The sequence below is a fragment of the Pyrgilauda ruficollis genome, unplaced genomic scaffold, assembly GCF_017590135.1.
Source record: "Pyrgilauda ruficollis isolate IOZ18807 unplaced genomic scaffold, ASM1759013v1 scaffold4, whole genome shotgun sequence".
NCBI classification, from domain to species: domain Eukaryota; kingdom Metazoa; phylum Chordata; class Aves; order Passeriformes; family Passeridae; genus Pyrgilauda; species Pyrgilauda ruficollis.
In genome coordinates this window covers 22,447,039-22,517,245 of record NW_024525489.1, presented here as the reverse complement: position 1 = coordinate 22,517,245, position 70,207 = coordinate 22,447,039, and the positions used below count along the sequence as shown (strand labels likewise).

Genomic DNA, 70,207 nt, shown 5'->3' with positions numbered 1-70,207 from the left:
TGCTCAGCCTGAGGGCCATGTCAGCAGAGGCTCTGGGGTGACACCAGCTTCCCTGTTGGACACCAGAGGGGTGCACGAGGTGCCTGTGCAGCATCAGGACGGTGCTGCTAGTGACAAACCAGCTTATGTCTCCAGATTCAGGGGGTTTAAAATGCAGGGGACCACAGAAGCTGTGCAAGTGGGTGCAGGACAGAGGACAGCCGCCTCCTTCAGCAGCACTCCTGCACGCCCTGATCTGCCTGCAGCTCCGTGGGGAGAAACACTGCCAAGAGACCGAAAGCCGTGGGAGCCCCCTGGTGTACCCAGCAACATCCACATGCCAGCAGGACAGCAAGGGAAACATGCTGGTAGGTGAACTAGCACTTTGTGTCTTGGCACAAGTCATCTTTAGAAGTCAAAAGTACTTGGTGGGGGCAAGGACAAGGCTGTGCCTTTCACCTGCGGTCTCCACCTGACAATCATAACCTGTTGTCTGGGGAGAACTGGGCTGGGGTGACCCTGGCTGGACACCAGGTGCCCTTCAAAGTTGCTCCTCAGCAGGACAGGGGAGACAAAAATGTGATTAAAGGATTGTGAGGGGAGATAAGGGCAGGGAGAGATCACTTATGGTCTACCTTCATGGGCAAAACTGACTTGGGGAAATCAGTTTAATTTCTTACCAATCAAATCAGTGTAGGATAATGAGAAATCACCCAAATCTTAAAACCAGCTTCCCCTCATCCCTCCCTTCTTCCCACGCTTAACTTCACTCCTGGTTTCTCTACCTCCTCTCCTGCCTGGAGGGGAGGGCAGGGGAATGGGACCTGCAGTCAGTTCATCATACCTTGTCTCAGCCACTCCTTCCTTCTCAGGGGAGGATTCCTCACTGGCCTGCCCAGTGCTGGGTCCATCTTGGAGCTGGCTGGCACTGAGTCTGCTTCATGCAGCCTCTCACAGAGGCTCAGCTCCAGCTGAAGTGTGGATATGTGGCTCCAGGGGCTGAAACTACAGAAGTCTTGCAGCAGAAGAGGGTCTGAAATGCTGCCTCTCCCGTGGTAGTTTGCAGCACTCCTAAAAGTCTGAGACATGATATAAAATGTAATATGTAATATAATTTGTGAATATAATAACCTTTGATTACATGTTTCTTTTCTGTGTTCCAGATGTGTCAGAGCTGGGCCCTCCCTGGGTAACAGAGTACTTTCCCATCAGGAGCTGCCACCTCATCTTCCAGAATGGGTCTGGCCTGTTTTACCTCCCGCTGCACGTGGACATTAAACCAAACATCTGGTGCAACTGGACCATCTGGGCAGGCCCCCAGAAGCACATTGTCATCTATGTCCAAGGGTTCCAGGGTAGCGAGGGCTGTGGCAACAACCAGGACAAGATCATCTTCCAGGGAGTCTCGTCAAGCGTGGAAACCAAAGTGGTGTTTGCCTGCCACAACCGAGGCACTCTGATCTTTGCTGCACAAGCCACTGAGGTCCAGGTGTTGTTTCTGTCAGGGAGTGCTTCCAGAAGCCATGAATACAGGTATTTTAGAGGACAGTATTATGTATTCAGAGACTCTGAAATGGTGGGCTCTTCAAGTGATACCATAACAGCTCCCCAGGAGACCTCTAAAAATGAGAGCTGGGCGACAGTGGTGACCAAAGGTTTGTTGTCCATGCTGACAGCTCCTCCAGCCCCACCAGCTATGCCTGCTGGTGGCAGGATCCAGTCTGACATTATGAGCCCAGAAGAAGTGGGCCAACATTCTCCTGATCTCATGGAAGATGGTCAGCCTGGTGCTAATCAGAGTGAGCATGGTCAGGATGAAACCAGGCTGGAAAGGAACCTTAAGGACAGTGGCAGCAAGGGCAGAGAAAATGAAGATGACGTGTTGGTGGAGCCACCTCCAGCTGGGCAAGACACTGGGGGCAAGGCTGAGCCACCTGCCTTGGCGCTGTCCCCTGGGACACCTCTCGCCACCATGGTCCCATGTCACCCAGCTGGTTCCCCTTGCTCAGAGATGCCCAGCAGCAGTGTAGGTGTTTCTGACACATCACCTACCCTGGGTCAGGCCAGTGGCAGCCCCTCAGAAGTGGCAGCTGCTGCACATCACACACATACACCAGGGCTGGCAGAACCACCACTGAACACCAGCACAAAACCACCTCGCTACCCCTCTCCTGGTGTGACTGCTGCTGATGTGGTGTCTCTGGGAGGAAAGACTGAAGAGCTCTTTGGTAAGGTGATTTTTTGGTTATTACTGGCTGAACTGATGCCTGACAATGTGCAATATCCACCTCCAGTGATGCAGCACTCTCTTGAGAGGTTTTATTTGTAGACATGGCTGTTACCTTCAGCGGGGCCATGTGGTACCACTCTTGACTCCTGTATCCAAGGAGGGAGAGACATGAGAAGACAGGCTTATCAGTTCTAACATGGGCATCTGTGGGATTATGCTGGGACAGGCTGGTTTCTAATCCAAGTGTTTTGAGTTATCCATGGAGGAGCCAGCCTCTCAGCTGTGACTTCACTCCCAGAGCAGACTGAGAGTGCTCATCTTGGTTTTAAACAGCCCTGTCTTGCACTGATTCCTCAGTAGCCTGTCACAGTGCTCCCAGGCATGATCACTGAGTCTGACCTGCAGAAGTTGGAGAAAGGTTAGAAAAATCCTTTGTCTCTTAAGAAAGTTTAGGAGTTGATGGTAGGTCACATAGGCAATATTTAGCTACTAATATGTTTTAATTTCTGCCTGAAAGCAGAAGATGTGTTCAGTTTTTCCTCACCCCCAAACTTTTCTTGCCCCTCTCTTGTAGATTTTATTCACGTTTTTTGCATTTGCTGGCATGTAATGCCCAAGCTGTTTTGCTCCACTGGGATGCAAGGCAGCTCTGGTGGTTTTACAGGGATAAGAGTTTGTCTGCTTCCAGAAATGGAAATGAGGTTTATTGGGGTAATTTCTTTCTAAAGAGCACTTTCCACTGTAGAGGAGAAGAGATTGTCTTCAGAGCCTGACATTTAATTTCAGTATGAAGAACAGAGGCAGGAATTGACACATGGCACTCTTTTTGCAAAGTGGCACAGACCTAATGTACTTTCTACTTTCCCTCCCCATTACTGGTACATCAGTGATAGCAGCCTGATGCTTTCCCTTGCTTTGACAGATCTGATATCATCTGTGGGGAATGACACAGGACTGCAATCCCGGCACCATCCTGGAGGTGAGCCATGCAGAGTTAAGCATGCCTTAAAATACTGCCCTAAGCCCAGGGAGTTGCCTCTGGACATCACCTGCTTGTTACATTTAGAAAGCAATGTGAGTTGTTTCTGAGTAGTAACCACTCTGAAGATGCTATTTTTTAAGATGTCACTGCAATCCTGCAGTTGTGCTTTGGCCACTTTGTGTGTCTCCCCTGGAGAAACCCGAGTTTGGGTGCCAGCCCTGACATACATGCTGGCTTGTTCGAGTCCAAGCAATACTTGTTGGCTATTTATAGAAGGTTTTTCTAAGATGAATGAACCTCAATTCCTCCAGTGTATTCCAATGGATGTCCCATGACTACCAGGATCAGAACTGTGCAGAAATCCTGCTCCTCAGACCAGGGAGAGAAGGAAAACCCTCTTACGGGAGAGCAACTAAACAATGTAAATGCAGGGTTTGTATGGCCCAGCAAGGCACAGAAACATCTTGCACAAAGGAGTCCATACAGAAGGAGCCTCAGCTCTGAACAAAGGAAATATTGATGAACAAATAAGTCTTAAACAGCCAACTGGCAAATCTGTGCCAGTCTGGATTTCAAGAGAAACTGGCTTTTAGACTCCATCAATAATTATGACAGTCCCTTTGGGAAACAGAAGGGCTAAAGGCATGTGAATGTGATTGAATATGTATTGGATATGTTGCTTTGTGTCAGTTTTTCACTGAAAGATCAATTCTAATGTTCATCAACAAGCATTAACTAAGGTTTGTGTTCACTTGTTACCAACAATTTGTCCTACCTGATGTACAGCCCCTGGAAATGCCCCTGTGGCACTGACCTGCACAAGAAGGTGCTGTTCTAGTGTTGATGCTTAAAGACTAACTCAATATGGGAGCCTGTTTGTCTTATGTGCATTTGAACATGCCATGATCCTTGTGTCTTCTGGCAGATGTGCTGTTTGAAGTCAGTGTTGAAATCAAACCCAAGGACTGGATTCCTCACAGTGGGAGTGAGTTCCAAAAGGGTCTCCTTGAATCTCTGAAGAATCACGTAAGTGTGGGCATGCGGAGGTGGAGAAGAACAGATGGGATGTCCCAAATCTTCATGTAGAAGAGACCATTTCATGCTTTTGTGTTTGGGGGAGGTGACCTGGAGCTAAGCAAATGGGAACAATGGGTATTCTTCTAAAGAAAGGGCTCAGAGCAGTGGGCTATGGAACATTCTCTTTGTTTGTGAAGGGGGAGAGCAGGATGGGGTGCTACAGTGAGAAAAGAAGCTGTTTGCTGTCATAATCCTACTGGCTGAACACCAAATCAGTACTGGTCACTCTGTTCCTCTGCAGATCCAGAAGAACCTGAAGCTTTCTGCCAACAGAGTCAGTGAAATAAAGTTAAGGGATGTCAAAAGGTAGGGTTAATGCTGTGCTGCTGGCTTGGCAGGTGACTGATATAACCTGTAATATTTCTTGGATTAGCAGTGTCTTGGCTTCTCACTCTCCTTCCCCAGGAAGAGATGTGTTTGTTCTTCTTCCTTGATCTGTAACTTGTCCTGAAAGTAGAAAAAAAAAATTGTTTTCTAGAGTAAAGATGGTGAAAATTGGTGTTCAGTATTATCTTGGGCCTATATATAGGTATAAAATGAATTTAAACTTTGGATGAAAAGGAGGATAATCTCACCTGCCACAGTGCCTGATGGAGAAAGCTGGGAGCTGTCTGCAGAGGCTGATCTGGGAATGCAGATTGCTGCTACAATTCACTTTGCACAAATATCTGGTCATTTCAGCCTAGCTCCAGATGAGGATCCACTCCTGGGCTTTCCTTTTCCCCATGGTCCAAGTGCAAAGCTGCCTCTTGGCCCAGATCATCCGTGCAAGAGCCTGCAGCACCACGATCCCATGCCAAGGGCAGAAGGTCCAAAGGGCTGTCAGAGCTGGGCCTGCAGTGATGTTTTTTTTCCTCCTGACTCACCCTGGACTCTCTCCTGCCCACAGAACGAAGGATGCCAACCTGCTGCTCACCTTCTGGCTGCACCTGGAGCCAGAGGAGAGGAACGTGTCTCTGCTCCTGCGCTCACAGCTGGAGGAGGTGCTTGGCACCTCGGTGGCTGTGGAGAAGCTGCAGCTTGTTTCACTCTTGGTTGAAGGTGGGTGCTTCACTTTATTTATTTATTTTTTTTCTGGGATAAACCCTTTAATGCCAAGCCTGACTTGACTTAGGGCATCTATTCCCCATTACAGATGTGAACGAGTGCCAGGCTGGGCTTGGCCTCTGTGGCGAGGAGGCGGAGTGCTTCAATGGCGTGGGCACCTACCTGTGCCGCTGCAAGAAGGACTATGAGGATCATTCTCCCAGCAAGTCCGGCACGCTCTGCATCCGCACTCCCCGAGCAGGTAGAGGATGGAACTGCGGCTCTGCTCCCCGTCGCGGTCTGGGGCTTTCCTGGCCTGAGTGAGGGAGCACACCAGGGCAAGGGGCTCTCTGCGAGCCGGGGTCCTGCACCTCTGCTGATGTGTGTTGTGACTGGTGGCTTTAGGTGTCCCTGCCTGGTGTGGCGAGGATGTGGAATGCCTTTGCAAGGCAATTCCTGGCTGGGAATAGAACCTCTCCATGAGCCTTAGGCTCCCTTCCCCCCGTCTGCTGCTTTCTCTGCATCCGGGCTATAGCCTGGCACATGTGAGCCCTTAAGTTATAAGCAAAGTGTGGTCGGGGGTGATTTATGAGCTACCTCTGCTGTAACTGATGTGATCAGCAAACCCTGTGTCACCTGGGGGTGACTCCTGTCACCCTGTGTAGATCTTGAGGACACGGACAGTGATGTTCCTGGTGTTTGCCCCAGCTCTGACGCAAGGCTGAGCAGATGGCATGTGGTGCTTGACTATAATCAGTGGTGGCTAATCCAATCCAATTGCAGAGTAATGGAGCTTCACAGGCTGGAAGACGGCAGTATTCTGCAATATGTGCTCCAAACACTGTGGCTGCTTTACCAAAACTACTTAAACACTGCTGCAGTGGTTTAAACCTTAATGTGAGCTCGTAGCCAAATATAATTTGTCACTCTTCCTACCAACTTTAAGTTAATTAACAACTTGAGCAGTCTAAGCCTGTACAGATCAGCTGGTTATTGTTATATTCTGACACAGGTAATTTTATACATCCATCTTAATCTGTTGGGCCACGGGGAGGGTCCCTCCAGGCCTGGATGGGAACAGCAGCAGACCTTTTAATCTCCATGTAGCTGCACGTGGCTTTGGCAATGGCTTTGCTCTGTTAGGTTTCTTCTGGGGTATCACCATCCTTGTGCTGCTCCGGGCTCTTGGTCTAAGTATTTCCCTGGGATGGAGGTTTGGGAGATGTGCTCTGGCCTGGAGGCAGGCATGAGGGCTCCTGGAGGGCGGCAGGGGCCGTGCTGAATTTCCCGGAGGAGATGTGTGGGACATTTTGTGAGCACAGTGGGGTCCCTGGGGCAGCGGGCACTGGGATGAGCCCGTGGCTTTTCTTTTGCAGGGATCAGCACCTTCCTCTGCCACGCTGACATGCTGGTGGGGGCAGCCCTGGTGACCGGCCTGGTGCTGCTGGTGGCCTTTGGTGCCCTCTGTGTCACGGCCCTGTGGGGACAGGCCCCCAGGAGGAGCCCAAGGCCTGAGGAGCCACCGGTGAGGGCCGTGGAGGAGCCAGCCATGGAGCTGCATGCCCTGGGGGAATGCCTGCAGCTCGACCCCTTCCAGCTGAAGCTGCGGGCCAGGGCCCCCGAGTGGCTCTGGAGTGTCCGTGCCCACCCTGGCCAGGCGGGACAGCGCTCCCCAGAGCCGCCTGCCCCGCTCTGAGGGGGCCCGGGCCTCCGAGGCCTGTGCAGTCACTCCTGCATTTCCCCGGGTTTCTGCCGGCTGTGCCAACCCTTCTGCTGTGTTTTATGGACCATGAATATCCTACAACAGTGTTCCTCATGTTGTAGCTTAATTTTTTTAATGCTTGCTCAGCTTGGGGAACAAAATGTTTGCTTCACGCTGCTGTGCGTCTGCTGATTTATCCTACTCGAGAGTTACACAAGAAAATTTAAAACTTTTTTTTTTAAGAAAAAAAAGGAAATAAGATGTTTTGGTTCTTAATATGAAATTAAAAATATTTCTGCATCCTGCTCAGTGCTGCCTGCTTTCTCCTGCCCCCAAGGCAGAGCTCTGTGGGAAGCCCTGGCATGACCTGAGGATCTGTGGGGTATTTCTTCCAGCCTGGCTGAGAAGCATCTCCAGAACTTGACTTAAAATTTTGGTGAGAAACCTGGTCAGGTTATGGCAGGTGCATCCCCACTCACTGAGTGATGGGGACAGCTTTTTTGGTGCTTGGTGGCATTTTTGGTGCTTGTGGCATTTTTGGATGCTGCCTGCACCATCCCCACCACCACGTCGTCCTGGCCGGATGTGAAGCACAGCTGCCTTTCCCAGCTTGTCCTGCAGCTGGAGCCTGGTAACTTCTCTGTTTGTTTGTCTTTTTCTTTAAGGGGGTTTCAATCCTTTTTCCCCGGGAAGAAGCGAGCGGCAGATGCCCCACTGGAGGGAGCTGTCTGCCACCAAAAGCCCGGGACAGGGCTGCCTGCAGCCGCCCGGGAGATGCTCCCAGAGCTGGGCACGGCCGGGCTGCGGGTCCCAGCTCCGGCAGGGCCGCTCGGGGGGGTGTCCCGGCGCCCTTTGGCAGGATGGGCCGGAGGTGTGGGCTGAAGGGAGCAGGATTGCACAGGGATATGCCCAGCTCAGGGTTTGCTCTGCACGGTCGGCTTAGAAGGGGCTGGGAATGGTCCTGCTGTGACTCTCTGCATGTGAGGGTACTGGCGAAGGAGTCAAAAGGGGACCTGGGGTGTTTCCCTAGGAAAATTTGCTTCCATACTCCTCCCCCCTCCCCCCCAAAAAAAAAAAAAAAAAAAAAAAAAAAAAAAAAGAGAGAAAGGGGCAGTTCCTTTATCTCAGCTGTTGGATTGCTGAAGAAGCAACATTTGCAGTATGGGGGGATTTGCCAAAGGATTAATTGAGCACAGATTGGGGCACTGTAAGTGCCAGTGTTGTCAGAACCAGGTGAGAGCACGGTGTTTGCGCTGAGGTGATAAAGAACAAACATCCTCCGGGCCCCTCTGGCGAGGCGTGGCTGTGCTGCTCTCCCATGACAGGCTCATCCAAATTAGCTGCCATCCAAATTAGCTGCCGCTGATGGGGCTCTGCTGCCTGCAGAGACAGGCGAGGCAGAGCTGGTGCCTCCCTGCACATGCTCCCCCAAAAGCAGCTCACTTCAGCACTGGTGCCATCTGGTTTGGGGTAGTGAAACAGAGAAAAATGGATCTCCCGAAGACACCCTGATCATTGCTTCCTTTGACATACGTGGAGCAATCACCTCTTACCAACCATTTTCTATGCATGGTTTTCAAAGTATTTAGTAAATAGCAGAGAATTAAATGCAAACATCTCCCTGGGAGGCAGGTAAGTGGGTGTAATTTTCCATTGTAAGGAGAAGGAAACCATTAATGTGTTTGCACAGAGTGTGCTTGTTTCCTCACTGGGATCAAAGAAAAGCAGTAGGGGCTAAAATAATACTGTCATTATCTTGGCTTTGGATTTGGTCAGTCACCATCTCCCCTTTTCCCTTCTTGGATCCACAAAGGAGGCTTGGGGGCTCTTCAGGTTGCTAACTCTTCTCTCTCCCAGTCAGGTAAGGTTTGGATCCCAAAGCCAAGCAACTGATAAGCAAATGGATGCTTCTGCTTTCTTCCCAGCTTTTCCAGGAGCAAGGTGAGCCTCACACTGTGCTCCCCTGTTGGAAGCCAGCTCCTTTAGTATAGCTGTAGTCTGCTCTGTAACCCATGGATGATGCTCCCATTGGATCACCTTTCCCTGCAGCTTTCATCCAGACAATGTCCTGCTGATGCACAGGGCATAAAGGAAAGCCTGGAGGGATGTGCCTGGGCAGGGCTTTCTGCAGCCAAACCCATCTGGGCTCTGGGTGCATGCAGGAGGTGGGGATGGCATGCTGCCCTCCTCTTATCTGGTGTGAAGTGACAGCACCTGCCCCTCATGGCTGTGCCTGGGAGAAATGTCAGGCTTTTACTGGAAGCACCTAAGGTATGTGTGTGATCTGTGTGTGAAACAGCAGGACAGAAACAGGGACCAAGCCCATCGTGAGCAGTAGTTAGCAGGGGTTTCCCCTGTTATAAAAATCCACCATTTCAGTCCCAAATAGTGTTGCTTTTATTTTCCACTATGTCTAAAGAAACTGTTTTGCCTTGTGAACTCTAGGCTGGCTTTAAGAACAGCCCATCCCTCCTTTCCTGCTCTCCCAGTTGAATTGAGAGGGGCTGACATCCCAGAATCCACAGGGCTGAGCAGAGGGGCAGGATCTCCTCCCTGACCTGCTGGCAATGCAGCTCCCAATGCAGCCCAGGGTCCCCTTGGCCTCCTTGTCCCCCAGGGCACGGCTGGCCCATGGACAGCTCGTTGTCCAGCAGCACCCCCAGCTCCTTCTGTGCAGAGCTGCTGCCCAGCAGCTCACCCCAGCCTGTGCTGGTGCCTGGGGCTGTTCCTCCCCAGGGGCAGGACCCTGCACTTGCCCCTGTTGAGTTCCAGGAGGTTCTTCCCTGCCCATCTCTCCAGGCTGTCGAGGTCCCTCTGAAGGGCTCTGAGCCCTCTGGGGTATCGGCCACTGCTCCCACCTTCCTGGCACCAGTGAACTTGCTGAGCAGGCACTCTGTCCCAAACTTCCTCTCCTCTGCTACAGGTCAGGGTACTGACATCTGCTCTTCTCTCACATCTGCTGTGGATTGAATTAATAGACAATAAAACAAGACAAATCTGCTGGATCTGTAAATCCGAATTTGCTCAGAGATTGACTGGAAGCTCTGCTGCTTCTGACATGGAAAATGAATTTGTCACCTCGCTGTGCAGCGCTCTGCTTGCTCACAGCCCTTGGCCATATGAAATGACACACTCTGGTGATTTATGGGCCACCACAAATGATTTTTTTCTTTTCAGTAGGAACTGTTCTCTCATGCATTATTGCTGTGTGACTGAGGTGTGTGCAGAGGTTTCAGAGAGTCCAGGATTTACTTGGAGATTGGGACATGCCCTAGAAACTGCAGGTGAAGAACAGTATTTGTACATCAGCTGATATTTGGGTTTTTTTGAGAAGACATTTACTCAGCCTGGTTGAACACATTCTCCCCAAATCCTTCAAGTTCATCTGACTGTTTTTTCCCTGGATTTTGAAGCAGGCAGGGCAAATCTCATCTGGTCCCAGAGCACTTGGACATGAACCGTCAAGCTAAGGCAGAAGATATAGAGGCACTTCCTTGTGGGACACCCTCATTCTATTTGCACCTACTTCATCAGAAAAGCCAAGAAAAATGGGAGATGCCTCATTCAACCTGTGGTGGCCATGGCTGGTACCTTAACCTGAATAGTAAAAGCAACAAATAAAGTGTGGTGACAATCACTGTGAGGGGAGATGCTGGACATAAGTTGGGTTTTCTTTCCTACAACAAGCAGAGAGCTGGGAAAGGGATGTGGGGATCACAGCCCACTGGGATGCCACTTGTGTGTCTTTGCTGCCCATCACTCTCTGCCAGCTGGTAGAGGCTGGTGTATTGCTGAGGTCATTGTCATGCTGAAGGAGACCTTCAGAGGCTCAGATGTCCTTGTGGGAAGTGGTGCATTTAGGAGGATACTAGAGTGAAAATGTGGGAGCGTGGCTTCATGCTGAACGGTTTGAATGGCATTAAGCTGTAATATAACCAGGGACAATCACCCCTGGAGAAAGTGGGGTTCGCCCTATCAGCTCAAGTGCAGAAGATTGTAGCAGTATTTTGTTGATTGGCTGAGTGATACTCCCTCAAGTATGTGACTGTGATTAAGTGGAGATATATCTGCGACAACTTCAAATTAATGAGGCAGAGCAGAGAAATGAGGCCTAGAGCTGTCACTTTTCTTCTAGCCTGGTCTAAAAGCCTGTTCTCCATCCCAGGGGGTGCAGCTGCAGCTCCCTGCCTACCCTGTGGATATCCCCTGAGAGTTTGATTTCTCTGCTGGAGCTGCTGCCACACACGCAGTGATCCCCTGCAGATGTCTGTGCATGCAAGCAGGGGCTCTGCAGAGATGGAGGCTTTTGGGGAGCGAGGAGCACTCTCTAAATAGTCATATTTCCTGGAAGGAGGCAGCACAGACTGTGAATTGGGTCTGTTCCCAGAGCATTTTAACTCACAAGTGATTAGCTGTTAATTATTATGCAATAAATTACTTAACAAATGAGTATTCTTCACAGCACCTATTGTGCCACATGACATCAGCTGAACTGTGTGAAATACACGTAATTACTGTCACAGAAATGTAATTATAGCTCTCCCCCACCCTCAAATTCTTGTGCGTCCATCAGCCATGGCATGGGCACTTGGACCAGGGCTCTGTGCAGACAGTGCCACTGTGCACCACCAGACACTTTTCCCGCCCTTCCAAGCCTGCTTTCAGTTTTCCAATGAATGTCGGGATTCAGTGTACAGCAGGCAAAAAAATCTGTCCTCGGCTGTGCATTAACTGTGTCTCAGTGTCAGGCTTAAAAACACCTTGAAGGTGACATTAAGCTCTCATAGTTAGCCTTAAAAGACAATGTTAAAAAAAATCCTACAACACATGCTGATTTCAACCCAGTTTTGTTTATAAGTGTTTTTGCTTTATAAGGCTTTAACATTAAAACCCTAAGGAAGGGTGCATTCTCCTGCTGGAGTACTTCAGTCCAAAATGTTTTTGCAGTGACCTAACTTTGTTTGTGGCCCTGAAGAGGGAGAGGTAGAGTCTCTTAACTGAGATCATCCAAATATTTGTGCTGGTATGTGCATTTAGATCTGCCCTTGAAATTATTCAACTTAGCTGTGCCTTAATTTGTTTTGGGCATTTGAACTTTAATTTTTCCCCCTAGTTCTTGTTGATGTGGCTTGTGCCAGTTGGCTGTGGGGGTCTGTAATTGTGGATTTGGGTGTTTTCAGCTGCTTTTTGGGAAATGCAGAGGTCTGTCTTTGCTCAGAGATGGAGGGAGATATAGGGATGGAGAAAAATATCTGCACGTGACTGAATAAGTGCAACAGTTTGAACTTAATCAGCCAAAATGGCTCTCATAAGGGTGGGTTGCACATGTGAAAGATATATTGCAGTAAAGATGTACTTGATTATACCAACAAATGTGGGACAGCAGGAAGCTATCACGGATAATAAGCACTAGATATCACACTGGGGATTTCTCACATTACTAGCAAGGGGGAAAGCTGCCCTGCCCCTCTGTTGGCTGAAAACACCAAAGAAGATATTTGCAATTTTTTTTTCCCCTAAAAGGATCCAGGCAACAGCATCCATGTGCATTCTGCTGTCAGCAAAGCTGGTGCCTCCATTTTTCTCAGTTTACAGCTCCCACTGCTGCAGCAGCAGACAAACCAAACTGTGAGCACTCTGAACACAGCCCCCAAAAAAGCACCATTTACGTGTCTAACCCATCAAAGGCACACAGAAGGGAGAGCTGTGTGTCAGAAAGCCTAAAGAGTGTTAATGATGCACAGCAAATGGGTGGGAAATAACAGGGCTGTCACTGCAAGGCTGCTGGAGCCCTGAGCCAGCAGCGGGTGCCTGTTCTGCATACAAACAGCACCGGGGCTTCTGCAGGGCTGACTCACACGTGCCTGGAAAAGTGCCTGGTTCCCAGAATGTGTGGGAAGGTCTGTGTTCTGGATGTCCTTCATATATGATGGAGATGTGATGGCACAGGATGGGCAGAGCCATATTACCTACGGAGCAAGCAGGACTGGCTGGAGGCTTTCAGATTTGGGGGAGAAGGGTCCTCAGCTTTCAGGCTAAGGACAAGGTCTGTTCATGGCTGATTTCAGCAGTGCTAAAACTGATGCCTTGTGAAGGCTGACCTAGAACAGAGACTAGACAGAGCTAAAGAATAAAGTAGGTATTTATTAAAAGGCCTCAATTGATCCACTTTGGGCAGCACAACCCAAAATGATCCCAAAATGGACCACCGGTCACGAGGTCTCACACTTTTATAAGTTTTGGGCCATTAGAATATTGGAGTTAATTGTTCAATTACAGCATTAGCCCATGAAGTCCCATCCTTCTTGTTTTCCCTCTTCAGTCCATGTTGTTTGTGTTCTTGGGCCTGAGATCTGGATCAGTTGTCCTTGGTCCCCAGCTAGAGAAGGAATTGTTTTGTCTGCCTATTCTGTGGCGAGAGCTTACCATCCCCTAATATGAAGCTTACACGCTAAAGCAGAACAGAATCTGAAAAATATAAAAGCTAAAACCAGAGGCATCAAAACCAAAGCAGGAAAATGGCTTAAAGCACTGCACAACTTCTCTGAACATCCTGAACCACCCCCCCGCCACTCAAAGCTGAAGAAGAGTAAGAAATTATTATTTTATTCTACAAGCCCAGATGGTTTGTTCAGCAGGGCAATGGGCAGAGCTCCTGCCTGAAGGAGGTGGGGGTCAGTCCCTTTTCCCAGGTAACAAGTGCTAGGACAAGAGGAAACAGCCTCAAGTTATGCCAGAGGAGGTTGAGATTGGATATTAGGGTGAATCTCTTCCCCAAAAGGGTGGCCAGGCATTGGGACAGGCTGCCCAGGATAGTGGTGTTGTCATTGTCCCTGGGAGCGCTCAAAAACTGTGCAGATGTGGTGCCTAGGGACATGGGTTAGTGGTGGGCCTGGCAGGGCTGGGTTATCAGCTGGACTCCAGGATCTCAGAGGTCTTTTCCAGTCTTTCCCTGTGATTCTATCACTCTCTAATTGAAAGCTGTACTGAGAAATGCAAACACAGGCAAATGTGTCTCAGCCTACTCACACCTGTTGGGTTGCTTTGTTGCAGGTGATGTTTAGAAGCAAATTACTCCTTCAGTGCATCCTAAAAGAATCCTCAGAGAATTTTTCTTGGTTGGGTTTTTATTCTTATTATCCAGTCTCTGTTATCACAGTAATATTTCATGCTTCTCCAAAAAAAAAAAAAAAAATATTCAAGAGCAAAGAAACCCACAGCTTTTCTTCATTTCAGTCTTTTGTGTCCAAAGGGCTGTCCTTAACTCAATAGCTGAGTTTTATTGTGTCACATTTCACTGTCCCTCACTGCAGCCAGCCTGGTTAATCCTTTTGCTGCTGCCTTATCAGTATTTCCCTAAAAAAAGACATTGTCCTTTTATTATCACCTTGACATCCACTTGTCAAGTGCCTGGTGGGGCTTGAGAATTTAAAATTATTTTTTAATGCAGTTTTACTTAGGAAAAAAGAGCAACTTCAAAATGTTTCCCCACCCCATGTTTTTATACATGCTTTGCTAATCATGATAAATCATTTGGAAATGAAAAAAAAAAAAATAAAAAAAAGGAAAAAAAAAAAGAAAAAAGTGAGATTTAAGTTCCTCCAGGATTTTGAAAATGAAGGTGTTCAAAGACTTGTTGTTCACCTACTCCCAGCTGCAATATAAAAGTAAGATTTGTTGCATTTCTGGTTGCAGTGAGAATTTGCTTTGAATTGAGGTGTTTTAAAAGCAAACAATAAAAATCAAATACAGAGCCCTTTAGCTATATATTTTAATTGTTGACTATTACATTGATATACTGCAGAAGATACTCAAGTATCTTGCTCTTGCAAGCTTTAATCTTGTGATAAATTTTGTATTTCCTTTGCAAAAGGCCAGACAAAGACAGGAGAGATTCCCACGTTCAAATCCTTTCTGTAATTGAAACAGGAGCTCAAACATTGACTCACTGACTGGTGGGAATCCCTCTGGATGGACACAGGCAGTGGCTGCATGGGCTGAGGGGCTCTGCTCAAAGCTCCAGCAGTACCAGTGATTATCAACAGGTATCTCTGATACTCTTCCCACCTTCATGAATTCAGCTGATTGTTTTCAATACATGGAGAGTGTGGTAACTAAAGATGCTCAGGCATTTTTTTCTGATTATTTTACTTGGGACCAGCATGGGCCTCCCAGTGTGAATAGAGAAGGGTCTTTTCCATCCCTTAAAGAGCAACAGTGCCTTATTTCACAGACTGCAGGAACTCCTGCCCTGATACTGGATGTTCAAGGCAGCTTTCAAGGAAGTCATGAATCCTTCCCAAATTCACCAGGGAAGCCACAGGCCTTGGCTGCTCTTGCAGCTACCTGCCAGATCTGTTCATCTCTGTCTACAGTTCCTCTGTGTGCTCATGTCTCTTGGCCAGTAAATGCTTCCCAGGGACTATATTACTTTCAAACCTTGGACCATCTGAAGAAGAAAAAGTGCTTTTTTTTTTTTTCCCATAAGAAACTGCAAAAGTTGCATGTATTTAATGAATGTGAAACTGAGTGCTCTAGGCTGCTGCTTAGCTGGGGGAACAACATTTCTGCTGAATCCCTCAAGATTTCAAGCTGGTAAATTTTCACATTTATTTTCTTCTAATAAATTCTCTCCTTCATGTACCCAGGGGCAACTTTGGTGGCACCAGTCATCAACATACACATTTTCTCTGTGTTATACTTCTTGAACTTATTTATTCCATTATAGTTTAAATTCTTCTTGCTCTTATCAGCTGACCCTTACATACAGCTTTGCCTGCCTCTTTTAGCAAACCTCTATTATCCTTGCTTTATTTGAAGCACTGAACAAAGTTGTTTTTAATTGTTGCTATCTGACCTTTGTCCCGGAGAAACAAAATTTGTTTTTCAAAATAATTGATCTCTGCAGCCCTTCCCAGCTATTTGCCATCTTGTCAGACTATGTAATGATGCCAATTTTACCTGCTTCATCAACTATTTAAAGATTCACACTGAGTCCAGTCCAGTTTATAAGAGACAAAGGCAAGAGTGAAATGTATGATCTCATTCCTTTGGGTGCAATTCTTTCAGCAAACGTAAAGAGTGAGCTGTTGATATGGAAAGGTTAATGCTGTACCCTCTTTTTTATCAATTGTCTGTTTTCTATCAAGTCTATGTCTTATCTTGTGTCTGCTTTATCAGATCTGCTTAAGTAAGGTACACATTTGAAGCCTCTTCTAAATTTAATTTCTCCTTCTTGAAAGCCCTGCAACTATTAAAAAAAGATAAATCCTTTTACAAAGTCTGTTTTAGACAAGGGACACAGGCCAAGTTCAGGTATTCACCATTTGCCAACTATGCCCTTGATAACAAAATACTCCTCTCATCTTCAAATTGATCAGTAACCTAAAATAGAGCATTTTAAGATAATGCACCCATTCCTAATTTCTTTTATTCAGTTAAAGGAAATACATTGGTACAAATTTCCCTTAAAATTGGCTGTTGGCCTTTCCTGACAGTAAACTTCATGAAATAAAATAACTGATTTCTGCTCCCAGGCTTTAGCCACTCAAAGATCTTGATTGTGAAGGGAGAGCTGCTGATAGCAATCTAGAGCTTCAAAAAAGACTTTTTTGGTGTTCTTGGCACAAACTGCAGTGTGGTAGCAAGGCACTGTTGTACCGCTTGTGTTCAGAACTGGATGTGTCTGGATGCTGCTCAGTGAACTCCCATGTGTTTCCAGTGGTTTTCAGTTCCTTCCTTTCATTTTGGTTTCCATCTGTTCTCTAGAGGTGAGGAAAACCACCAACCCCCCTCGCTGCCCACATACTTGCTCTGCTGAATCTTAAATTGTCATGTTCTCCTTGTGTATTTTTTTTCTGCTTGCTTGATGTGTCACCAGTTTCTGTGAAATTTGGAAACTGAAGGGAAGTTTCATTGTGAAATTAAAACTGAAAATTATGAAATTAAAAATAGACCAGCAGATCTGTTAGGAAGCCTGAGCAGAGTGTAGGTAGAGATCTTGTGTTTATCAAACATGTTGCTGAAGATTTACCTTACAGGCTAATTTCTACCTTTACCATTTCCAGACAACTCTACTTCTAAACAGTGTTTTTCTTAATTCTATTTCCCCCTCCTCTTATCCATCCCCAAAGCGCTTTGTGTCCTTGTGTCTTTGGCTCCAGACAGTTGTCTTGCATGGCAATTTGATCTTCCAAATGCATCATTTCTTTATCACTAAAAGCAAGGATTTTGAGTTATACCTCATGGTCTTAGCCTGGAGTCTTTCTTGCCAGCATTGGTGTATGACAAGCAAGGATTTTGAGTTATACCTCATGGTCTTAGCCTGGAGGCCAGTTCTTTCTTGCCAGCATTGGTGCATGATTGACTTTTTCAGCTTCATGTTGTATTTCATGTACTTAGTGTTAAAAACCTTCCTTCAGCCCTGTTTTCAGCACTCACCTGTAGTGTTACTGTGGTTGACATTAAAAATATCCAATGTTCCCCTTGCATCAGTTAAGAATGTTTTGACAAGGATTTTCTAATGTTGGAAAAGTATTTTTGAAATGCTGTAACTTCTCCTTAAATCTCAGTGTGTCCCTCTCAGGCTCTGATTACAGGGCTCTAAATGTTTTATATTAACTGGTAAAAGATACTCTTAGAGACTCCTAGAGAAATCCTCTCTTTCTGTGCAAAAGTCCAGGATGGTAGTTGGCTTTAAAACAAAGGGATATGTGCTCTGATAACATAAGCTTTATAATAATGAAATGAAGAAGCAAACTTAGTGTAATTCATTGTCCCATTCATTCATGGATTAAAAGGACAATTAACCATTTTGGTAAAAACAAAAGCTAATGCCTTTTTCTCACTTGGGGTTCTGTAAGCTTTAAATATTCAACAGCTTTAAGCATAATGTGCCTTTTTCGTGTCAGACTCATCTTCCTTCCAATCCTTTGAGCAGTTTGCATGCTTGTGCCAGCTTTCAAAACTGACAACTCCTGCCCTGCTCAAAGGTCTCAAAGGATTCTGGTGAAAAATTTATTTTAATGTTTGATCTCCATCACTCCTTGACAGAAAAAGTGAACTTTTAGCCATTACCAAAACTGCAGAAGATAGCCTAAAATTTAATACACCTAACAGGAAGGAGAGAACTTTGGTATTTGCCCTGGCTTGGGAAAAACAGGTTCTGCCTTTCAGTGGACATAAACCTATTTTTCTAATGACTATAATTTTGTTACTGTTCTGTCTGGGAAAATTGCACCACTCTGACTTGATAGTTAGAACTGTAACTAAGCCAAAGGAGATGAGCATAAGAGTTTTGTGGAATGAATACCTTTGAAATTACATGCCTAGTATAGCAGTGAGGAATTTCTAAGAGCTGGAAATACCTGGAAGACCATCTCTGAAAGTGTAGTCTTTGCTCACTAACTTCTTTTTGAGCCTCAAGACCTCTTGGGGCTTTTGTTTCCAGTTTGGTTTTGGGTTGGGTTTTTTTCCTAACTGAGGTATCAGACACAAAATATGTGCAACTTATCTGGAAAACAAACTGGTACCGACAAAACTGGTACCAACATAAAAAAGTGTAGAAAATATTTATTGTAAACAAAATAATTTCGTGCGAACAGTGAGCAAAAGGGCTTCTGGTTTTTAAAAAATGCCACAACTTTGTAACAAGTAAAAACTCTCCAAATGTACTCAGTCCACCCACAGTCCACTCAGGTCAGTTATGCAATTGGCTTTGATTTTCCTTGCAGAAAGGAGCTCCATCCTCTGAGGTTTAATGTTGGCTCTTGAGCAAGATCTATTTTTTTACTTCCTCTGAGGCAAGAAGGCAAAGAACGACCCAAGAAAACGGACCCAGAACTGTGGCCACGCTGGGCCGGGCTCTGCTCCCTCCCGAGGCCCTCGGGGCGCGATCTCCGGGGCTCTGGGCCCTACCAGCCCCGGGTGCCCGTGGCCAGGCCGTAAGCGCCAGGCGCGGGGCGCTGCTCCTCCAGGCGGTGGAACTCGGTCAGGCGGAAGCGAGCGGCCAGAGTGTTCACCATCCTTTTCAGGGCGAAAAAAGCCGCCACCACTTGGAAGGAGAGGAAGGCGGCGAAGATGATGTGGACAGCTCGCTCCAGAGAGTGGATTTTCAGACCTTCATTAAATAGCAAGAAGAGAATTATAGGCAACTGCGGGAGGAGAGTCAGGAGCCAAAACCCAGCCAGCTCAGGGACCTATAACAGGGAGACATCACCTATTAAAAAACCGACAGCTGGGATGAAAAAATCCAAAATCTTGTGAAGAAAACACATTTCTTTTTAATTTTTCAAAAGCCAGCACATAATGTGGAAATGCAAAGTGGAGTGGTTTCTTATTTCCATATCCTGTGTTTTTAAGCATACTTGTATTTTCTGACAAAACAATTTTAGGGAGTGAGAGAGCTCTATTCTAAGGGAAAACTACTTGAAATTCACAAAATTAAGTGGAAGCTAATGACAAGGGAATAGAAGATGCAGAGTGCAACTGAAGAGAAATAACCATGTCCTCAACTTATATCTCTTAAATAAAATGCCTGCCAGTTAATGTTCAACTCCCAAAAGCAGAAATTCTTGCAGAAATTACTGTGTACATCTGGTAACTTACTTTCTCCAGGAGATTGCCCACATATCCCAGGTAGAGTCGAATGAGCTCCGTCAGAGAGACCAGGATCATGACAGTGACCAGGATGAACTTGTAATAATCTGATAAGGCTGGATACTGGAGGGGAAGAAGAAAGTAAAAGTTTCTGCCGTGGTGTCTGTGATTAAATGAAGGTACTCTGTGCTACTCTCAGCTGACAGTACTGGCATTCAAACACTCCTGAACCTCCAGCTTCCCTGAATTCCCAAATCAATGTAAAAGCCTCTAACTCCAGTGAGCTGAATCTCACACTAGGGTGTGTTTGATGTAACATACATTTACAAACCAGCACTCTCCTTCCTTCTCACCTTCATGTAGAGTATGGCAACTGTGATGAGCCACCAAAATGGGAAGAAATAAACATTGAAATAGAGGGACATCTGCAGTGGCAAACTGGAAAGGATTTCACAATCTGTACAGAGAGAAAGAAGATTTTATCACTCCAGCTGTAAGTATGACAGAAGGATACTGCTCCATCTTAGCTTTATGCAGGGCAGCAATTTGACTCTTCCCAGTCAAATAAAATGTTAAGAAAAATATTTTTATTTATCCAGAGGAAATCTTCACACCCTATCTGGAGTTACATAATTTCCTGGAACCCAAGGCACCTTTTGGCTCCTGGGACAGAGCATTTTTATAATTTAGTCATATAATCAAGCTGAGTGTCCAATTGTTGATTATCTGGTGGCTTTTAGCTTACTCCACAATCTCTGACTGATGCTTAGCTCAAGAGAGCTGCTAGAGAGCAGGCTTGCATGGCCCACTCTTCATTTTCAACCTTTTATTTAAACAGACACTTGGATGGTAATTTGTCTGATTTTTAAGAGATAACAGTTTCAAGTATGTGTCAAACTAAAGCTCATCCTTTCAGGCCTGTACAGGACAAGCTGCACCACACTCAGTGTAGAGAAAAGCAAGTCTCAAACTCCAACATGTGGGCAGTAAATTCTGTACTTACGACTTTATAATGGACCTACAAGGTTAGACTTAAGGAAAAATTTACTTAAAAACAGAGAAGCCAAGAGTTCCAATTTCGATTGTTATCACAATGTTTAGATATGTTAAAGGTTTCCTTGACATGGCATTGGTATTTATAAATTCTGTGCAAGTTCTAAAACTGTGTTTGGATGAATGTTTAAGCAATATAAGCCAATTCTAATTAATTTTTCTATCCCTAAATTAAATTAATGCTTATTTGCTGGGATTGCTAAAATTAATGGAAAAGCCAGACAGTATTGCAATGGCTGTTGCTACAGCAACTCCCCAAGATATGTACGTGTAAAACTGAATTTTTGAAATCCCGATGTCCAATAATTTGCAATTGTTTCAGTGGACTGGATATTAACATAGGAGTGTTCTTCACACAGCAAGTCAAAGAAAAAAAGACTAAAGACAGAAGCTATTGGTGAAACGTTTGATAAATGAAATGAAGAACTAGTAAGCGTTAGCAGTGTCACTACACAAGGGAACTCCTGACGCCTTGTTGATTAATTCGATCGGCTTAGAATGGATTTATCGGCTGAAATCACCGCAGCCTCTCTGTGCAGGCTGTCCTGTGTGCATTGCCATGGCTACTCTCGCTCCAGAGGACTGAACAGGGAGCGGGTCGGGCCGCAAGTTCCACCGGCGATACCGGCCGCAGCCATCGGTCCCCACGCCAGGCAGGGTCACAAAGAGCAAGGCACGGCCAAAGCAGCTCCTGCCAGCGGTGCCTCCGGCGGTCCCGGCAGAGCCCCGGGCCCGCCCGGCCGGCTGTACCTGCGCGGTAGCCCGGGAAGCCCGGGGGGGCGCGGGGGACGTCGCCGAGCGCGGCGCGGTGGCTGTCGCTGAACACGGAGCTGCTGAAGGAGACGAGCCGCCGCCGCAGGGGCTCGGGCAGCGTCGGGGGCCCCTCAGGCCGCGCCATCGCGCCCAGGCCGCGGCGGGGCCGCGCAGGCGCGGTGGGGCCCGCAGGGGAGCGGAGCCGGAACGGGGCCGGGGCGATGCCGGGGTTGGGGCGGGAGCGGGGCCGGGGTTGGGGCGGGGGGAACGGAGCCCCCGCCCCGGGGACGGACCCCGAGCGCACCGGGGCGCGGCTTTGGCGGGACGGAGCCCGCTCGGCGGCGAGCGAGGTGCCGCGGCCGTGCGCTGGCGCTGGGAGGTGCGGGTGCCAGCGGCTCCCCTCAGTTCCGGCATCGCTGTGCTTCGTTTCGCTTCAGTCCGAGGGGATTTTTTTTTTCTTCTGCTCTGTGGTTTTCTTAGAAGGTAACCGGAGTGTTGGCCCGAGGAAAGGTGCTGTAGAAGCGCTCTGCTCCCATCTGGATAAATCTGGAAGAGTGATGGTCCTCGGTGGCGGTCAGAGAGGGAGGCGGGAGTGGAAGAATGGTGAACATTCTGTGTTGCCACTTAAAGTGCATATGAATGACTCCTTTTACGAGAGATGCAGGTGTAACTGAGCCAGAAAATACCTTTTCCTCAAGGAAATCTGTGTGTGCTACTCTGAAGTTAAAAGCTGTGGTTTTAGCGAGACAGCTATTCTAGCCCAGTCAGCTTTGTCCCTGACTGGGGGTTTCATGGAATCACACTAAATTAGTAATATAAACCCAACTTCTTGTGCTTCTTTTATTTGGAAAATACAGGCCCTCTAGAAATGAGGTAATTTGCTCTCCAAGTTTTTCAATCACCTTAGGGCCTGATTCCTTCAAGAGAAAAAAAAAAAGGATGCCATTCTTAGGCATGCAGGAAATTATTTTCTGCACAACCAAAATGAAAGAGCAGCTTGTGCCTTTTACTATGAGAGATATTCTGCACCTAATATGACATAGAATTGCAGGATGGTTCGGGTGGGAAGGGAACTTAAAGACCACAGTGTTCTAAGCCCCCTGCCATGGGCAGGGACACCTTCACTGGGCTGGGCATGCCAGCTCTCTTCTCCTGCTCCCCCACCCCAAATTATGTTCAGCTTCTTTCCAGAGTGATCATGCTCCACTATGACTTTCCAAACTCAATTATCTCCAACTAAATAATTTAAAGCCTATTTTAAATTTAATTTCATTCTATCCCACTGGGAGGACTACAGAGAAAGATGGCTAAACAAGGACGAGTTCTGAGAAATCCATTTGGCTTTTGAGCTGGTGAATGGTGTGGTATTGACAACAGATACTTTCCTAAGCACTTCTCCAAACATGGGTATGCCAGCAGGAATCTGCATTAAAAAACAACTGAAATTATAGAAGAGTTTAGGGATCACTTTTATATTTGAGGAAACTTCATGAAAGCCAGAAATAATGTTCGGATGGGTTTCTGGACTTTAAAAAGCGCAGTCGGTATCAGTTATCTTGGCAATTGCCAGCAGGTGCTGGAAATTATTTCCTTTCAGGCTCAACAACTGTAATGGTGACTTTTGCACTGTTTAGCCAATATGTTCATAAAGTTCTCTGCTGTAGAAAGGGGCAAGGTGAGGAATCTCAATGAGATTGCCAGAAATTTTGTTTCACTGTTGTTGCCTTGGTCCTGACCTGATTAACCACTCTACAAGTTAGGGAGGGTCTCATCCCATACTCTCAACTGCTCAGGCACAAGAAACAGGCTTATGTGAATCAAAAGTAGGGGCATAGTTTTGATTAAATCAGATATTCATGGAAGCCTCAAGTTTTTTTTTTCCATGGTATAAGTTGGTGGCATGTAAAAGTTCAGCCTTTAAGGATTTTCCTTTTGATTACTTTTTCTGAATGAAAGATGGAAGGATTTTTCCTGAACTACACAATGTTATGCCTTTGAGTGGGGACCCTGATCTTCCTAATACTGCTTGTCTTATGTTCCCCAGTTCTGAAAACCTTCAAGCATGCAGCCAGGTGTCCTGCCAGCAGCTCTGCAGCAGCCAGTGGTGTTTTGCAGAATTGGGCTCTGCCCTTGTAAAAACTGAAGCAATCCAGTTTAGCAGCCAGGAAAGTGTAAAACTGAGGAGTAGGTAAAGGCAAGGCTGATGGCATGCAGACACCACGAAAAATGTATGGATTTGCCATGTGGGCTCAGCTTCCAGACTCACGGTGTGACTCTGTGATATCTGGCAGCCTTCCATTTTCAACAGATGGCCCAGCATTCTGCATGCCCCCACAAAATAAAGTTGTGCACACTTTTGTTTAATATTTTTGTCTGTGCAGACACTTAAAATATTCCCTGAAGAGAAACTCTTTGTTTTTACTAATTCTGTTTGATTTTTGTTAGACTGCAGCCTCCTGTTTTAAAATTTTTATCTCTCAGCAATTTAATGATCAGAATTCTTTTGATTTTCTGTGGGGAGGGATGGAGAGCATCCCTTCAAGTGGAAGAAAACCTTAAAACTTGAAGGATCAGAATACCTGGGGCATCTCTATTGACACATCAGAGCTTTCTGTAACAGAAGGGCAAGAATCTGTGCCATAAGGAGTGGGAGAAGGAAAAACACTTAACTGCTACATGGCTGTAACAGAGACCATGACCATCTGCATAAATAGTGTCACATTTCCAGCTTTTGTGACAAAACTCTATCTGGCCTTTTCCTTTCTTAATGGAGAGGTATTCCCTGACTGAATCTCTGTCTATCCATAAAGGGATGTTTACGTAGAAATTACCAGATTTCCAGTTCTCTGTGCTTCAAAATAAGATATTGAAATATGAAACTGGAAGAAATAGGCTCACAGTGGCACAGCATTTTAAATGACTGTTTTATTTCTCTCCACATATGCTAGCTATAAATAAAACAAAAGTCTGAAAAATCTGCCTGAAAGCTTTAAATCAGAGCAGGATTGGATCTTTGTGTATCCACAACAGTCCAACTGACTTGGTAGACTGGCCTGGCTCCCAGACCAAAGCTCCTGGGGCTCTCTGGCAACAACACAAAGCCATAAACACCAGATGCAATATATCTATCAAAATGAAATATCAGCAGTTTTGCACAATTGGCATTTCAGCAATGCAAGGTTCATTTAAATGGTTCCAGTGGTTTACCTTTGCACCTGCATCACAATTTCTGCATTTCTGAAGGTGTTGTTGTGGAATCTCACAAAAGCTGTTTTCCCTGGCATTCCTCTGCTGCTGTCCCCTGATGTGTGTGAGCAACAGGAATTACTTTCCTCCTTGCTTGCTCCCTACTACCTGCCTGCTATTCTAGCAGAAATGGTGGAAAAGATGTGAGAAACACTGCTGAGCCAAGCTATGTGCAGACAGGCAGAGTACAGGCTTGCTTCCTCCTCATGTCCTAAGAATGAAGTGGCAGATTGGGAGTTTTCACAAATTACAGATGCCACAAATTACACACATTTCAATCTAATGTGTGTGATTGAAAGGATCATGTTATTAGCTGTGCCAGTGTCTGCCAGAATAATTTCACAGTTGTGCTTCTGCCTTGTGAACTCCAGGACAGTGTTTTTTTTCTCTGTGTCACTTGTGCAGGTTTTCATTTCACACCGATGGGATATTTGTGTCTGGTAAATAACTATTGTTGCTGAGACTTAGCCCAGGCCCTTGTGTCAAGTATTATCAAGTACATATCACTGCAGGGATTCCATGCATTAAATGTATATTGACTATTTTAGTTTTAAGCATAAAGACAGTAGGGAAAAAAAGAAGAAAGGGCTGTTACTTGCTCCTGCAGATTGAATTTCTTCTTGCTGTAATTGGCATTTAGTTAGAGCCACCCCTAATTTGTTTTATTTTGTTCATTTGTAGCATTTGTAGCATGCTGGGAGGGTCTGAAAGCTGGCATGGCTATTAAACAAGTTTTACTGTTTGTGTTGCAAAATGTTCAAGATTTTCATGGTACATGAGAAGGTTACTGAGAGTGGATGGGTTTTGAGCCAGGTTCTCACTAAAGATCCTTGATGGGGCTTCAGCCTTGGTCTCATCTTTGCACAGATAGGCAAGCTGATCTTTCATGCAGTAATTTTAACTAAGTATTGCTTGCACAATCCAAATTAGTTAGAGAGGCTTCACCTCTTCTGTCCTGGTGGGTTCCCCCAGAGGGCTGTTCATGGGCAGGAGCAATGTGCTTGCTGAATGTGTCTGTCGTTCTCTGCTGATTACCGGTAGAGTCTCATTGTTTTCCTAAATCAAGGTGCACAAAAGGTTTAAAATTTGATTCTTTAAGGGGATGTAAGCTCTCCCAGATGTTGCTTTGTGGGTCTGAGCTCCTCCAGATGCTCAGGCTGTTTGTGTTCCCTGGGTACCACACCAGATTCTTCACCCGCAGTCTGTGCAACTCTTGTAAAAAGGCTTCCTGGGACATGGACCCTGGCAGTTCCAGTGCTTTCTCTCTTTATTGCAGAATCCAAAGATGTCTCAGTATTTAAAAATTTACCTCCAATCTGTGTCAGCTGTGCAAAGGCAGGATTGATTTTCCTGTTGCCCACTGCTGTCAGGTCCCTGTAACAGTTGCTTTGTATCCTCTGCAATTAGCTCAAGCCTGAATCCTGAGTGAGTGATGGAGGATAACGCTTGTAATTTGATCATTTAAGAGAAAAAAAAAAAGCTACAAGGCAGAGAGGACTGTTACTTAGTTAACAAACTGATCTCAGGGTTAAGGCTTTTTTGTTTAGTCTTTAAATTTTTATTTGGACAGTTACATAAATGCCTAATTTCAACAGTGTGAGTATGCCAGAGCTTCTGGAATTAAAATGGGAGTGGAATTTAAATGGGAGTGGCAGCAGCATTCTCAATTGAGGTTAGATGTTTGGATTCTTTGTTATGCATTTGGATGTCTAAATTTGGATTTCTAAACAAGAGCAGTCTCTCTGTCTGCTTTGAAGCTTTGCTGAATGCAAAGGTAAGTATGAATGTGAGGGTGGTGTGTTCTCAGGTCAGCACCACTGTTTCCTTTGTTCTTTTCACCCAGGCCAGCTTCATCCTTGTGAGAGTGAGAGGTTGTGAGAATGACTGGGACTCCCACAAGTCTCACTGCCTAAGAACAGCAGAGTTCTGGTTCAAGTCCTTCACCTTCCAGCAACGTGGGTTATGCTTTCAGCAATGTTAGTTCAACACCACTGCAACCTACAGTATCACTCTCTTGCCGTGTGGGTTTGGCTCCCTACTTACTTTTATTCCATAATCTGTTGGCTTTAGGCTCTTTGCTGTGTTTCCAGACAAAACAAACTTGTCTCAAATTCTCGTCAAGTAGTAAGAAGAAAGAGTGTGGTGACTCTCAGAAGCTCCAAAGAGTGCTTAATTCTTTTTTATTACATTTTCAATTGTTTAAAGCAGGGCCTTGTTGTTTGTGGGTACGTGCTGGCTGCTTGTGCCATTGTACCTTAGTCTCAGCTTACTGTCGTAGTACAAATGATAACTTTGAACTTCTCAGCCTGCTGTCTTTGAAATGTAAAATTTCTGTATTTCTTTTGTGGATGGAGTTCCTCATGGAACCAGAATCTCTAGGTGGAACCAGAATCTTAAGTGGTGCTTAAGACTGGAGAAATTCTAGAGGAATTCTTACTATAACGATATTGCTTAAAATCAAGGAATTCCTTTCCTGCATGCTGAATTGTTCCTATTCATAGTGGAGGACAGGACTGAATGATCATATCCAGCTTGCAGGCTTGTCCTCTTTCTCCCTGAAATGCTTTATTACAGAACTCAATTAAGAGCAAATTTCCCCTCAAACTCTGTCTTCCAAGGTCATGTCTGCCTTTATGAAATATTGAATCTGCAGCTGCAGGATTTATTACAACAGTATTTTAAAGCACGTGGTGCTGGTGCAGCAGCTCTAATTAGAAATGCCCTGAGCTCACTGTGCAGGCTAAGTGTTGTTTCCAAACTGCAGCATCCACATCAAGAAGCAAGTTTATACATGTTGGAAGGACAGACAGAGATACCTGTGAGAAAAACTGGAGTCTGCTGAGAAGTGCTGCTATGCTGTGATTTCTTACTCCTTTAATTTGAAGTAGGTCAGTTTGAGCCAGACTTTTGCCTCGGTAGCATTACTGAGTTGCAGCAGCTTAGTGCAGAGTGAAGACCAGGGCTAAAACCTTCAGCTTTGTGTTACAGTGTCACCAGTTAGGTACTTTGCCACAGTGGACAGTAAGAAGCAATTGAAATGGAGTGTGGACTAATGCTGGATGTTTATCACAGTAAGGATCCTCTTGTGAGGAAGTCCAGCAGGCAGACACAGGAAAGGATTCAGGAGATGAATCCACCAGAAGAGTTCTGTCGTACACTACAAATTGCCCACTGCTGTACCAGGCAGCCTGTGTTGATCACACCCGAAGAACATCTCCTTTCCTTGAATATGAAACATGGCAGCCCACTGTAGGAGGGCTCAGGATTGACACTGCTGTCCTGCAGGGATAATGAGGAATTTACCAAAGCAGAGCAACAGATGCCTTGAGAGATGTGAGTATGATTAACTCCATAAATACGTATTATGAAATCATGGGCAGTGTTCTAACCGTAATGAATTTCCCCTGAGGGAAAATATGCCTGAGTAAAGAAATCAGAAAGAACTTGATGCCAAATGCAGAATGGAAGGGAATTACTATGAGGCTGGAGTCTATCCACATTTTTTTGTCAGTAGCCTTTTCCTTTGACGACTCAGATGAGGAGTTATTTCTCTTCATTTTATTATCCTCTAATCTCCAAAAATCTGTATCACTTTCCTAAACCACAATGGCATGTATCATGTGCATATATAGCATTCCCTGGGAGCCTTGTTACTGCTTTATAGTCACTGCAGGTGAATTTGTTTATGAAAAGGCAAGCACCTACTTGATAGAGCATAAGTCAGTATTTGCTCCTGTGCTGAAAGCAGATTTCTGAGTGTTATAATGTAAAGGAGATGATATTTTTTTCTACAAAATTGTGGGACCAAAGAACCCTGGAGATGAATTAGAGCAGTCCTCATAAAGACTGTTTATTATAAAGCCTCACTTGTCAGACGTGGAGGGCCTTTAACATCACATCTGGGTTAGCTGCTTGAGTTTGCAAATTAGCCTTAAAGCTGCTGGTACTTCCATGGCGTTCAGCCTTGCCTCAAGAAGTCCTAGTGTAAAACCCACTGAAAAGATTGCCTAAACAGTCCCTGCTTGTCAGTGTGTTCTGGCAGAAGGTGATGAGTTATTCCTGCATCCTGAGGACCCTTACTTGCAGGAGCATCTGTTGGCAGCAGACATAGCACAGAGGAGCTCATGAATTCCCCCAGTGTGAAATCAGGTTAGAGGAGCACAAAGCTGTGTTAAAACTGCCTTGTGCCAGGAGTGGGTTCTGGTGACCTCAGAGCCTGGACTGACAGCCTTTTATTCCAGCCATTATGTCCCAAAATCTCATTCTGGCAAAGGGTGGAGTCAGTCAACTGAAAAAACTGTCCTTCTCTTATATCCATTCTGATCTCCATGTTTCTTTACTATTCCACAGTGAACTTCACTGGTAAATATCTTAGAGCAGTTTGGGTTTTGTTTTTCCTGTGCCTTTCAGAGCAGAGAGAAGAACCAGTGCCCAGCTAAACGCAGCTTCAGAATGCCAGGTTATCTGTGAGAGAAGGCTTGCCAGTGACAGTTTGCAATGCAATGGGTAAAAAGCTGTAATTCCTTGGGGCTGGCATGGTTCTGCTAAGAGTAGACAACAAATGTAGCCTTATCTTCAGTCCTGTGTGCAGTCAGGGTCCTGACAGTACTGGGCACTCTGGTGAAGTGGATTAAATACATGGTTTGGGGGTTTTTGGATAAGGAAGAGCTTTAACCTCACACGTGAAACAAGCCATATAACTTCACCAGGCCCTTCTGCAGTGAGCTTTATAAGGCCTGATGGAATGAGAGCTGGTTTCTTGTCCAGTCTTGATTTGATTGGGTTCAGCATGTGCTTAAGAGCTCTGCTGAGTCGAGGCTGAAGAATAACTTTTCATGTGGGAATGCTGCAGAAAGGATAATGATCACGAGAGTCTGGATGATGGCAAAGGCTTCATTCAGCCTGCTCCCTTTGAACCTCAGCTCATATTGCTTTGACATTAATAAGATGTTGAGGTGCAGACTTCAGTTGAATTTTTCATCAGATTTCTTTAACTTGGGTTTTGTCCCTTTTTGCCTCTGTGTGTCTTTCTAGTCTCAAATACTTCAGAGAAGTTGTAATTTAAAAATTCTTTTCCAACTGCCCCTGAATTTTCAGTCATGACTTTCATCAGATTTAAACGCTATTTGATTTGTAAACTTTGACTGATATTTGGGCTGATTAATTTCACATACTGATTTCTGGAAGCTGCAATACTCCATTTCACAGACAAATACTGCCCCAGCATATGGAAAATAGCAAATGATCCAGCTGATTTGGGTCTCCCAAGCAGAGATGTATTAAAAAGATCTGGCTTTTCTGCAAGTTTATGCCATCTGAAATGTCTCTGCAGCTATTAAATTGATAGAAATACAGATTCCCAGATAGTTTGTACAGTTGAGAGTTTGTGGCTTTCTAGGATATCTCCAGAAGTCAAGACTGATACAACTATATCTAACATCTGTAAGATATCTATGTCTATTTTCCCAGGTATCTCTCAGAAGGTGCCTTAACATGTCTCTGTCATACTCCAGCCAAATGAGGATCAATTGTTTGTTCTGATCTAAAATTCTGATCCTGCTGAGAGCAAGAGAAGTTTGGTTGGTGGGAGTCAGGTATTTGACTAGTTTCTTTCAATTGTTATCTGCAACTTGCTTCTCATTTTGCTTTTTGAATATATCACTGAGCTTCCTCAGTAAGAGGTTGTAATTTATACAGCTGGAGCCTGAATGAGCCTTTGATCACCAGCTGTGGTTACTATTTCTGTCTATTCTTCATCACTTCAGACACTAATAGTCAATGTGCCCCGTGGATCCACAGGGTGCTCACTCTTGTTGTGGCAATATAATTTAGTGGTTAGTGTGCAGTCCTGTGTCTTCCACACACAGGATTGCTTTGTGATTGGCATTTTGCGTGGTAAAGAGGGGATGAATTGAAAACTTCATCCTGAAATAGAAGTGCATACACAGCCTAGGTGGCTTTTCAACTCAGCCCAATAAAACAGAGTTTATTTCCTCTCTGGTAATTTTAGATGATAGTATTCAAAAATATTGTTTGTTTTAGACAGCTCTGCAACTCTTCCCTTTTATCACCCTAGGAACTGGATATAGGTGGAGGCTTTTTGATTTGTGCAGGTGAATATTTCATTGCCAGAGTTCAAAGACTCTTCAGAATGCTCTGGCCAGTACCAAAACTGGATTCCTCCACTAAAAATTCAGAGTAACCTCACTGACTTAAAAGAAAAAAATTGCAACTGCAGTTGGCCTGGGGGGTTTTCATTTCAAGCTCCATGACTTTTCTCAGATGTTTTTCTTAGTCTGGGCATTTTAGAATTGTTTAGGCTCATCCCACAGTGATCTTCGCCTTCTTGGGTCCCTCTGCAGTAAGAGCTGTGTGAAAATGAATTCCATATTCTTGTCAGGAGCTCAGTTACTTTCTTGGCCAGTGCATTTAGAAAGGTGCTGTCAGTCTGGCTGATTCAATTCCACAGGACATCTTGATTTTTTCCAGTGCTGCTCTTATTACTTTTTTCCTGCATGTCAGGTGGTGTCTCAGCATAGACAGTGACCTACATAATAGCTATTTTTCTTCTCCCTTTTTCTAACCCCAGTCATACTTCAGTGTGAATACTGATTGCAAAGACATTGTTTGGCTTGGTTGTAACCTCTCTATTTGATTGCTTCCTCTGCTTGCTGGGTCCATCAGAGACCTACTGTTTCTCTAGACATCTCCCTCTTGATATATTTCAGGCTTTTATTTTTATTATTTCTACTGGCAATTTATTGTCCTGGATTTTTTCTTTATTATATGTTTCACATTTTTCCTGTCAAAGCCTGCTCCATCTGTTAAAAACAGATGAAGTGGATTTACAGTGCCTGAAATATTGTTTTGGCCCTAAAACACCCTCTGCCACACTGTTAGAAATTATTGCAGCTTCTTTTCTTTTCTTTAAAGAACCCATTGGACTCAGGCAGACGTGTGGCACCTTTCTAGCAGGAGAATATTTATTTAATCCCTGTGTAGAGAAGCAGAGAGCAAAATCTTAAATCCGTTCAAATCAGTGGGGCTTTTCCTGAGCTCCAGCTGAGTTGTGGCTTAATGATCAGGTTTGTGGTGTGTAGTCAGCCACACCACACCTCTCTCCAAGAGGAGAGAGGAAGAACAAAGCAGGATTTTCACTCCCATGTTGTGGCAGTGTGCTACAGCAAGAGGTGAGGGACTCAAAGGACCAAGTCTTTTGGTTCTGCCACCAACCTACTGCAAGATACTTTAAAATTCATGTTCTCACATTTTGGCTGTAAAATAAGGTTTCTTAGCAGCACAGCACAGTTTGAATGCATAGTTGTGCTGGTGTGTTGCAGTGGTATCCGAGGTTCTGGAGATGAATGTCTGGCTGGGACTTGCTAAGCCCACAAAGCAACAGATAAACCTAAACTGGGTGTTTTTTTTCCAAGTGCTTAAGTGTGTTTCCTGGAGGGGGCCCTAATTTATTCCCTGTGAATTATGATGATGTGTCCCACTGAGGGGCCTCTTGTTTGATGGCAAGCCTGGCTTGTTCTCCCAGCAGAGAACTTTGCTGAAATAAGGTGGGTTAAAAAGGGTTACTCCTATTGCTGTCCCTTGCTGAAGAGCAGCTCGAACAGTGAAAACTGTTGAGAGAGAGCATTTGTTCAAAGAAGCAACGTTAGGAGCTGAAGATAAGAGCATTTATCTCTATGTCAACACTAGTCAGTGTCTTCACTGGAGTCCCAACACACCAGGAACAAGGAGCTTAGGCTGGAGATGCTGGAATGCCAGGAGTCCAGGGGGTGATGTTTATCCCCCTGAAACATCAAATCAATTACATGGTGCGAGCGTATTTCCCCCCGTCACCAGCCAGTGCTGTGAGCTTGGAGAAAATGTGTTCTCCTGGGCACTAGAGGAGTCTCCTCCCTTTGGATGCTGATTTAATTTGAAATGTATATTATGGGAGAGAGAGAGAAAAAGAGGGAGAGGAGACGGAATCTCACGTGTTCTGCAGCAAATTGTCACATCGATCTTGTCACTTGGCAGACACAGTTGGACCTGAGGCTGTGAGTCTGTGGGATGTGCTGTATTTCTGTCATGAATTGTCAGCTTCAGAAAAGCTCAGGAGAAAGAGAGACATGGTATTAGAGTAGAAAACCATTAACAAAGGGACCAGCAAGCTGTTTAACAGCAAGTGAGATCAGCTGCAATTTTGGATTGTGCTTGCCTTCAACAGCTACAAATGTGCATTGTCCTCATCTCCTCCCCCATGAAGTGGTGATGGGGAGAGGTGAGACATTAGGGAATTCCATGGAGGCTGCTGTTCTTCATGGCTAATGGCACCTGCAGGTCCCAGAGGAGCCCCAGCCTGCCCTTGTCCCAGTCCCACAGCCCTCCCTGGAGCTGTCTCTGGGACATCTCCTCCATGTGGGTTTTTCCTCTGGGCTTGCACCCCGAACAACAACCTGTGTTACACATCATGGATGGCCACTTTGGGAGCTGACAGGATCCCATGCAGTGTCTGCAGGGACCTAATTCTGGAATCAGAAACTTTCCTGAAATAGCTCTGTCCCTCAGGAATGTGGCTTAAAATCCTACTTTTTCTTAGATCACTGGAGGCCTTGCAGGTGGAGGCCACAGCCAGACAGCTGGAGCAGCAGGAGGTGCAGTCCAACCCGAACAAACCTGAACATTGGCAAACTCATCTGGATGTACAGCAGGCCTTGGGCATCCCTCTGCCTGGAGGCTGGTACCAAGCTCTGGAATGATGTCAGTGCCTTGGGATGCTCGTGTTTCTCCCAGGCAGAACCAAAACACTAGAGAGCGCCATGGATTTGCAGATTTTGGCTTGTGAAGTGCAGTCTGAGGCTGTAAGTGCTCCCTGAGGGGGAGGATGTAGAGGGAGCTGTGCTCGGGATCCAGCCCGGCCTCGCTGCTCTTGGGTATGAAGAGGTGGCTTCCCTTTGGATACAGGAGCTGCAGGTGCAGATCAGGATGAAATGTCTCAGGAGGTGCCCATGAGGAGCTTCACAGGAGGATTGACTTTGGTTTTGAGCTTACACTTCCCAGTCCTTGTGAAGAAAGCTTTAAATTTTCGAGTCCTTCAATACATAAACAATGTTTAATATTTCAGTACATTTGAACGGCCAAGCCATTTCTTTAAAAGCAGGCTGGATCAGATTGCTCTGCTGTCTCATTCCCATCCATCCAGAAGTCATAGACTTCACATGGGCTCTACCCTCTCCTTCCTTGTGGGAGGGTGAGAAGCTCATGAGCATTTTAGCAGTGCCCTTGCTGTTACAATATGCTCTGTCCTGGATCTTCTCCCATCATCCAAGGCCACCTGAAGCTCCCCTCTACCCTGACTTGGGGAAGCTCTCTGCATGAAATCATGCTCCTCTTAATCACTGATCATGTGATGCTGATGACTAAACTTTCATTATAATGAGCTGTCCTTTTTTTAACTCCCCTGCAGAAAAGGAGGCTTTACTGAAACCTGACATCTTTCAGAAGATGCCCATCTCCATGTATTCAGAAGCACTTTTTCACATAAAAATTTTGGATTTTTTTAAAGGGAGATGTTTTGTAGATATTTTCGGATTTTAAGTCCACTATTTTTCTCCTCCTTTTCTTGCGCAACTTAATCTAAGAGGCTAAATGAAGTCTTGCCATTATTTTTCCTCTTTTGTATTTTTTATTGTCTTGTGGATGTTTTATTATCTTGACATTTCTGAAAATATTTCCTGTTGTGAGAGCTCAAAAGTAATACAAGTGAAAGAAAATGGTAGAAAAGGAAAAAGATGGTAGTGAAAAGATGCTTAGGAGGAAATGTTTCTATTGAAGTTGCTAGCAGGTGGAAAAAGATGAGGGAATACATTTTTGTCTCCTCTCATCAAGATTCTTAATGATGTGGATGTTTAGAAGTTTAATTGATGAAAAAATCAGATTTTGGCAGGTCTGAATGGATACAATTTGTCCTGTCCTGCTTTGACCTTCCTTGGTTCTCCCTGGCATTACTGCTGGCCCTCTCTGCCCCTTAGGCTGTGTCAAGAGCACCTGGGAACAGCACATAAGAAGGAACTTTGGGGGAGAGCACCTTGGGAGCAGTGCTGGAGGCATCTGTGTGCTTGGGGGAACCCCATGGACACAAAGAGCTTCTATCCAGGGGGAAAACATCCAAGGGGGAGCCTTTCCCCCCTGTGCTGTAAGAACTTCCTCTCCTCTCCTCGGAAGGGGAATATCACCCACCCAGCACAGATCCAGACTGGAATTTCCAAGCATGATGATGTGCCTGGCAGCAGGCAGAGGATTACTGGCTGCAGAAATAAGTTTTCAGGAAGTGTCTTTTTGAGCTTTTATCTTTTTTAGTTTGGACAATGTTGGAGCTATGCAAGTCCCCGAAGAAAACAACCCTGGACACACAGCTCTTGAAATGAAGAAAAATGAACACTAAGTTAGAAAAATGGGGCAAAACACCCAGAAATACATTAGAGTTCAGTGAAGGTGTTGGAAGTAGATAATAGGAAGGATCTGGAAGGTTTTGTGATGGGAATATTGCCAAGCTGCAAATATGCTATAAACGTCTCGGGGACTGAGGCACACAGGATATAAACCTTCTGAAAAAGAACAGATTTCATGGCTCTGCTGCTCTGAGAACAATGTGTTTACTGAGAATATCGCATTAAAACTGAATTTCTCCATCAACAACTGTCATCAGTATGTGCTGTGTTGTAATTGGGCAGGGGACTTCTGCCTACATTAAATTAAGGAGTGCAGTGTTAGGAATAGTTTCCTTACTTGGGATGGCATCACTCCAAGCCTCAAGGTAATTTATATTTCAGGTAGGCATGCTGTATTTTAACAAGGCTAAATATGGACAAATGGAAGCCTGGTGTGGGAGCAGATGCACTGGAAGCAACAGCAGTTTATGGAGAATAGCTGAATATCCTTCATATGTAGGAACAAGCATAAGCAGTTGTTTTTTTTTTAAGTTGGATTTTGGGACAAAGCACAGCTGGTACAAAGCTTTAGCATGAATTCAAATGCTGCTGCTTATTAGTTCAGTAACTGATTATTTACAAGTCCTATCTTTTTCTTTGCTGTTTAATGCTCTGACAGCCACAGACCTATGCAGCATGTTGCAAACATAAGGTTTTTAGAGAAAATCAGCTGCTTGTTCTTACAGTATTTGGCAAGGCAGGAGAACTTAGTCACAACTTGCTAGAGGTAATCTTGCATCCTCCTTGGCAAAGAACGGGTGGGAAGAAAGAGACAGAGAGGGTGTCAGTATCCTTCTGGTTAGTTTAAAAATAGCAAGTTGGAAAAAAGTCAGATGACTTAACCATTTTTCATCTATTTGCTTAGAGAAGCAGGGAAAAGTGCATTTGACAAATGAGTTATCAGGTCAGCCCCTCAGCAGAAGAAAACCTTTCTGAGCAAGAAAAGAACTATCCTTTCCCAGTTACTTTGTAGTTCTTACTTTAGTCTTTCGTGAATAATAGTTATTTGGGGACTTCTTTTAAAGTGTGGTTTTGTTTTTGTTTTTTTTCCCTTACAAAGAAGAAAGAAGTCAGCATGTAGAGACATTAATTGGTTGTGCCCTGCTTGCTCCAGGAGTGCTTGTGGAAAAAGAGACCCAGCGATCATCCTTAGTGCATGTGGGCTTCATAACATTTGGCACTAGGCAGCAGGCAAGATGAAAGCGTGTCTCTTGACAGCCAGCTTCGTACTGGCAGCCTTTACTGCAGGCAACAAATTAATCCACTCAACTGTGTTCTGCATAATTGTTGATACTGTCTTAATTGGTGCCATACGTTTCCCCGTGTTGACATGTCCATCATGTTAATGTCTAGGGACTGTTGTTTCCTGCCAGCCCAGGAGCAGCACAGCCTGCTCTGTCCCAACTGAACTCCCACCTGAAATGCCTCAGTAAGAAACTGGATGTTATGGCCAGGGGAAAATGAAGGGCCATGTTGGGGCATGGCTCAAAATTCATGGGAATAAGAAGTGGGACTCCTGGTTGCAGTAGTGTTTGGAGATGAGCCAGCTCTTCCAGGGCTCTCTAAAGGCAATCCATTTCAGCTGAAGTCAAATCTGAGGGCAAAGGAGCTTATTCTCCTGCTCCCAGGAAATCTGTGGCAGGGGCAGGCAAATGTTTTCCGAGCTGTGGGGCATCCAGGTCAAGGCAGCTGCAGAGCTAATTGACCCCAGAGCAATGGCTTTGTGGGTTGGGATTATCATTCCAAATTTCATCCATTAATAAACTGGCAGCAGAGACAGAGCCTGGAGTGCAAGTGCAGCCTGCTGTCCCTCCTGTATGCGCTGTGCTGTGCTGGCAGGGCTGGAAGCTGCTGGGAGGGCAGGGAGCTGGGTGCAGCCCAGGCTGAGGTGAGCGTGCAGGGCCATGGATAGTGAGCTCCTGAGAGGGAGCAGCCATCTCACCAGCAGGCAGGGGCATTGCTGAGCCCTCCCTCCCTGCCAAGGCAGGGTACAGGGCTGTGGTTACCCCTGATGGGTCAGCCTCAGAAAATTCCAAGTCGGGCACTGAAATAAAAAGGCACTTGTGGCCTTCTCTGTGGTCAGCTGCACACCTCCTGAATAAGAAGCACCACCATTCCTTTGGTTCACTGAGGAGTTCCATGCTTACAGCCATTGGAGTTTGGAAGCAGCCAGGATCCTTATGATGGGCACTCACTGAGGGCTGCTGCATGGGAATCCAACAGTTCTGTGTTCCAGGTGCTGGGACCATGAACTGTATGTCAGGCATAAGCCAGCAGACAGTGAGGAGGATCAAGTGTTGGATAACATTTTATTCAGTAGGTGACACCCCTGCTGAGCACTGAATTATCTGGTTGGTGAGAAATGGCACACAGTTTGGGATGTGAAGCTCTGCTGTAGAGTGAATGTGCAGGGAGGGCAAATAGTGTTTGCCCAGGTGACCCTGCTCAGACACCTCTGGGTGCCACTTTGCTTCTGCAATGAAATTGTTCACTCTAACACTGCCTGTGCACAGAAACATGCACGCACACTCTCATTCTCTCTCTCTCTCTCTCTTTCCTTCTCTCTGCTCCAAAGGTTAATTGATGTGAACTTCACTTATTTTCATCATTTCATGTGCCATCATTTCTTGTTCAAACTGTTGGCTGGCTTTAGGCAAAAATATGTACGTAGAGATGAGAGAAAGATTTTTCCCTATCCTTTTGTAAAGCCATCAGGGTGTATTTAGGCTATGGCCAATGTAGGTTTAAAAGCTCATTTAAGAAACCAGTAAAACACTGGGAAACCCTTGTTTTGAAAAGGTTGTAAATTCTAATGCTGACATTTGGGCGTGGAGCAGAGAGAAGCAGGAGGAGAATAAATGCCAAAATAAATGTGTTACCATAATTTTCAGAGTAATAAGGTTACATGGTTTTTTTCAAGTGTAGAAAATATAAGTCTGCTGAGCCATAATATTTTATTTAAAAGTCTTCACATTCTCAGAAACCTGTTTTTGCACGTGGAAGGTAGTGGCAGTATTGGTGATCAAAATGCCAAAAGAAATGTTATTTTTTTTTGAAAGCTGTGGACTCCCTGACCCTTTGTGGTTTCCAGGAACTGGTATTGGGGAAAAAAAAAAAAAAAAAAAAAAAGTTGCTTCAGAAGGTTCATGTGACAGACAGATAAAATGGCTGAACTAAACAAAAACCTTTATGAAGAAGAAAAAAAAAACCCCAAGACTAAGTGAGCCCTCCAAGCTATTTCTGGAGTCTCTTTGTACACCTTTGGTGAGCCAAAGTACATCTGCAGTGCTGAGAATGCCCTGTCTGATGCAATGTCAAGTTTGGAATCACAGCTTCCACCCAAAATCCTTTCTAGCCTCAGAACTCAAAGGATATGGACACCAGTTGGATGAGCTCTCTTCTTCCCTAAGTGTCTCGAGGAGCCTTCTGTCACTGCAGTCCCTGCAGGGAGAGGTGCAGCTGAGAAATGCAATTTTCCAGGAAGCAGAGGGAGGAGGTGTTGGCTTCGTGCACAGAGGGATCATAATCCCTAGGCTGTCCTAATGAAAGCAACAGCCCAAAAGGTGATTTGAGGCTTCCTCAGAAGCAGAGCAGGCTCAGCACCTTGTCTCTGCTCCCTGGAGCAGAGCAGGATTGGGCCATAGCACTGCTGCTGCTTGGGGATTGCTCTGATGGAATCTGGTATAAAGCAGCTCAAAACGGATCCTGCTTGGGATCCTCGAGTTGCTACTAGCAGCTGTTTCTGCAGGGGAAAAAACCTTATACATTACTTCAGCCTGCTAGGAAATCATCTCAGCTAAGCTGTCTGGAGAGCTCAAACATATCCCCATGCTTCCACTGTGGCAAGAAGCCCTTAAAGAATCCTGAAGTGTGTTTTGTCAGCACTTGAAGTTGAGATTACATCATCTTGTAATATATGTCTATAAAATCAAGGCATAGCAGCCTTCCCTTTCAGAACTGCTGTGTGCTGCTTTGAAGGAGACTTGAGCACTGCATCTGCTGGTCAGAGTGTAGTACTGCCTCCTTCCCCTGCTGCTTCAATTGCCTGTAGTAGCCTTTTCTAGCACAGGAAGTTTATATTATCTTTTCCAATTGAAACTTTATTAATGTTGAGTAAGGAGCTGGACTTTAGATACTTTGTCTTATGTAGTTACTTGAGCACTTGGAATTTAGGGACCTAAAATGATAACAAACTGGACTGCGTAATGCTTCAATATTACATGCTATTTTTCATTTAGAATATATTTCCATATGATTCAGTTTAATCAAGATGCCATTGTTTACTCCTTCTGTGTTTCTAGTAGTATGTTTTGCAATTTTTTGGGGAAGAAAAGGTCACAAATAGAATTGGCTCAAATTCTGCAGTGGCTTTAGGTTGCTTCTGGTTTTGACCAAGTCTAAATATTTCTTATCCTCCAAAAATGTCACTTCTGGAAGTGGGGATGCTTTGCTGGGGGTAGTGCCAGCTCAGGCAGGAATGGTGGTGTTTTGTTATCAATTTTCAGAGGCTGCAGTGCCAGGTGCTGGAGCTGCCAGTGAGCTGAGAGCCTTCAACCCCCCTGTCAGCTCCCACCTTGCCCTCCATAAACACCTCCAGCCACTTCAGCCTTGCTCAGCTCCTCAGGGGAACCATTTCAGCCCAAAACAGAATCCTTGTAAATCACAAATTAAAAGTGTTTTACAAGCCTGTGCACCAAGTGGGGAAGGTGCACACAGGGTCCATTGTTCTCATGTGGCTGTAACCGAAGCCAGAAAGGGCAAGAAAAGGGGACTGAGGCCACAGAAAGGTCCCAAAGGAGGAGCCCCCAGCTGGGCACCAACATGACCATGAGCCTGGCAGCTTGCTGGCTGATGGCTGCAGCTGCATTCAGCTCTTGGAAGCCTTTGTGAATTCAGAGGCATGGGAGGAGGCCCCAAGAGCATCCAGGAGCCAGCAAATATTCAGATCCCTGCTCAGTGAGCAGAGGCTGCTGATGGCAGGGCAGGGGAGAGGATCAGCTCCCCCCGGGCAGGGCAGGGTCCGGGTGCAGGGGAGCAGAGGGGGAGCGAGGGGAGGAGGCAGCAGGGCACCTGGAGGGGTCAGAGGGGCTGTCTCCCAGCTTTGAAGGATGGGGCTGTTTGTCAGGGAGTAACAAATCACTGTGAGACCCAGAGGCAAAGGGAAAATGTCCTGAGGATCTGCTCCAGTGGCATTTGTGAACTGAAAGCTGGAGATGTTGAGATAGCAGCTGGGCTGCTGTCACCCTGTGGACAGAGATCCTGCACTCTGCAATTTAAATTAAGCTGTCATGGATCTCAAGATGTTTGTGCTTTCATCCTGGCCCACCAAAATTCTGTCTACTTGATTTTTTTCTTTCAAGAATGCAGGCAAGACGAAGGGAGAAATAGCCCTTACATTTAACATAATTGTAGTATTTATATTTGAGGGAACAATTTGAAATAGTTTTAATGTTTAGCTGTAAAAATGGCTTTAATATTTTAGATGGGCTTTAATCCATCCTCCTAAGTCTTTCCTTTTTCCCCCAGGTTAAACTTGAACTTTGTAAGCACTGATGATATGAAAAGATATAATTAAATAAATGTATCTAAAGAAATTAGGTGCATTAGGATTCTGCCAAGCTTTGTGTGGGGCTTACCTCTCTTACGTCTTATTTGGTGTTATATCTGGGCTCTCTTCCAAAGCTTTGCATGCCTTGCATGGCTTTCTTGGCACACTGAAGCTGCATCCCAGTGTACACTGCTCCTGGATGTACCCACAGGGGTTGAATGGGTGATTCCCCATGCCAGAGGCTGTGCCCAGCTGTGGTGGGAACATCTGAGAAGACAAGGAGGTGCAGCATCAAGTTGTAATTAAGTTCCAACTTTCAGAGCTGATGCGAACGTCACATTTAAAACCAGAGCAGAGTGAGGCAGGTTTGGAGGTTTTTATCAGCAGCTGGTGGTGCTGGGCTGCCTTGGAGGTTTTTATCAGCAGCTGGTGGTGCTGCCTGCCTGTGATCTTGCTGCTGGAGAGATGCAAGATCTTGCTGTGTTTACAGCAAGCAGTGACTTTTCTGTCACCTTGGAGGCTCTCAGCTGGGGGCTGCACTGCCCACTGGGAAGGGTCTTTGTTAGGAGTTGTGCTGGGAGAGGTGTGACCTGCAGTTCCTGGAAACGCTCAGTGGTCACAGCCTCAGCTCAGGACTTTCATTGACCTTATTTCACTAAAGATGTTTTTTTTTGGTTGTTACTGCCCTTTGTCCTTCCCCTGCTCTGTCACTACCAAAACTGTGCAGCAGTACAGAGAGAACTGGGCACTTGGCCCATTTCTCAGAAGCAAGAGGAGATGAGTGAAGAGCTCTGTATTCTGTCCGTGAGGAGAGTGAGGTCATGGTGATGGTGACGGTGCTTTGTGTTGGAGAGTTCATTATTAATTGTGTTATCTCGACTTTCACGCTGTCTTTGTGATGTACCAAATGATCACCCTTTAGCAATGCAAAGCACTCCATCTCTGGGTTACAGAATACCTCTGGGTTCTGGTTTTCATTAAATTTGTTCTGCTGTGTGTGTGCACAGCATTCCTTTCCCCTTAACATAGGCTTTTAAGCAAGCCAGGCCATAAAAATATTTACATTTTTCTATAGCGTTTGGTCTGTACACAGTCAAACAAGCATGGCACTGACTAAGAAGTTGTGGGACTGGGATGCAGTGGGAATGTGGCATCCTAAACTGCAACAGGCTGGCTTGCCTTACTCCCATCCCTGCACTGAGGAGACAATCTCACACAGAAATGTCTCTGGGGCCATCAAACTCCTTTACAGGCGCCAGAAAGAGGCACTGTGTTGTGCCTATCTAGACATAACTCCAAGCAGCAGATTGTTAACATTATTTTACTCATAGGGAAAGCTTTTCTGTGTTTTAAAGAAAGATCTGGTGTTTGTTCAAGACAAGTTTGATGCATTTGAAACCCCATAGATAGCAAGGAGAGTATAGTAGATGCCCTCAGCGCTGCTTAAGGCTTTTGGTTAGAGGTGTCTTCTCTCCTGAGTCAGTCTTGATCCCTCACCTACTCCTCTGCACACTGCTGACACCAGCTCTGTGATTGATGATGCAGGATCTGGGTTTTGGGGCTTATCTTGCAGAACAAAGGTTTCTTCCATGTTTCTTGTTCCCTGTTCTTTGTACCCCTGTGCATGGCAGCTGGGGCAAGAGAGCTGGAGAGGACTTTTGACAAGGGTGATAGGAGAGAATGGCTTTAAACTGGCAGAGGGCGGGGTTAGGTCAGATATTAGAGGGAAATTCCTTACTCAGAGGGCGGTGAGGCACTGGAACAGCTTGCCCAGAGAAGCTGTGGATTCCCCATCCCTGGAACTGTTCAAGGACAGTTGGAATGGGGCTTTAGCCACCTGGCTGAGTGGGAGGTGTCCCTGCCTGTGGGACGGGGTTGGAACTGGGTGAGCTTTAAGGTCCCTTCCAACCCAAACCATTCTGTGACTCAAGTGAGCTCAGGGACCAACCAGGCTGGGGCAGGACAGAGCCCAGGACAGGTGCTCCAGCCCTCAGCATGGGGAGTGCTTGGTGATGCAGAGGTTTGCTGGAACTTCCTGGATCCAGGTATCCCAGTTCCACTGAAATTCAGTGTGATTCTTACTCTAGGCACTCTGTCACATGTCCCATGCTGTTACAAGTGAGCCTTAAAGTACAGAGACTTTCAGCATGCCTGGCCACCTTGCTCCTGGTCAATGAAAGGTAGCAGCTTTGGCATGTTTGAAAGTCCCACTAAACATTTAGTGCAACCCTCCTTAGCCAAACCCCCCATTCAGGCTGCCTTTCCTTTTGGCTGTACTGGAATAGCCCTGGAGATGGAGGGAACAGAAATGCAGGAATCAGGCCCCTTGACTGTCCTGAAAGACAATTTTTCCAGATTTTAAGGCAATTAGCTGTCTTCCTCTGTTATGAGAAAAAATCTTGGACTGGATTTATATAAATGGATGTATTTTTATATGAATATATGTATCTTATTGGGGTTAAGCACGGTACACACTACACTGTCTGATGTATCCACTGAAAAGTCAAGAAACAGTTTCTGTAAGAGCCACAATGTATTTCCCTGTTGTAGTGGGTGGATGTATGAATATGATTTTATGTATCCTTTCACATATAAATGTCTGCATAAATACAAAATATGGCTCTGTATCTATCATTCTATGACTCTCATCTGTCATTTCTCTATGGACTGTATGTATGATCTATCTCTAGATAGATCTAGATATCTATCTGTCTGTCTATCTTAGTTTAACCCTATATTCATCTTGGAGATATCATAGCAAAGTGTGTGTGGTTTTTACAGCAATATTTCTTTTTGCTTTGACACATGAATAAGCTTTGCAGGATGATGCTCTGAGGAGTGCACTGAAGAGCTGTGAAGAGCTGGGAGGTGGCAGGTACAGGAGTGCCACACCTGAACTGCTCCTGCCTTCCCTGGAACATCCCCCTGAAGCTAACATTTATGGTAAATACTTCCTGCTGATGGCATTATTGCAGGAAATACTAAATGGATCTGATGTTGAATACTTACAGTCTTACCTTTCCTGATAACTCTATGTTAATGTAACATTAATTATTCCTGACTTACAATGCTGTTGAATGTTGATAAAGGCTGAATTGCTACTTGAAATGCTGATCCTGACAGTCTTGTGGCAGGCACTAAAATGTGCTTTCCCAGTCTTAGGGGAAAAAAAGGGAATACATTACTACTCTGATTATAGCACTTCAGAGGAAACATATTCCAGTCACATCTCGTGGAGTGCTCACCTGAATCCCTCTTGCCTTCAGTAGCCAGTGCCTTTGCACAGGACATAAAAGGAATATACATTTCCCTTTTCTTTATTTAAAATTTTATAGCAATTGCTGGTGTGGGTTTAGTTCAGTGTGTGTGAACAGATCCCTGCAAGAAGAATGCTGTGTGTCCATGGAGCAGTGGGCATTTCCTTCACTAACAGCTGGCACATGGGAGTAAAAACTTGTGGAGCAAGCAGAGAGAGACCAATTCCCCCTGGTATCACCTTTCCTGCAATTTTGAATCTGAGTTTTTTGCCTCCAAACTCTGTCAATCTGCCGATTCTGCCTCCACTGTTTATCTCTGGGGTAACACTGCCATTTTCGTGGTATAAAGAACATGGGAAGTGTAGCAAAGTTGAGGACTGGCAGGACTGGGAAACCACAGGGATTAATTTCCAATGAACCCATCATCTGTGTTCAGCTCTTGTCCTCCAAAATCCTCTCCTCCTCAGTGCTGTAGGAGGAAATAACCTCCATCCCTCCCCAAAGTCCCCACCTGTGTGGCAGGGGAAGGGCTGAGGAAGGGAGGAGAAATGCTTATAAAGTGGGATTTTGAGGAACCTTCTTCCACTGTCCTGAACAAGCAACTACTTGTGGCCTTCACTGTAGGAAAAAAAATGTTCCATCTCTCAGAGGGTGTTTGAGGTTGCTATTTGTTTGTTTATTTAAAAAGAAAGCATCTGGCATTTGTGTGCAAACATTAATGAGTCATTTAAAATAGACTCAGCACTGCACTTGTGAGGCTGGGATCTTCCAGCTAGAAGAGAAGAGATGAGAGGGAGCTGGCACACCCTGAAGGACTGCTTTCCAAGGATGAGGAGGGGACACAAATTTAATTTTTACCTTCCTCCTTTTCCCACCTCACCATGCCTCCCAGGGGCACTTCCAGCCTTCTAAAACCCTTTGGTGAGCACTTTGAAACCAGAGCTAAAATGGGTTTCTTTAGGCTGCTGTGCCCTCTGTGGAGAGCCCAGCACATGGCTGTGGGTCTCTCCAAGGAAAGCAGTTTATTTCTGGCACTGCCCAGGGCCACAAATAGACCTGCTGGTGGGGAGGGACAAGTGTGGGTTGGTCTGGCTCTGTCCTTTCTGCAGTGTCAGCTGGCAGCTGGAACCACTCGAGTCCATCAAAATTCAGAGATGTATGAGAGGAGTGAGGCTCTAAGAAAACTCAGCTGTGTTCTCAGAGGTTCCTGAGCAGCACAGCAGGTGAGGAAGCCCTGGCTGGAGAAATATTTGATTCCAGCAGTGTTCCAGCAGATGGGGATCCATTGCAATGCTGGGGCTACAGGAACCTCTGGAGTTTCTTTACAGGAGGAAATTTCCCAGTATAAATAAAACATTTAAATCTCCAGCAGTGTAACACTCAGAGAATTCCAGTTTTGGGAGAAAGAAACCTTCTTGCTTTAGATTTATCTCTGGGAAGGAGCTGTAATCTAAATCTCCCAACAGGAAAAGGTACTCTTGTGTCAGGTTACACTTCCACCATCTGTTCTATCACGGGCAGCATGATGATGCTGTGCTGGTGTGCCAAGTATTTTCCTTCTGTAAAGCCTACACACTCCAAGATTATTGGAAAGAAGCTACTGCATCATATACAAGTACTTGATTTTGTTTCCTGCTTGGTTTTGTCTATTTGTGCTTCTCAGGCCTTTACTGTAGAGAGGAAAACAACTGAACCATCTCCAGCACCTGGGATATGTTTGTGAAATGGAGAGTTCTGTGTGATCCAAGCACCTGCTGAAATCCCCCATGCACCCAGAGAGATGCTCTCTTGTGTTCCTCCCCTCTGTCATAGTGAACTCATTCATCTTCTGAATTGCTTTTCATAGATGGCTGCTGAATCATGCACAGAAACTCCCATGGAAGGGAGAGCAAAGGCTTCCTCAGGCAGTGCTCAGCAGTGAAGGGTGGCCAAATGCACATTCCTGGCTGCTGCTGCAGAGAAGCCTCAGGATATACAGGTCCAACACCCATGGAAGTAGTTTGTATTTGAGAAAAAGCTATAATTTTCGAAATTTATTTTAGATAGGTATAGCTTAATTCCTTTTGCCTTTGGAAGTAGCTGTGCCTCTGTGTGTACAACAGCTTTACTTTGTCAAACTGTACCAGCTCCAGAGGCTCTTAGTGCTGCACCAGCGTCCATAAACCCTCACAGCTTCCATGTGGAGATGAACCCTTGATGTCCCTGCATCCCATGGGGGTGTCACTTCCTGTGGACAGCTGGGCCCAGGCTCTTGAGATGTAAAAGTATATTTCAGTCTGTCAGGCTCTTTTGCAGAAGTGATGCAGCTGGTTTGTCTGCTGAGGTGGAGCTTGGATGCCTCCCAAAGATTGCTCTGATGTTTGGTCACCATCCCACAGGCTTTGCAAGGAAGGTCACTTCATTTTGAGCAGATTCTTCAAACTCCTGAATACTGCATGCTCTAGAGTCCTGTGTGGATGGAAGGTTAGAGGTGAACCACATAAAAATGGATATGAAGGAGAGAGTAGGCACCTTTCATGGTTAAATGAATTGGAAACCAGGATCTCAAACAGGGACAATGCTGCAGGGAAGAATTTTGGTGATCCTCTCTTTTAGTGCTGCTTGTGAGGTTGAAAAAGGACCCCTGCTTTCACAAGAGAGAGCCGATATCCAGGACTAGAAATGTGAGTGGTGAGTGAAGGAGGGGAAGGACAGGTGAAGTGGTTGCTGAAGGAATCACAAAACATCGAGGAGTGTCTGCAGAGGGGCTGAGCTTCTGTACCCAGGCTAGTGCAGTAATTAATCCTTTGTGATCCTGACAGATGCCTGCAGAGAAGCAGAAACAAAAGATCGTGGTCTGACAGTGATTAATGCATCATTAGTTGTCAGATTAAGACTTTTGGAAGTGGGTAGATAAGCCCTAGGCCAGGGAAAACTGCAGAGGCTGACAGTGTGGGGGGAGCTGGGCTTCAGCACTTACTTACCACAGGCACTTACTGTGCTTTCTCTGAAACCAAGCTGTTAACAGGACAGGAGGAGAAATGCCTGTGCAATTTATCGAAAAAAGCTCTGTCTCGAGCGTGGGTTAATACTGAAAAAGTTACAAAAGCCAGAGTCAACCCCAGCCTGTGTTACCCTGGCATCTTTGCAGGGTAGGGAAGAGGCTGCAGCTCATTGCTGTCATCCAGGATGCTGTAGCATCCCTGTGAAGGAGGGAAACGCAGCTCCTGCTGTCTGTGCTCATGGCTGGGACGCTGCAGGGGCTGTTGGGGAGCTCCTGGTGCCCCACAGGATGGGCTGCAGAGAGGATGGGAGCTGCTGGGGGCAGCACAGGGGTGTTCCCAGGGACAGCCCAGCCTCTCCTGCTGCTGCAGCAAAAGGGATTGCCTGGGGGACTGTGGTGCTCCTGCTGCAGCTCCCTGGCTGGTTCCTGCTGGGGATGGGGACAGCACTGCCCACCCTGCTGCCAGAGCACGGCAGTGCTCACCTGAGAGCTGGAGGGAGATGTTTGGATGGGAGCAGCTCTGAGCACACCTGGAAGCAGCTTCAGAGTGTCCAGTGACTCAAAACAGGAGTCAGCGGGCAAGTTCAGGCACCTCCAGGGCTAGGCAGCAGCAGAGTGGGAATATGGAGCTCCCAGATCGCAGTTTCCAACCAGGGTGCCCAAATTCTGCCAAAATCTTTCATAAGGTGCCTATGGTACTTGCCTGTGTTTTATTGTAACAGCAGCAGCCTTTAATCTCTGTGGTTAATGCTGTCCTGCTCTAAGTAGGGGTTACTTCTGCTGAACCCTGTTTTGCAAAGAGTGCTGCTTATCCCTGTGTGAATGTTCCTGCAGACAATCACAATATTTAATGTACAGCATGGCTCTGTGGCTCTGCCTAATTCTCACACCGATTTCCAAGCTTCTCAATGTGTAGATTTTTGTCAGTTTTTGGAATAGGGATTTGCTGAGGAGCAAATCTCCAAAAAGGGCTGGAGAAAGAGCATGGCTGTAAGCCCTGCTTAGCCTTGGTTAGCTTGGCATGAACAGGGCAGGGGCTGAACACATCCCTTCACCTCGAGTGCCCTGCACAGGACCATCACTGAAGTGTTAATTATAGTCACACACGGCTGTCCTGTGTTTGCCCATTTTCCTCTGGGTGTCTGAAAGGAAGTGCTTTAATCCTTTCAGTTCTTCCTATGAAAAGCTGTTGACACCCTGTGTCTGTCCCATGGGGGTGATGGGTGTCACAGTCTGATCCTGCTGTTCCCTGTGCACCAGGGGCTCTCTGGAGTCTGTTCCAGCTCTCTTCCAGCCTCAGCTCCCAGTTTCAGTTCTAAAGTGTTTTATTTTGTTTGCCGGATGTTTCCTCTTGTTTTCCCATTGTCATTCACTGTGAGGAGAACTGCCTCATTTCTTCTCCAGAGTAACACAAAGCAAAAGAGCCTTCCCACATCCTCCTAGGCAGGGCTTATTGTCTGTAGGGGCATCCAGCCTGCAGCACCAAGGAGCTGCTCAAGACCTTCCAGAAGTGAGCTCCCTTCCCTGAGAATGTGGAGCTGTATGCTTGGGCTGGTGTAGCTCCACTGATGTTGGTCCAGCTTATACTAACCAAAAATGTGGCTTAAAGTAAGTGAATCACTCTGCTGGAATGTAGCCAGCTCCAGAGCGCACCTGTCCCATGGGATCGCTGAGAAGTGAAAGTTGCTTCCACCCTTTTTGACTGGTAAGCCACAAACAAGCCACAAATCTGCCATGGAAGAAAGGCTGCAGTGCCATGTGTGAGTCCCTTTGCCCTCTGTAAAATGTCACCGGTCTTGGAGAGAGGTAGAGATGGTCCCGTTATTTATAGGTCCCATTATTTATACAACTCCATAAATGAACTCACACATCCATCTTTTGTCTTTATATTTTTTTATTTTTTGAAATTTTCTGATTTCTCTGGGGGGAGCCCGAATTGCTGGTGCCAAGAGGCTTCTTGCAGTTAGGGGTAGGGCTCCAAACTCCACACCAAAAGGAATAAAGAAATGGAGCAAGATGGAGACAGACTACCAGGCACTGTGAGCCTGGGGTTTCCCTGGGGTTGCCCATGTGTGAAATCACAGGATTTTTGCAAGGGGAAAGGCATCAGCAGCCGTGCTGGCTGATGGAGCAGGAGCGAGCACTGCCAGCCCTACAAAGCTGCGTCCTGGAGAGAGCTGCTGGGCTCAGAGAGTGGAGTTTATTAACTCCAGATTTTTACAGTGAGGCTGGCATGCCAACAATAGGGTCTGAACACAAAGGATCCCTTGCAGATATAAATCAGGGGAAGGCATCTCCAAAGGCTCCTGCCAGCCTGAGTCACACAGCCCCAGTGCCAAGTGCCAGCTGCTGAGTGGCAGCGGGCTCGCAGCTGAGTCACAGCTCAGGGGGCATCGCTGATGTCCTGATCAGCAAACCCACTGAGAATGTGCTGTGCTGACTGCAGGGCACAGGTGTCCCAAACAGAGGGCTTGTCTCTCACTGGTGGATAAAGGGAGCCTGGGGGGCAGCTGGTCAGTCTCCAGAGGAAAAGGAGGTGAGTTATAGGTTCTGTGGTGGCTCAGTTGAGGAGAGGCTTTAGGGAATAGCTGAAGGATTTGCACCTGATGAAGGAAGTAGGGCAATAGCTATGACTGCCCCAACTTTATAACCCTCCACCTGCTTAGAGGTGTTTAGAAACATCTTTAATGTGCCATTTTGTCTGCAGGAACAGAGGGAAAGGTTATCTCCTACTGTGCTTGATACAGCTCCTCAGCTGGAAAGAAGCATCCCTGGAGCTGAGCCAGTGCAGAACACATGTGTGTGCACCCTTTGTGTGTGCTGGCACAGCATCAGCCTTCCTGAGGGAAGGATGGGAGCCTGAGCCTCCCCTCCTGTAGCTGCAGTGGACTCACACTCACCCAGCTGGCTGGCAGCTTAAAACCCTCCTAGCCCTGCTGGGATAGGGACCCTTCCCTTTGTACAACATCCTTAAGAAAGGTTTAGTAGAGGGCTGGGTACATTAGGAACAGCTGTCAGGATGGGGAAAACAGCAAACAACCCTCTTGTGCTCCTCCTGTGCATTGTAATGTCTCTCACCCCTTGGCTCCCCTTCAAATGCTGGTGGAGTTCACTGACAAGTGAAAGGTTTCTAGGAGATAAATGAGTAATTGGTCCTTTTTGTTGGGTTTGTTTGGGTTTTTGTGTGTTTGTTTGTTTGATTACAGGGGAAAGACCGTATTTGGGGCCTGATGCTAGGTCAGAATTGGAACTGGAACTTTAAATACAAAGCCCCAAAAGCTCCTGTAGGCTGGTCTCTCAGCCTTGTACTCAGGTCTAAGACACCTGAGCACTGAAAAATTTTCTTGCTGATGCTGAACACACTGGGGAATGTGTTTTGCTGTTCAAATCTGTCCTGAACTCGCTAGTTTTCATGTCCTTTTAAATAACTGATCATCTTGAACCTTCCCATTTTGTTTGGAGTATAAACTTTTCATGGGGATGCTTTTCTGTTTGCACCCAGCCAGCAGATCTTGATGTTAATCTTTGATTGGACCTTGTTGGTATTTCTGCAGAGTAAATAAATTTATCATATGTATCCAGAATTAAAATTCAGGTGAGAGCAGCTTGTGTGGCTGCAGGGATGAGCATTGCAGAGACAGGCAGAATAAAGTTCAGTTATTTTTCTTTCCTTTTTGTGCTGCAGGACAAATCTTCCCCAAAAATGGAGGCTTTACCACATGTTTTGTATAACCAGCCAAATGAAATATTATGTTTGTTAGCATTCTGGGTCAGAGAAATAACTCAGGCTCTGGGCTTAGCATTTTTTCTTCCTCACAGTGGCTTCTGCTGAATGATAATCTTTAAAACTATGCATGTGGGGGGTCAGATCCTGACCCCCATTGCATCTGCTCTGCACTGCTGCAAAAACTGCCCAGCAAGAACAAAGTGAGCTGAGTTGGTTGCTGCAAGCACTGGAAACTTTTCTGCTCTGGAGCAAGGGAAAATCAAGCTGGAGTGGGCTGGAGTTATTCACAGAGCTCAATGTGTTGAGTAACCCAGTAGTTTTCTTTGAAGACTCTGAGTAGCTTGGTTTATACATCTTCTATTTTCACTGTTTAAAACTGATATTTTGTTTTAACAATAATTCAGTCTTGGCCAGTTTATTTATTAAAAAAGTCTGCATTGAGTTTATCCATAACTATCCACTTCTGGAATTCTAATTTTGCCTATTCTCCATTTTCTCACAACTTGACAGTAGTCTGAGCTTTCCTCAGAGGGATGGATCAATGGATCATGGTACAGAGAACAAGGAGGAAGTTTCAGTTTTCATTGCAATATAATATCAAAAAGCATCAATTTTTGTGGGGGGAGTATTTTGGTTTTGTTTTCCATTGAAACTTTTGCTTTGCTTGTGTTTTTCTGTTTTTAAACCAGCAAGAGGATTTCAGGGGCTCCATTTGCATGTTTATCCTTAGGAATGATGATGCTGGGATCCTGTTGAATACTGCAGGACAGCTGCTCCAAACAGCACTGCATTTTCCCTGATCATTCCAAAGTCCTTCTTTTTCTACCCCACTGGGGCTGCCCTGTGTGCCAGGCAACTGCAGACCTGGCAGGCAGTGTGGGCACCAGGGATGCCCACTGCTAGAGGAAAGTCCCGGGGAAGGAGGGTAAAAGCACAGGCACTTTCTAGCTGCACCTTTAGCCAGGGCTTTGCTGTTTTGCCACTAGTAATGGAATTGTATTTTTTTTTAAATCCCCCTTTTCTCACAGGTTCCCACAAGGATGCATGCTGTTCCCCAGTGGTTCTATGAATGCTGCTGTGCACCCCACCCAAAGCCCCACTGAGGAGGGTCCCTGCTGATATGGGGGACCATGGCTTCACCTCCTGTGCTCCTGAGCACTTTCTGCTGCTGACTTTGCTTCTCTACCTGCTGTTTATAGTAAGCACTCATCACAGATGTAAGCTCATTAATCAGCCCAAGCCATGCTTCCCTGATTCCATTTATAGCTCTGTTCCCTCTCTATTCCTTTTCACAGCCCCCACCTTAGTCACCGCTCAATTCTTGGACTCTGGGCTTTGCTTTTATTTAAGCTTGGAATGGATAAAGCATGAAAAAAGAGGGAAATTTGGAAAGGCAGACTAATATGACAACAAAGTGTATGTAGGATACATTTAGTGTTAGACTACTTGGTCTAAAGTGTATTGGCAGAAGACTGGCAGCAAAGCTATTGCATTAAGTGAAATAGAGACCATTTACCCTCAGAGGTTAACAAGCACAGGACAGACAAACAGGAGCCCTGTCACCCTCTTGGGATTTCTTGTGTCCTGCCAGCAGCCCAGATTGCTTTACTGCCCTTAGCACTGGTCAGTCCAGTGCTGACCTTGGCCACCAGCCTGGCTGGGAGTCCCATGGGCAGCCCACAGGAGGAGGGGAAGGGTCATGAAATGTAAAACTCTCTGCAGAGGTATTTGGGTGCTCAAACATGCAGAGAGGCACTTCTTGGCCTTTCAAAAGTGTGGTGGATTGAGCACCTCCTCCTTCTCCACTGAGCTTGGTGTCTGCAGAGCTGTTCCTCTCACTCTCCTCTTCTCTGGCTGCAGTTATGTCTGCCCAGTAGCTAGTCTTCTTCCTTCTCACAAATGCTGCCACAGAGGCATTACTGTCACTCTCGATTGTCCCAGCTTTGGCCAGCAGCAGGTCTCTTATGGAGTTGGCTGGCATTGGCCCTGTTGGATGTGGGGGAAGCTTCCAGCAGCTTCCTGCAGAAACCACCCCTGCAGACCCCCATCCTATCAGCACCTTGCCATGCAAACCAAATACACTAAGGTCTCTGGGGGATTGGAGGGAGAGAGGAGGAAAATTCCCATTTGGGAAACCTCATGGGGCACCTCTCTTCATGTCTAGGTTTCTAAACACCTTGGCAAATCTGCTTCAAAGTAGTTCTTACTTTTGTTGAGCAGTTTCTGCCTGCCCAAGGCTGGGAGCAGAGTCTCAGCAGAGTGCTCCTGGCTGTGTGAAGCTGCTGCCCTGCCACTGCAGTGTGAGGGTTGTACAGATCCCTGTATGGGATGGCAAATGACTCCTCCAGCAGCATGTTCTGGCTGACATGGGTTTGCAGTAGGTATGTCAACAGCAGCTGGAGAGAGCTCTGGTCCTGGAAAACAATGTGTCAGCTGCCTGGGTTGGGCTGAATTCTTTAATGCTTTGTCTGAACCTAAAGTGTAACAATATTGCTTTGGGATGAGCTGTGCTGCCACAGTGCTGCAGTCCTGCTGGCTTGGAGCAGGGACCTGCCTGTCCAGGCCCAGGAGGGGCTGCCAAAGATGGACTGGCTTGCAGTGCTGGTCAAAAGCTGCACAGACCTGCAAGTCTCTTGTTTTTATATAATTTTGTCAGTCTCTTTCCACATCTGAATTTTAAACATCCGTTATAAGGCAATGCTGCTTTAGTGGTGAGCCAAGTTTCTCTTCTAAAACATGTTCCCATAAGCCTTCGTCCTTTATTGCCTTTGTTCTGATTTATTGCCCTTGCCTTACCACATGTGTGAAGCACAGTTGAGGAAAAAACTACCAAACCCAATAAAGCAGTCCTCTCTTCCCTCTTCCTAGCCCACATGCATCAGGATTAACACCCTGAATAATTTACATCAAGTGATTCAACAGTGAACTAACTTCTCTCCAATTTCTTACCTGCTTTCATGTAAATATGCTGATGAAGAGGATGTTGATAATGTGAGGATTATAGTAAACCCAGAAAAAACTACTATGGACTACTGAAAAAATGGGGTAGACAGTAAATCTAGAGAATGGTAGTGACATTAAAAAATAAAAATTGTTGACTTCCTTTTCTAAATAGACATTTTGTGGATATAAATTTTTATGTGACTCTTATCAATAGAACTAAAAGGGCCTAATTTGTAAAAAACTCTCTCCCACAAAAAAACTTTTTGGTATCCCAGGGTAAGCATCAAGCACCTGAGGCATATAATTGCTAGTAAAAAAAAAAATAAAAAACAACTGTGGAAAACAAAAATAAAAAAATTTGTGAAGCTTTTGTGGCTCTATGAGATAGAAAAGTTCTGTTGAAGTTTTTGTTTGGGATGCTCTTGATGGGAAGCTTGTTGTCATTCAGGCCTGTTATCTGTATTAGTTAACAAATGAGAGCATTCAAAAGCCTGCTCAGAGGCATATTTGTCTTCTTTTTCTTTCTTGTTTTCCTTTTCAATATTTTTCGTCCTTTCTAAATGGAAACCAACTTTCCTAGCAGAATGTTTTACAGAATCTGCTTCCTTGAAACCAAAATGAGGCAACAGCTGTGCTTGCAGCAAGTTGCAACATCTCCTTGCTGGATGGAGGCACGTCTTGTCACAAGTGGTGCTGGTAGCAAAACCTCAGTGAAAGAACCTGCCTGCCTGGGGGTGTTCACTCCTCTGAGGTGAGCTGGAGACACAATTTCACTTGGTTTTTTTGAAGAAAGAGCTGACTCCACCCAAGGTCAATGAAACTTTAGTAAATCTAGATGAAATCCTAATATGAAATGATCAGACTGCTGCTTTGATGAAATCAGAGCACAAGTGTTGTAAAATATGCATCACTGAGCATCTTTAAAATAATAAGGCAATGACTTTAGACTGCTTTGAGGTCCAACTGAGCCATGCTTAAATAGTGCACTTGGTACCAAAGTCCAGTAAATTGTTTGTATTCATATGTCTTGTGTGGTTCTTGGAAGCTTTCTGAATGTGCAAACTCTGTTTTGTTTAGGGGAAAAAAGGCAAACCATGCTTGCCTGCTTGAAAAGTGCTTGTGAGAAGATCTTTCTCAGAAAGACTTAACAGCCTTGGGCCCTTTTTTGTTTTCTTAGAAAACAGGAAATGAATTTTAGTTCTGCAGTTGATTTCTTAAGTGACTTGCTTTCTACGATCACTTCTGGGTCCTGGAATGCTGCAAAAATTATCTGAGGGCATTTTCAACACTTCAAAATTAAAATCAAATTGCTTGAAATTGTGCCAGCATTTTAATGAAAATTATTTTCTTTAAACAAACACTTGAGGACTTTCAATATTTTTTTAATCACAAGAGTGTTCTTAACCTAAACACCTTTTCTTTGTGGTTTTTCAAGGACCCTGTCTGCAGTGCTACAACCAGATGTGTCTTAGGATGCAATCAAATTCAAGATCTGCTCAGCTGAAAACTAGAAGAGCGAGGAACACTCATTTTCACACAGCACAAAATTGTAAGTAGGTGTGACTGCAAGCACCATCTCTGCCTCTGTGCCCACAGAAGTGTCTGGGCAGAAATACCAGCAGGGCTTTTGCTGCATGGGGAAGGTCAGGCACAGGGTGAGCAATGGGGCCTGTGCAGCTCCCAGGTTGCCCTCAGTCCATCCACAAATGCTTTTAACAAGTGCTGTCACTCCTTTGCTGAGAAGGACACGTGTAAGCAAAAGTGACCATGCAGCACATGGGATCCCAAGGCTTCCATGTGTTTCTCCAACATATTATATTTTCTGATATTCACTGGGAGATTAACCAAATGAGAGCAGGCTGCCTACAAGATAAATTCCTTAATAAAAATGCAACATCCCTAACTTTCATGACCTTTTCATGCATCATAGGTAAACTCTTTAAAGAGCTGGTTGCAAGGGAAACCTTCTAACTCCTTAAGATCTCCCCACATGTAACCATTACAGTTACAACATTTTGACCTAGAGATGCTACCAAAAAAAAAAAAAAAAAAAAAGCTACATAAAACCCTTTCAGCCCTATGGACACGGCAGCCCTTCACATCATGGCACCAGGATATTCTTCTTTGACACATATTGCCATATATTCTGAAGATAAATGCTGTTACCCTCAGCTTGCTTCTGCTTCGCTATCCAGGCTGGCTGGGGCTGGAACTGCAGAGATGTCAGTGCAGATAGGGCCTCCCAGAGGCTTATGCTGGCTGGGAAAAAGATGTGGAATGTGTCCAAATAAGAAGAGTCTGGAAGGAGTTTGTGATGGTCTGTTATTTCACTATTAGCTAGGAGATGTGAAATTTCCTTTTCCGGATGAGCACATTTCGTGTTTTGCATAAGAAAGCAATTGCTTCTTGTAAGACTTAGCATTTCTGCTAATTTAATGAGCTATCCATACAAATGGACTGCATTAGTCATTGGAAAGACCTTTTTCAAGTTCCACAAGCATGTTTTAGACCTCCTGATAAAGCCAGTAGCACGCTGGACTTTCACAAGCAGAAAGACCTCCCAAAGTATGCAAGTTATTCCTGGCATGTTGTATTCTCAACATGTCAAGGAAACATGGATTATTTTTACACAAACAGGCAAATCAAAATGGTTCCTTAGCAAGCTCCCATGAACATTCTTGGACACTGAGAAGGAAAAGAATAAAGAAAAGTAAGAAAAATAATTGCTTCTGAATTAGGTTTCTTAGATGAATGTGTTGTCACACATTCAGAAGTTCATTTGCACAAGTTTGGACCTCTGATGAATGGTGGAGAGAGTGAAGGATAAAACAGAAAGAACAAACAAGGACCATTAATTAATCTGGATATTTTATACTTAAGTGTATTTTTTTTCCATACTGTGAATTTATCTTTAAATGTAGACTGTGATGAACTGCAAACACTTATGGAAGTTCTTTTAATAGTTATTGATTGAAAGGTGATGTGAAGGTGTTGAGAGGGAAAGGATCTCTGGAGCTGAGCAGGCCAGTATGGAAGGACACGCCAACATCTTGCTGGGAAACCACAAAGCAGCACAGCAGCAAAACCCCTGGAGTGTCCTCAGTTCTCCTGACACTGCAGCACACAAATTCGGCCTTAGGTCTCGCAAACATTGGAGCTGTTTTGAAACTCCCTGTGAAGGATTACAAATGCTGACTGCAGTTTCTAGACAAAGACAATAAGATATCACAGCTCTGGCCCCAGCTCTGTGTTTTATGTCTGAGCTCATATTACCATGTAGGGTCCCTATGCATTAAATTGCCTCAGCCAAAACCCAGTTCTGACACCTACCAAATAATCCTGTGATTTACCATAATCCTGTGGTTATGGTAAGACAATATAAAGTACTGCCTGACCTCAGCACTTTTCCCATTTCAGTGTAAAGAACTATTTTTTCCACAGAGCGAAGGGATTTTTAACAGAAAAGAGGTGTAAAGCATGCATAAACAGTGACACTTAATGTGCACCCTCATGCATAGTTCCTTCTGTGAGTAGTGTGTTCACTGGTTCCATGCTCTTGTTCAAATTCAGGAACAGCTCCTGCTGCTTGGGCTTGGTGTAGACTCAGCCAGCTGCCTTGAGCTTCATCCTGGCCCAACTACTGTCATTAATGCAATGGTACCAATAACTATCAATAATCATACCTTCACTCAGTGGGAGGATGGTTTTATTGCAAGTACTTTATCCCAGGAAAAACAAAAAAAGGGGAAGAGGGGACTTTTGTGCAGCCAAAACCTGCAGCAAGTGGGTGCTGTTGGGTTTGGTGCCGTGCAGGGTTGGGAGCTGGACCCTGTGGGTCCCTTCCAGCTCAGCTCATCCTGGGACCTGTCAATGGCTCCTCACTGTGAGGTGCATTGTGTCTGCAGGAAATCAAAGTTCACACTGCCTTCTCTGTTTTCCTTCTATTTTTCTAACCTTGCACCTCAAATTTGCCCTCTCTCCTCTGACAGGCCTCAAGAAGAAGCTTTGAATGTGGTGCCAGCACAGCAGCACTGCCAGCAGTGAGAGAAAATAAGACAAGTACCTCCAAGCTGTAATAAATACTGCTGTTATTGCCTATTGTTCATCTGAATCTCTACTCCTGAGAACTTGAGTTAAATCCCAAATTTTCCTTTTATTTTTAGGCAGAATATCCAGCAAGTTAAAAAACCAGTATCACAAGAAGGTCCTAAGATGGGGCTTGCTCCAGTTTTCCTGCTGAGCATGTGTTTAGGAATTGCTGCTAAAAAAAAGTCAGAGAGGATGGTAGTTGCTGTGCTGTCACATGGCCTGATACAGCACAGAATCTGCTTAGCATTCTTGAAGGGAAATTATCCAGTGCTGCAACTCACAATTTATAATTGGTTGCATATTAATAGCTAAAAAAGGCAATAAAATCCACTGTGTGTTTAAAAAAAAAAAAAAAAGTATTACAAACTGAGCAGTGAAAATCTGGAAGACTTCTTGGCTAGAGCAGGGCTGTGTGCAGTGTTGTTTCTCCTGTATTAATTACAAGCAATTTAAAATCATCTTCTTCCTTCAAGGAAGGGTTTTGTTCAGCGTTTTTGTTAATTTTAATCTTGCTAATGTGATACTCTCTTGGAACCTCTGCCTTGTGTCATAACAGTGAGACATGCTGCCTCTTTTGTCCCTGCCCTTTGGGAAACACAGTTACTGCTGCTCATTGCCTAACCCTGCTGTCGTGACTATCAGTACACCTCCCTTGAAAGGGAAAGAAACTAAAACTCAGCAGCAGAATTGTTCTTCCCCCCCCCCCCCCCCGCCCCGAGTTCACTTTTATTTGTAATATTTAAGCTAGACTGTGTGAGTGCCTCAAGAAAATTGGGGGTTTAAAATATATGGTGCTGTATTAGAGTGGAAAGCTTGTTATTCAGCACACTAATTATTTCTGAGTCACTGTATTTATGAAATGTCATGTAATAACTACTTCACCACCACAAAAAATAAATAGTGCAAAAGCAGACACTTTATGATTTTGACATTTCAGTGGATAAACATATTCCTGAATCTCTCTGGGGGCTACTGGGAATCTGATAATGTTTTTATGACATCTAAAAAAATGACATTGAATTTCATAATCTGTAACACTCCATATATATTTTTAGTATTGAGCATTTTATTACAGCCTCAGTGGCTTATATTGCAAGTGTCAGCTGCAAAGGGAAAACGTACAAAGGTGGGGTTGTGGAACTGGGGGGGCACAAGAGGGTAAAGTCTTGCAGTGCACACCTCAAAGCCCGTGGACTAGCTGTAATGGCAGATCCCAGGCCATGCTGAGACACCAGAATTCCCCTGCAGCTTTTTTCATTTCAGGATGGATTACGAAGCCCTTGCTGTAGGAGGTCTCCTGCTCACACTTATCACTAGAGGGTAAGTAAGTCTGGGGTTTTGTCAAGCCCTGTGTGAATGACTTGTTAAATCCAGAGTGACTGGGACACCCTGAGTGACACTCTAGGAGTGAGTACAGAGGGGAAGGAGGATGGATTGCTTCCCCAGGAGGGCTTCTGAGTAGTCCTGCATGGTCCCTGAGAACAATGGGGGGATGCTTACCAGAATATGTGACTTCAGAAAATGCTGTGCCTGAACCCAGGCCTCTTGTGCTCCTCTGCAAAGTTTGCTTGGTGTTACTAAGGTTGTGGGTGATTTACTTGAATGCTGGGAGAAGTGTCTTTTGACATAAGTTATCCAGCACCCTTCCTCACCAAGGGATGAGGAAGCAGTCACAGCTTCAAATTGTCACTGAAAATGACAGTGAGAAATGAAGCCATCGCTGCTGGTGGATGATGGGATCAGTCCTTCCCTTCCTGACACAGTGCAGGACAGCAGCCTCTTGCCAGGGCTACCAAACTGCTCCACATGTACATGAGTACAGAACAGGCCCCTGGAACCGTGGGGGATCTGGCTGGGTCCAGCTTCCTCTGAATCCTCTGATTCCTTCCCCCTCAGAGAAATCCCCAGAGCCCTCCCTTGGAGAGACTTATCATAGAGTTCCCCCCACTGGGCGGGCAGAAAGGTCTTTCCTCACGGACTTTTACTGAACCGGGATCCATCCCAGTTCCTTTCCCCACATGTCTCAACTTTCCCTGCTTCCTCACTGGTTGTGGTACCCCTGGTGACCAGCCTCTTCTTCCCTGAAAGCCGATGCCCTTTGCCCTGCCCTGGGTACTGCCCCCGTGCCCTCCCTGCTTAACCTTGTGCAGAGCACATGCTCTGCCTTTTGTCTCTGGTTCCCCTTCAGCGTGCTCAAAGAAGCCTCGCTGGAACTGACCATAGAAAAGGCCCTTCTGCCTCTCTTCGCTGAGCTTGCCACGGTGAGTGTGGACTTCACTGCCTTCCTGAATGCTTACCCAAGTGGCTTTTCCACAGGAGATTCTTTTTTGGGAAATAGGTAGCAGCAACCACCATCTAAACCCCCACGCTGCTACAGCTTCCTCTGAATTTACAGCAGTTGGCAGACTGAGGTGACACATCCTCTCCTCAGTGCTTTCTTTGCTTGTTGGCATTAAAAAATTACAAGGAATGTGGAGTGTGATCTACCATACATTTTTCTGTAAGTGGTGAAATGATTTACCCTTTCCACATTAGGACAGACTGGCTATCCTAATAAAATCAGCCCCCTGAGCTGGTAGACAGGGGCTGGGAACAGAAAAAAAACCCTGTAATATAGGTAGGTGGATAGTAACCTGCTGTGCCACTTAGATGCTCACAAGTCATTGGGCAGAATGGGATTCACCTGAAGGTACTGAGGGGGCTGCTGGAAGGGTTCACCAGGGCACTCCCCATCATTCACCATCAGTCCTGGCTGACCACAGAGGTCCCAGGTGACTGGAGGTTGGTCAGTGTGACACCCATCCACAGGAGGGGTTGGAAGGAGGATCTGGGGAGCTCCAGGCCTGTCAGCCTGACCTCAGTGCCTGGGAAGGTAATGGAGCAGATCTTCAGTGTGATCACAGGGACACACAGGACAGCCAGGGATCAAGGACAGCCAGGATGGGTTTTAGGAAAGGCAGGTCCTGCCTGACCAGCCTGATCTCCTTCTATGACCAGCGGTAAGTGCCTTGTTGAACACAGTAACCAGTGAGCAGACGTGGCACTCAGTGCTGTGGTCTGCCTGACAAAGTGGTGATTGGTCAAAGGTTGAACTTGATGATCTTGGAGGTCTTTTCCAACCTCAATTATTCTACGAGTCTGTGATGTGATGTTGTATTTCTTTTCTGACTTTTCCATAAATACAAGCAGCTATTAAGAATGTCTCTGACTGTTATATCCAAGGATAAGTGTTTGAGATACATGAGAGATACTCAGGGAATTGGTAAGCCTTCAGTAGAAAAAATGTCCTGAGATCAATTTCCTGATTCAATAGTGAAGTTGTCATATCATATAAAATGTAATGTGATTGTCCATAGCCCTAATAAAATCTTGACTTTTCCACCAAGCTTTCATCTATAAAAATCAAATTTATGTGGCACTCATCTGCATTTTGAAAGGGATAGGGATTTTTTGAAATAGATGTGATAGTAATCCTTTATGGTACGTTAATATAGGAGAACAATAATTTGCTGCATTTTCTTCACACAGAAACAATCAGCTTGGAAATGTGCATAATAATTGTCTTTGTCCTTCATTGTCACAGGCCATTAGCTAATGAATTTAAGCTGTGCTTGGCTCTTGCTCCAATAAGAAAACTACATTAGAGATCTTGTAGCCTTGGTATTATATAAAACCTTTCAGTGGGTTTTATTTTAGTCTCACTGAGGTGATGCTGCCATGGGCTGAGGAATGCATCTCGATTTTGTGGTGAGCAGTGAGGTCAGCATGGACTGATGTAGTGGGTCAAGCAAGCTGAAGGGCATCTACAGTTATTGCAGCTGCCAGGTGCCAGACCCTCTTTGCTTGGTTCCTTATACTTTAGCCAAACTTTTCATGCCTGCTCTTGTGACAGCTTCTGGTTCATCTTTTGGCTGGGATAATTTGCTCAACTCATTCCAGCAGTACCAAGATTCATGCTAGGGAAAATAAGTAGTTTGGGCAATGCTTTAAATAAACAACAGGCTCACATTTAGTTGCTCAGTTTTACTGCTTATACAGTTTGCCCTCTCAACAAAGAGGCTGGCAAAGGAAAACCCTGTGATGGAAGAAGTGATCTTCACTGGCCTGAGCAAATGGGAGCTGTTGCTGCTGCACTGGGCACCAGGATCTGCAGGCCAGCAGAGGGGTGCAGTGGGATTGCTCTTTGGGATGCCAGCTGCTGCAGCCTCCCAAGAGGCACTCCTGCTGCCCAGGCATACTGGGACACGCCAGTCCCCCAGTGACTCTCCTTGTCCCCAGCTTGACACAGCTGGGAAGTGACAACCCTCTTCCTGCTGCTTCATGTGTCATTGCCTACTCGCAGGAAAGAAATAACCCATGAGTTGGGTTGGGTTGCTGCCACCTTTGGGCTGCCAGAATGGTGTGCAGAACAGCAGGAGCATAAGGCAAAATCCTTACCACTGTCATTTGTGTTTGACATCTTATCAGAAAAAAGGACCTGAAACTTCTGGGCATTGCTTTGTATCTGAGCTTTTAGCCCATGGATGGATGTCTTGAAAGGAGAATGGATGGTGAGTGTGTGGTGCACATCTTCTGGAGACAGTCTGAGTAGAACATTGTTCTGCAGCATCATTCTGCTGTTCAGGGATTATTGCCTCTGCACAAGCTGCGACACCACAGCAGTCAAGGGCTGGCTGTGGCAAAACATCGTCAAGTCTTGCTGTGTCCTGCAGAGAGAGATGGCCCCAGGCAGCTGGCAGTGCTGGGTACTTCACCTGCAAAGTCATGTGAGAAATGGATTGGGATTGCCACTCCTGTTAACAGGCACCCTTTGCTCCCTTACCTCTCTTCATCTCCAAACCCAGACTCTGGGCTTTCCACGGCCTGCAGCCCTGCATTTGGCTCTCCCATCTGCCTCCTCGGGCAAATGTTTTGGTGGATAGTGCAGGAGATGTTGGAATGCTGTGCCCCAAGCCATGGTGTAAAATGAGGATTGCTGGTGGCAGAAGCAGTGGCTGGAAAGCTCTGGTGCTCCGAGGTGTGCAGGGGGCAGGTGCCAGGTAGCAGCGATCACCCATTTTCCTAAACTGACAGCACTTACAGGCCTACTGACAGAGGTTGACTCACACCAGAAGTAAATTCAATATGCATGAAAGGACTCTTGTTCTTCCTCAGTGGAGAGCATAAAGACATACTGTCAGACAAATTAATCTCTCTCTGATAATTTTCTTTTCAACATCATTGAACTGTCATTTCTCCTGGGCTTTGCCAGAATGTTTGATATATCCGTTGTTTTCCAAAACAGACAGATTCTGCTTGCTTGGCGGATACAGGAATTTCTTCCAGGAAGAGAGATGCTGAGATGCCTCTACCAGCCTTGTGCTGTTGTTGTGCAGGTCCTTTGCTGAGCTCTGGAGCTCTAGTTAGGGATGAGAGGAGGGTATCTTGGTGGTTGATTAGGTTGCATCTCTTAGTGCAGCAATGGAATTGTTCCCAGCACTTGACCTGGGCTGGGAGCACATTTGCTGGGGTTTTGGGATTCTACTTTTCTTTACTGGAGAGAAACCCATTTATACCTCCAGATCTTTAACTTCAAAACTAGTAATTCAAGGTTGCCCCAGGCATGAGAATGTCACCTATTTCCACTTAGGAAGTAGCCCCAAATAGAGGTTCTTTTTTTTATCAATTGTCCCTCTATATGGCTGACGAAGCAGTCACTCCTTCTAGGCATGTGTGAAGTGTCAGTAAGATTCCTAAAACTAGTCAGAGAAAAAAAATTGAATTTCCCATCCCAAGACCGTGGATGAAAGATATCTACACTGACCAACCTCCTCCTTCAGTCTGGGACTCACTGCACAGGGAGGACTCTGCCATAGGGATACATGGTCCTTAAGGCTGCATGTCCTCCATAGCTCTTGCAGAGGAGTTTAACAGAAATAACAGAAATAAAATTGTGAAGTGGGGAAACAGGAGGAGCCCAAACATGACCATGATCTGGCAAAATAAGTCCTACATCCCATTTGCCAGCTCTTTTATTTTTGGAAGACAACTGTCCTCATGTTTTCTGACAGTGTGACTTTAATATATACAGTCTAAAAAGTATAGAGGGAGATTAGTGATGACTCAGTTAAAAATAACTTGCAACACCATTTAAATCCCTGTGGGTTAATCTGGGCAAAATGATGAACAGTTTCTGAGTCTGGAATTATCTAACTTGGCTGTGATTATCTAGTTTAATTTCCAGATTAACTAGAGATATTTATCTAAATTGGGTGGCTGCTGGTATTAAAAGTAGGAGCAGGAAACTTTGGAGTCATTTTTACAACACAGTTAATTGCTTGTCCTCTCAAAGCTGAGTCTCTCCACAACATTTCACGCCTGCCCAACACCATTACTGCAAACTCTTGTCCACTTGAATGTCTTGCATACATGAGCAGGTCCTTGGGGTTCATTTTCATGAGCTGTAACTGTGGTAATTGAACCTCTTCTCCAGGCTGAAGGCCACACCACACATACATATTTCCACCCTGTGCTTTGAGATAATTCTCTTCATGCACCAATGTCCCATTGTGTGATGTTTGGGGTTCTGGTTGTAGAAGCTGTTAGCTACAAATTTTCCCCCTTAGCCTGGTAGGAACGCCTTTTTGCGTAACAGATTATTTTATCACATCTGTAAGGTAATTGCTTCTCCACTGGCTTCCAAGAATGCCTCAGATTTGATCTGTGATGGCCTCTGCATTCTTAATGCCTGTACTCCAAGGAAATGTACCCCTGATACTGATGAACTGTGTAGATGACTGATGCTGTAGATCCAAAGTTAACTAGGCATTCTCTTGAAAGGAGATATATATGGGCAAAGAGGAGTTTCCTGAATAATCTGTAGAGACAGCTGTGTTATATTTTATGATTTCCCCAGTAGTTACAGAAGTGCAGGTAACAGACTTTACATTTTTACAGCTTATTATTCTGATTGCATGTCCAGCCACTGACTTTTGGATAAACAGGATAACAGTAGAAAAAAAAAAAAAGCATGGGTTTGTAGAACCTTCACTCCTTGACCTCAGCACTGAATCTGTAGTTTCCTTAGTGCTACCATAAAGTATCTACAGCATGTTAATCAGAGATTCATCATAGCCAGGATCATGTAAAATGGGCATGGGAGCCAGGAAACAAGTCTGCCTCTGAACCTGTTCCATCTCTTATTTTCTCCCATAGCTCTTAGAAAGAGCTCCACCTGGCTTCATCCTCCTGTCAGGGAGTTGTAGAGAGGGATAAGGTCCCTCCTGAATCTCCTTTTCTCCAGACTGAGCCACCCCAGCTCCCTCAGCTGCTCCTCCTCAGAACTGTGCTCCAGACTCTTCCTCAGCTTCACTGCCCTTCTCCAGACACTCTCCAGCACCTCAGTGTCTTTTTTGTCCTGGGGGGCTCAAACTAAACACAGAACTCACACAGAGATGTGTCCTCACCACAGCCCAGTACAGGGGGTGATCATTGCACTGGTCCTGCTGGCCACATTATGTGCTGTTTATTCTAAAAAGAGAGGGAGGAAGGCATTCTTTGCCTCATTAGTGCTGCAGGATGTCGTATACAAGCATAATTATACTCTGCAAAAAGGCCAGGGAGACCACACAGGAAGGGTATTGAAGAACTGGAAAGGGTACAGGAGACATCAAGCATGACAAAAAATTGAAAGTTGCTATTTAGGGACAAGGGATAAGGCCACCCTTTTGTGTTTTGTTTTTTTGTTGTTGTTTTTTTTTTTTTTTTTTTTTTTTTTTAATTTTTTTTTGAGAAGAGAGAAGCAAGGGCTACTAAAAGGTGTAAACAATTTAATGGGTATCAAAAGGTAATGGCAAAACTCATTCAGACCATTGCAAGCTAACTGACAGGTGAGTTGATAATAAATTTGGAGAAAACATCATTAATCCAGAGTGTTCTGATCTGGAGCAGGGAAATGCTTTTTGCAGCGTGGGGTCTCCACCATCAGTGCCCCATCTTTTCTCTTGCTTCTACAGGCTGAATTGCATTGTGACTTCTGCATTTCAGGAATGCGACTCCTGTCCTTGACCTCCTCTGCAGATAAATACAGCGTGCCCTTTACTGCTGAGTGGTTTGGGAAGAATGTCAGCCAGACAAGAGAGGGGAGATAAAGGAAAGACAGGTGAGGATGGTTTTCATCTGCTCTTTTTCTGAACCATCCTGCTTGACTTTGCCTACAAGACTTTGGGCAGTGGGGTTAAGAGGAGCAGGCCAGGGGGTGCCTGGTGCCTCTGGGGTGGCGTAATGAAGCTGGGCACAGGAGAGCAAGGGGGCTGTGACATGAGGCTGCCACTCAGGGAGCCCCATGTCACATGGGTACCCCCTCTGGCACAGAGTCTGGAGGGGAGGCACCACAGGGTCTCACCACATACAAGTGCAGGATCCAGCCACAGCAAGGGAGGGGGAGAACAAATGATCCATAAGAAAGGGAGGTGGTGAGTTACCCCAGCCCCTGGCTCTGCAGATTGCTTTTGGCAGCAGGGCTCTCCAAGGGGGCAGGCTCTGGATTAGGAGATTTCAGACAGTGGGTGCCTGTACACAGCTCCACTGGACCTGGCCTGGGCTGGGAATGCTGCATGGGTGAGCAGGTCCATAGGCAAGAGCCAGGGTAGGCTGCCTGCCTCAACCTAGGCAAGAGCAGGAACAAAACACAAGCCCACCAGAGTGCATCCCAAAATTTACTTCTTTTCCTGGCAAGGCAAGAACAAATGGTGGTGTTTCTGTGCCTTGTGCCTTAAACACAGCTTAAGGGAGTTATTGCTGAAATGATCTGGTTTTGGTCCAGGCTGTGCTAGGAGCTGGGCTGTCTGGTTCTGCAATGCGGGAATTGCCTTTTCCCAGCTGCCAGTCTCAAAGTCAAGCTTTCTGAGCACAAATAAAACAGGATATTGCACACACACTGTCACTGATATTTAGCAGAGGGAATATTCAAAATATTATTCAATATTCAAAACATTATTCCCTCCAATACAGAATGGCTGCTGGGTGTTACCAGACCATGTGAAATGACATCTGAGTGGAATTTTATCAGCAACAAACAAGAAACAAATGAAGAAGGGAGGATTAAAAAATTCTTTTTTTTTCAATGTATACTATGATTTGTTTTGCACATGGATTTTTAAATTACTGTTGGGATGTGAAGAAGCAAAGAAAAAGAGCAGACAATGTAAAGTTACTTGTTACAGAAGGGAATGTTAAGGTGTCAAGCAGCAGTTAGGGACATGTTGGGGAGCAGGAGGGTGGTACTTTACAGATATTACTGAGGTCAGCACAAATTCTCCACTACTTTCATTAACAGAGGATCAGAGGTTTGATGGGATCTAGAAATACAAGGAGGTTAAAACGTGGCAGGTGTGGGTAACCTCATGTACACAGACCTTTGCCTCAGAAAGCGGAATGTTCTTGCAAATCTGACATAATCCAATTCCTTGATTTCCTCAGTGACATTTCTGCAGGCTCATGCACAGAAAGGACAGGGAAATGGAGATTTATGACAGCTATTCCTAGCAAAGGTCATTTCTTGATTGGTGAACAACCTGTCCTTAGTCATGCTGATGACGAGGCGCTGAAGGATAAGGGAGAAGCTGGAGAGCTTTAAAGCTTGACAGGGAATAACAGAAATAGAGCATAGATCATCTCTCTACTTGGGCCAGGAAGCTTGAATTCTTCCACCACCAGTGAAAGCCAGAGAACAGGAGGCAAAATCCAGAAAAAAAATACACAGGGATTTCTGTGGAGATTATGAGGGAGTCTGAGTGTCGAGATAGCAAGGGGAAAAGAGGAGCCACAGAGCATGAGTATTTGGTTTGGATAGTAAGGGTGTCCTTGGTGAAACCAGCTGCTTATAAAGAACAGGGTCAGGTTACTCTGGGGCTCCCTGGCCAGCCCCACCAACCTCCCAGCTTGAGCAGCTCTCAGCATCCTGTCCCATGCCACTTCCAGGACAATACAGACGATACACAAACAACACAAATATACACAAATGCACTTCCTCAGGTGTCCTTCCACAGGCAAGGAAGGCAGCAGGAAGGCAGCAGATGTGACGCGCATATGGTTTAAATAGATTGTGTCATACCCATTAAATAATAAAACGGTACCTCCCTGCTCATCACATGACTATTCTTCCTGCTTGCAGAAGAGATTTGACACTGTACATAAAGTGAAGCACCATTTTTTTTTTTTTAATCAGAAGGACCCTTCTGATTACAGGACCCTTCTGTGTGAAGGGAGTCACAAACGGGTTTTTCACTCAGCTACTGACCTGAAAAGAGAGCACTGGATACCTTGGTGTAACTAGCTTTGCTTGTTTTCAAGCTCATAATATTGGATTAAGTAAAAATGTGACCATTTCCCCAAAGCCAGGCTCAGATCCTGAACTGAGCTATGGTTTGAGCTGGGTCATTGTCACAAACCAGGCTTGTGGCCAGCAGGACCAGTCAAGAGATGTTTGCAATATGGAAATTAAGTCAACATGGGGGCTCCTTGCTGACCCATCTGAGTGCTCTGACCCAAGGAGGAGCTTTGGGGCTCTTCATCCATGTCCTTGCTAATCCCTTTTTGCCATTTATTGGTTCCTCTGGGCTCTGAGCTGCCAGCAGAAGTCACAAGAGCTTTTGAGTTGGTCTGGTGCAATACTCAGTCCAGTAACCTGAGAATGCTGTGATGGCCTCTAGCTTCCAATCTGCAGCTGAAGATCTTGCCCTTCCTCCCACAGTAATTCCTCTCACCCTTTGAAATATCTTAAGGCTTTTCCCAAAATCACAAGAGCTGAGGATGGCTGCTCTTAAAAACTGTAAAATAGATAACTGGTAGGATAATTGCCTGTGTTGTATTTCTCCCCACACAACACAGGCAAAAGCAGCCTTATGCTGTGAACCTCCCAGCCTGGTGTAAGTTGAACCCAAAAGCTATGAAGGAAATGGAAAATGTTAATAAATAATGATGTTTGAAACACAAGTCACAGAACAAACCACCAGACCTCCTGTGTTTATTCCACTGGACAGAAAATGGCTATCTCAGTTTGAGGAAAGTAAGATTTTGGTCACAGGTATGTCTTAGGAATTAGCCTGGGTGCTGCAGGTTATTCAGGAGATAAATCAGAGAAGCTCATGGATTAACTTTTGGTAGTATACTCAGAATAAAGACAACTTTTGAAATAAAATCAGCACAACTGATTACTTGATATTTCTCTGGTATGAAGAACCAAGGATCTCCTCAGGGCCAAGGATCTCTTCCCAGGGAATTTTAAATTGCCTTTCTTGATCCACTTCGCAGCTGCTAGTTTTCCATCTGGTATTTTCCAAGTCAGAACCAAGCATTTGTATGCTCCATCCTGCATGTTCTCAGTGTGATGTGCTCTGGAAATCCTGGCCTCATTTCCCAAATCCTAAGCAGGTGATCTGCACTTAAAAAGCCCAGTGATGTCTCCCTCAAGTGTGTTGGAATTACTCTGTGTGTATAGACCAGATTCAAAACTGGGACAGAAACATTAAGACAAATGTACAAAATCTTCAAATATTTTTGCTTAACTTCAGAAGTATTCAGGGAAAAGAAAAAAGGATTTTCCAAGAAACTCTGTGAGTAGTACAACTGTCTGCAACATTTCAGTGTAACACTTCAAAAAAAAAGAGAATCACTGCCTCTTCCAGGACAGCTCCGAGTGCACACCCTCTGGCAGCTGGGGTAAGGGCTGAAGAGTAATACATTATAAGCAAAGGGCTGACCTTTTCAATAGCCCAAATATTCAACCTCTCTGAAGTAACTTAGCTCAGCTTAGGCCTGTGGCCATCCACACAGTCATTCTTTCTCTCCTTTCACTCCAGCCACTGAATGCTGGCAGCCTCTCTGATATGCCACAAGAGCGAGAGGCAGCTTAGGGGAAAGGAGGAAAACACTGGGATAAGGAGCTTTCCAGACTGTGGATCAGGCTTGGACTCCATTCGGTTTGTCATGGGAAAGAAGACAAGAGGACTGCAAAGCCCCGAGGCTTCAATTTTACAGCTGCTCTCAGAGCTCCACTGCATTAACTTCCTTATTTCCCTGTGCTTCCACTTGATAGATGGCTTAGTTTCTGACTTGGATGGCTGATAGGTTTAGGATTAGCTCCCAGAGATCACGCAGAGAGCATTACCCTGACTCTGGAATTCACCTACAGCAAATGGTGCTTTGGGATCCCAAACTTAAACAGACCTGTACGGGCGTCCAGAGGGCACGTGGGCAACGAGAGCAGGAACCAGAGCAAGCCACTGGTTAATTTTAGATTAATGCTGGAACCCAGCACCGAGGGTTTGCATCTGGGTCCCCACAGCTCCTTCATGGCACTGCAGTGTAGGAGAAGCGTTCTGCCAGCCTGGCTACGGGGAATTCACAGCCGCATCCCACGGAGATCACCCCTCACTGCTCCGTTCCCCCTTGCACACGCTTTAACATCGAACTGCGCACAACATGCAGCCCCCGCCGCCTGCGTGCCGTTCCCTGAGCGCGCAGGTTAAATCAGCACGGGAACATCGTCCT

General features: G+C 45.5%; 2 protein-coding genes and 1 long non-coding RNA gene across 4 annotated transcripts in view; 2 read left to right on the top strand and 1 right to left on the bottom strand.

Moving 5' to 3' along the window:
• Window positions 1-7,066, top strand: part of LOC121358774 — a 7,136-nt gene extending 70 nt beyond the window's left edge. Inside the window, exons 1-8 of the mRNA XM_041477221.1 lie at window positions 1-347; window positions 1,143-1,512; window positions 3,132-3,188; window positions 4,117-4,217; window positions 4,510-4,574; window positions 5,158-5,309; window positions 5,404-5,556; window positions 6,671-7,066. The exon at window positions 1-347 is cut by the window's left edge and continues 70 nt beyond it. Of these exons, the coding sequence (XP_041333155.1) occupies window positions 1,503-1,512; window positions 3,132-3,188; window positions 4,117-4,217; window positions 4,510-4,574; window positions 5,158-5,309; window positions 5,404-5,556; window positions 6,671-6,990 (858 nt within the window). The 5' untranslated portion in view covers window positions 1-347; window positions 1,143-1,502 and the 3' untranslated portion in view covers window positions 6,991-7,066. The remainder of the gene's footprint in view (window positions 348-1,142; window positions 1,513-3,131; window positions 3,189-4,116; window positions 4,218-4,509; window positions 4,575-5,157; window positions 5,310-5,403; window positions 5,557-6,670) is intronic.
• Window positions 7,067-18,560: 11,494 nt separating this feature from the next.
• Window positions 18,561-21,572, bottom strand: TMEM17 (transmembrane protein 17). The gene is made up of 4 exons (XM_041477116.1): window positions 21,397-21,572; window positions 19,947-20,050; window positions 19,603-19,716; window positions 18,561-19,193 (listed from the first exon to the last, which is right to left on the bottom strand). Exons 1-4 carry the CDS (start codon window positions 21,542-21,544, stop codon window positions 18,909-18,911), a joined length of 651 nt encoding a protein of 216 aa, XP_041333050.1. The 5' UTR covers window positions 21,545-21,572; the 3' UTR covers window positions 18,561-18,908.
• Window positions 21,573-21,699: 127 nt separating this feature from the next.
• LOC121358698 lies at window positions 21,700-58,367 on the top strand. 2 transcript variants are annotated; one of them, XR_005955932.1, is made up of 6 exons: window positions 21,700-21,882; window positions 43,492-43,620; window positions 51,673-51,842; window positions 54,171-54,338; window positions 55,023-55,136; window positions 57,577-58,367. It is a non-coding gene; the product is annotated as an uncharacterized LOC121358698 (long non-coding RNA). The 2 variants fall into 2 exon arrangements; XR_005955933.1 differs by lacking the exons at window positions 21,700-21,882; window positions 43,492-43,620 and adding an exon at window positions 49,328-49,453.
• The last annotated feature ends 11,840 nt before the right edge of the window (window positions 58,368-70,207 follow it).

What these genes read in the sequence shown, in the direction of transcription:
- TMEM17 (XM_041477116.1), bottom strand. Translation starts at nt 21,544, where the DNA reads ATGGCGCGGCCTGAGGGGCCCCCGACGCTGCCCGAGCCCCTGCGGCGG. An exon ending in TTGCCATACTCTACATGAAG is followed by an intron (nt 19,717 to 19,946) that starts GTGAGAAGGAAG and finishes CTTCCCCTCCAG; the next exon opens with TATCCAGCCTTATCAGATTA. An exon ending in TGGGCAATCTCCTGGAGAAA is followed by an intron (nt 19,194 to 19,602) that starts GTAAGTTACCAG and finishes TCCCTGTTATAG; the next exon opens with GTCCCTGAGCTGGCTGGGTT.